Source organism: Cervus elaphus, chromosome 1 (genome assembly GCF_910594005.1).
Source record: "Cervus elaphus chromosome 1, mCerEla1.1, whole genome shotgun sequence".
NCBI classification, from domain to species: Eukaryota; Metazoa; Chordata; class Mammalia; order Artiodactyla; family Cervidae; genus Cervus; species Cervus elaphus.
In genome coordinates this window covers 21,198,604-21,259,551 of record NC_057815.1, presented here as the reverse complement: position 1 = coordinate 21,259,551, position 60,948 = coordinate 21,198,604, and the positions used below count along the sequence as shown (strand labels likewise).

The window sequence follows — 60,948 nt, the reverse complement described above, 5'->3', positions numbered from 1 at the left end:
AGCAATTTCAGATGCTCTCTAAATACCACAGGTGTTTATGCCACAGAACTGAGAACAGATGTAAGGAAACAAAGGAAGTTTGATGAATATTTGAAATGCGTGCTAAGTTGCTTCAGTCATGTCCGGCTCTTCGAAAAACCAATGGACTCCAGCCCACCAGGCTCGTCTGTCAGTGGAATTCTCCAGGCAAGAATATTGGAGTGGGTTGCCATGCCTTCCTCCAGGGATCTTACTGACCCAGGCATTGAACCCCCATCTCACGTCTCCTGCATTGGCAGGCAGATTCTTTACCACTGGCGCCACCCTGAGAAGCCCAATGTTAAATACTAAACTGCACTACTTTTTCTAATAAGCAATGTTGAAATAGAATTAGCATATAATAAAATTCACTAATTTTAGGTGTACGGTTTTAAAAAATATATTCAGTAGTGTCACCACCACCATAATCATGATATTGAACATTTCTGTCACATATATTCTTTTGTGGTCAATCATTTCTTCCACTTCTGACCACTGGCAACCAGCCATCTGTTTTCTATCATTATAGTCTGCCTTTTAAAATTTTTCATATAAATTGGATCATATGATATGAAGTCTTCTGTGTCTGTCTGCTTTCATTTACCATAATACTTTTGAGATGCATCCATATTGTTGCATGTATCATTCATATATTGTTTTTTATTGCTGAATAGTTTTCCACTGTCTAGATGTACCAGTTTGATAGACATTTGGGTGGTTTCCAGGTTTTACATATAAATAAAACTATCATGAACATTTCTGTATAACTAATTATGTTAGCAAGTTTTCATTTTTCCTAAGCATTTAAGAGTGAGGTCGTTGGGTCACATGATGTGTATGTGTTTAACTTATAACAGCCAGGCCATTTTCCAAAATGGCTGCATCATTTTTCACTCTCACCAACACTCTAAGAGTGTTCCAGTTACTCTGCATCTTGTCAACATTTGGTATTTTCAGTGTTAAATTTTAACCATTCTGGTGGATATGTAGTAGTATCCCACTGTGTTTTTAATTAGTATTTTCCTAATGATTGAGATGTTAAATATCTTTCCATGTGTTTATTTGCCGCTCATAGCAAATATTTTAGCCATTGAAAAAATTGAGCTGTTTGTCCTCTTATTTTTGAGTTGTAAGAATTATTTACAAATTCAGGATATAAGTACTTTATCACATATTTTGAAAATATTTTCTCCCAATGTGTGGTGTTTCATTCTTTTTTTTTGAAAAGCAAAGTTTTTGAATGTTCATGAAGTTCAATTCACCAATTTTTCTTTTATGGTTCACACTTTTTATGTCCTATTGAAAAATCTAAAAATCTTTGCTTAATCCAAAGCTACAACATTTAAAAAATATTTTCTTCTAGAAGCTTTATATTTTTAATTCTTCTATTTAGAGGTCTATGGCCCATTTTTAGTAAATTTTTGCGAACAGTGTGAGTTAATCTAAGTTTTTTATGTGTTTGCATATTTGGTTATTCCAGCACTATTTTTTTTTTTTTCCAAAGACTGACCTACTATCTCCTATATGCTAGGTATTAAACTGTACTTCTTAAAACTTACTATTTCAAACATGCAACTACTTTTTTTCTTTGGGATAAAAGAACACCCCATTCTTTTAGGAACCTGATAATACTTAACTCAAGGAAAAGTGTGTGAGTTGGAGGGCTAGCTGTAGGAATTCCTGAGATTTTCTGTTCTCACTTTCTATCAGTTGACACCTACTCAATTTATCACCTAATCAGATTCAATTTCAACTGACAACCACCCATCTTTTGGGTCACAAAACTTGTGTAGAGCTTTGCTAAGCATTTAGCTATGAGGATGTAAAGACAAAACTTAACCACAAGAATTTAGAAGCCCAACATGTACATGGTATGACAGAGGACAGGAACTTTCTACCTATAGGTATAAGGACAGATGACCCATAAACTGGAGAAGGAAATGGCAACCTAACCCAGTATTCTTGCCTGGAAAATCCCGTGGACAGAGGAGCCTGGTGGGCTACAGTCCACTGGGTTGTGAAGAGTTAGACACGACTGAACACACACGACCCATATACACAGGAAACACAAGAAATTTCCGCATTTTTTGTATATGATATGTGAGGACAGTGTGTACAAAACTTGCTTTTAAACTTTCTGAGGAATGGTTCAATGGTCTCTGCTTGGAGGGTGAGGGTTGGAGGGAACATTACTTGCCTACTCCTGCTAGTTTCTGAATTGTTGGGGGGTCATTTGTAGTGTAGCACTTCCTGCATCTCTCTAGGTTCTCACTCCTCTCTTTGGGAGGCAGAATAGCTTATTTGATTTGTGAATTTGGGAGCAGAAACTAGGTGCATGTACCTCCATCCTCACTTCTTTCTCTTTGGGCTCCACGCAGTCTGCAGGTAGCTGACTTTTCCTTGGGGAGGCAGGGTGCTTTCCAGTTCTTCCCATGACACGTGAGTAAGTATGTCTCACTCTAGAATTTGATATTAGGAAGATTGCTCGTCCACAGATACATTCTCTAGCATAAGCTTTTCAGTAATAAAGGTGGTATTATACTCTCCCAACTGTATATTTCTCAGCAGATTCAAAACATGGGTAGGGATGTGGGTTGCAGTTTATTGAGCCTCTCCAACTGGTCCAGACAAAATAGAATGCTAAAGATTGGTTTAATAAATGTTTTCCGTATTTTGTTATTACAAGACACAGAGCTTACTTCTTCAAGTCTACAAAACATAAAATATGCTTAAAGTCCAGTGAGAGTTTTGTTTATACATAACTTCCTATAAAAAGAATCAGGCAGCTCAAAATAGCTGTTTCACTCTTCATTCAATAGATATTTATAACTAGGCCTGGTGACTTGACGTTAAAGAACAGTTCTGTTCTAATTTGAAGCAGAGTTCAGATTAAAAGATCCCTTGAGGTTTATATTAGGTCTATGAATTTATTGGTAACTGTAGATTTTGTTAATCATGTGAACAATACTAAAAATAAGAAAATTTAAATTTTTATAATGAAACATCTCCACTCCTGAATGTACTTTTTCCTCACTGATAGTAAAATCAGATGATGAATTTAACAGTTCTTTACACTGAAGCCAACTATTGGTTTTCATTATTCGGGTAACAGTCTTTGCCTTAGGATCATATTCAAATTGTTTTGATCTACGGAAGAAATAGAAGAATCCTAGAGAGAGAGAATCATGATTAGTTATCTTATGCAACTGTATAATTGTTCCATACTTTTCAATTTTATGAATGTAGAATACAATAATTGAACATGATATGGAGAGAAAATAAATGCATAACTATATACATACATTTTACTTTACCCAATCACATGAAAAAATATTAGTTTTATTTCCCTGAGGAAAAAGCCAAGGTATGAAACATGAATTTCAAGGGGCTGTAGTTTATACCAGAGGTTCTCAAACTAGATTTTCAAACAATGTCTCAGTGAGGGGGAGAAAGAGGCCTCTGTGAGTATGGCCTTGGGCCCTATTTCATTTTCCTAGAGCTGCTGTGGTTTATCTGTTTTAAGTTCTGAGGTTCCGTGTTAGATTTCACTAGTAAAAGATGGTGATACTCAAAAATATCTTTAGACTTCTGCTTACTCCATGGTCTGCTTTGTTGTCTTTGAAGATATAGTAGCTGGACTGATTCATTAATTTGCCTGAGGTTCTTTTAAAACTGTAGATTCCTGGATCTTACCCACAATCCTACTGCCTCAGAAACTCTAAGGAACTTGTCGCTTCATGCTGCTGCTGCTAAGTCGCTTCAGTGGTGTCTGACTCTGTGCGACCCCATAGATGGCAGCCTACTAGGTTCCTCTGTCCCTGGGATTCTCCAGGCAAGAACACCGGAGTGGGTTGCCATTTCCTTCTCCAGTGCATGAAAGTGAAAAGTGAAAGTGAAGTCGCTCAGTCAGGCCCGACTCTTAGCGACCCCATGGACTGCAGCCTACCAGGCTCCTCCATCCATGGGATTTTCCAGGCAAGAGTACTGGAGTGGGATGCCATTGCCTTCTCTGTGTCGCTTCATACACAAACCCTAAACTGTGTATATGTTATATACATTGAGGCTTGAGAATCACTGTTCAGATGCTCAGTCATTGTTTCACACTTAAAACTCTTCAGGGGTATCTTTATCAGACATCTATGATCAATGATAATTTTGGTACCTTTGCATAGTTTTGAAGTAGTATGTCAGAGAATATAACTCAGAACTTACTATTCAATTTTGATCAGTTCCCCAAAGTTTATTATTACATGTACTCAAAGCAGTAAAATGACATTAAAATGGAAACATTTAAGTTTTCGTGCTGAATTCTTTCACAGTCAGTAAAGTCTTCTAAGTATCCTAATAGTCAGCTGCTGATGCTTACCTTTATGTTGGAAAGCGGCATCCACTCGGAGACCAATTCCTGGGAAGTACTTTACCACTCTCCGTGGGTACCCTTTGTCCATGGTTTGGGTCACTTCATCATACCTGGAGACATGGATTTGAAAGGTTTTCAGGGGACCTTTGTTTCAGGGGGAGAGGATTAACTTTTTTACTGCACAACTTGGAGTCAAGAAAAGATGTTTAAAAAGAGTAGTCTTATTGGAAGAAAACTAGTTTGATCAATGGTTAAAAAATGGCAAAGAGTATGTTCAGTCAGATCACTGACAGTGTCTTGAAAACAAGGAATTATGAGGGAAAAAAGCCACATAATTTGTCAGATTGATACTATTCTGAGGAACTGTTAAATCAAAGGACTCTTTCCAGAGTTTCAATGATTTTGACTGAATATGTTTGTCACTGGCAGCTTGGTTGGCACCACCAGCCTTATTATTTTATCTTTATTTTTTTTAATTTTTTTTCATTTATTTTTATTAGTTGGAAGCTAATTACTTTACAATATTGTAGTGGGTTTTGTCATACACTGACATGAATCAGCCATGGATTTACATGTATTCCCCATCCTGATCCCCCCTCCCGCCTCCCTCTCTACCCGATCCCTCTGAGTCTTCCCAGTGCACCAGGTCCGAGCACTTGTCTCATGCATCCAACCTGGGCTGACGATCTGTTTCACCCTTGATAATATACATGTTTCGATGCTGTTCTCTCGAAACATCCCACCCTCTTTATTTTTATAAGCTGGAGAAAGATCTTTGACCTGACTGAAACATTCTTTTGTTTGGTGAATACACTTTTGAAAGACCGTGTTAAAGTGATGCTTTGTGGATATTTTTCTCCAGAATAAAACAAGGGGTCAATTGTCAGCAAACGTACCTCCAGCACCAAATGCCCACAAAGAAGTAGGTCTTTCTTGTGCTGCGGTCACACACAGCTGCATCAATTTTCTTTACACGTCTTGGAAAGCCAAGAGTATAGATGGATTTGGGATAATCCGGTAAGACAGCATATCCTCTGATCACCCAGAAGTTGTCATCTAGGACGAGAGGGAGAGTCAGTATTTTCTGATTTATTTCCTAAAGGGAGAAATAGGCATCTTAAGAAGTTTGAAAATAGTTAGATTCCTAGTTCCTTTCAGGTTCAAATCTTAAAGATTTAATAATCTTGCGTCTTCGTTTATTCTTACCACATTCTTTAGCTGCTTAAATATCATTAATACTACACAAATAATATATGCCTAGGAAATGGCTACCCACTCCAGTATTCTTGCCTGGAGAATTCCATGGACAGTGAAGCCTGGCGGGCTACAGTCCATGGGGTCACAAAGAGTCAGACACGACTGAGTGACTTAACACTTTCACTCTCACTTTCATAGTTAATAGTATGCATACCCATGTCAATTGAGTTCATTATATTGATTCTTTTCTAATTCTGACAAAACTGTTGAGTATATTTGTTCTCCTAAATTTCCACACCCTAGTGTTCTCAAAGGCAAGTAATCTGATAAAATCCACCTGAAAAGTAGGGTTGCTAGATTGAATATAAGATACCAATTGAATCTGAATCTGAATTTCAAGTAAACAGTGACTAATTTTTGGTATAAGTGTATCCAAAATATTACAATGGACACAGTTAAACTAAAAAGTTATTTTTTATTTGTCTGAAATTCAAAGCATCTTGTATTTTTATTTGCCACATCTAGCAGCCCTAGTAAAAAGGGAATATAAGAAGAGAGATGGGTTACCTTTATTTGGCAGAAAAAAAGACTTTTTAGTTTTTGTTATACAGGTTTCTGTTCTCCTGTGGACTTGGGGTGGTGTTTATCTTTATAGCCAGAAAGAATCCTTGGATAGTTGTTCTTATAATAGGAACTTAAGGTCAGAGTGGAAGCCCTGTCCTTTTGCTCATGCATGAAGATTATATTCCTTGAATTAAAGTATCTGCTAACTAGTTCAGGCACACATAAGGAGAAGAGGTATAGTGATAGGCAAAGTTACCTTTAAAAACCAGAATCTTGTCGATGGGGTTCTCATATGCAGCATGAATATCAGCAGGCAGAGATGGCCAGAATGAAGAGATTAATTCAAATTCAATGTCAGTGATGTCATAATAGATCCTCCATATGTGCCTGTGTTAGACAGGAAACCATACTTTATATACAGTCTGTGTGTATCTATTTCAATGAAACCACTACAAACTTAGACTTGACTTTATCTAATTGGTCGATATTTTCCTCAAACAATTTATAGCATTAGCACAATTTTCCTCAGCAATTTTAGGTGGTTATGAGTTCAGTCCTTCCCTTTGGACTGCCAAAGTCAGGACATGCCTTTGTGCCCACTCTTTTGGGTGCTTAGAGTAGCAAACCACCCATGGAAGTCTCATTAACAGTTCTCAGTGTACTCAGCCACCTCATTTTTGCCAAAGCAACAATTCCCAATATTCTAAGCCACCAAGCATTCTAAGAAAACATTTCTGGTATTGATTGCTAGAATTAAAAAATGTTATTATTGTCATTGCTAAATATTTCCTCAGATTTCCTTTCTGGCTGCAAAGCTCTGAGCCTGTGAGCAAGACCTGAAAAGTCCTTATAGTTCATTTTTCTTCTCATGCTGGGAACCCATCCCTGACAAGTGGTCTTTCAGCCTCAGCTATTAGGAACATGGTATGACAGCATGTCATTGCTGTTGTTGTTCAGTTGTTAAGGTGTGTCTGACTCTGTGACCCCATGAACTGTAGTGCCACGTAGTCATGGGTGGAAGGAGTATGATTTCACATATTGTTTCCTTTTGCCCCCATATCCTTGTCAGATGGCATATGTCCTGACACTTTGCTCTGAAAGTGTGGCCACGGTATACATAACTGACACACCATGTTGCAAGTTAAGTGCAGTAATTACAGAGTGAGAGGAGAGATTTCCTACCACAGCTAACACTTTGTTGATTCAACTGCGAGGAATGGTCCATTGATGCATATTTCACAACTGGCTCTCCAGGTAGGAAAAAGACCTAGTTTTTATCATTTGGTGATTTTCAGGGTGTAGGTACTCCAACCAAGGCCAATTTCAAGCTACTAAATCAATATGAGCTAGTTTACAAAATTCTTGAAAATTTAATAATTGGATCCTAAAATGGTATAAGCCAGGTCCAGGACATGGTTGGGATTGGGGTATTATTTTAGCTAAGAGGTTACTGAAAATAGACTCTGGTTCAATGGCAATTTAAAAATTTGCTTAAAAACATTTAAAAATTAATTTATCAATGTGAGATCCCTTTGGCTATTGCATGTATGAAAGATGGGAGCAGAAACAAGCAGGCCAGTAAACAGGCTTCTGGAGTAGGAGATAAGACATGATGGTAGCTTGGATGAGCGGGAGATGGTGGTGGAGACAGAGAGAAGGGAGTGGGGATAGGCCATAGATGTATGTGCAGTAGGACTTGACAAGAGCTACTGGATCACTGATGGGGGAAGGGATGGGGTGTAAATGAAAACAATGGTATCACAGAGGAAAGAGCGGCTCCCCTCTACCTGGGAGGGTAGAGAGAAATGTCACGGAACACATTCTCTGAGAGGTGACATCAGCAGGGATGGAAAAACAGAACACAAGTATTGGTGAGGATGTGGAGAGACTGGAACATTGGTTGTTGCTGGTAGGAATGTAAAATGGTGCCGCCTCTATGGAAAGTGGAATGGCAGTTACTCAAAAAATTAAGCAGATAATTACCATTTTAAAAAAATAATTTATCAAACAGGTAAGAGATATGTGCACAGAGTAAAACATTCAACCTATGTAGACAGTTATAAAACAAAAAGCAAAGACACATTCTCACTATCCCAACAACCCCCTTATCCCCAAATCTCTTGAAAAGAAAAACTTCACAGGAAGTTGAGGTGTTTAAGGGAATGGGTTTACCTGCCTTTAAAGAACATTACTTCTCTGCGGAAAGTGGTGATAGCATCAAAAGTTAAATTGGGGTCACAGGCATGAGGTACAGTGGGTCCCTTTGGCTTCACAGGTAACTTAGGTGGCTCTCCTTTGATGAGAAAAGAAATACCTCAGTGAGTTAAGAAGGCATGTGGAAATACCTACAGAAGGATCTTTCCCAAGAGAATATTTTCTTCAGGATAATATTTCAAGAAGTGATTTTTCTCAACTTCCTTCCTGAAAGCCTTCAGTTCTGTTTACATATATTCAGATTTGTTGCTCACCATAGATGGATTGGATTCCTTTGATATCGTCCTGAGAAAGTGGGTATTTGCTAGGATCCAAGGAGACGTAGTTTGGGAACATCAAGGCTGTTTGATCACGGGAGTGAGAGAGCCCCAGTGAATGACCAAATTCATGAGCTGCCACGAGAAACAAGCTGAATCCTTAACAAAAACAGGGAAAACACGAGTACGTTAGTCAATCAGGAGGATGATTGCATCTGAGATTAGGAAGTAACTGAGAGAAATGAAAAAAAGGCTTGTCATAACATATGAACCATTTATTTGGGAAATTTTTCAACACTGATAATTAGCATTAGTCACATCATGGAGAAATGTAACCCAGAGCAAGCAGATGGCAGAAAACAGGTGTCTCGAAATGGATAGTAGTGGGGGGGGGGGGGTGGAAAGCCACCAGTTTTGGGTTGTTGTTAGGCGTCTGTATGTGATCATATTTCCCCTACTTATATGCTTCAGAGATTCTCCATTGGCTGTAGGATCAAGTCCAAATACCTAAACATGGCCTTCTATGAACTAGTCCCTGCTTTTTTTCCCAGCCTCATATTTTATTTTCGTTTTCCCTGAGCTAGCCATGTGGAATCATTTGCATTTCTCACCTATGCCATGCTCTTTTTAATCTGTGTCTTTGTATCTCTATCACTTCTTGCCTGGAGTATAACCTTTCTCACCCTCTTTCACTCATATGTCCTACTTAGTCCTTAGGAATCCCCTTCAGATCCCCCTCAGGAATCCCCATCTCCTTCACAAAACTTCTTTCCCCCAGCTCCTATCCAGGTTGACTTAATTGCACCTCTCTCCACTTCTATAGACTGAGCTTAATTCTGTCTTTGCAAATAAGTACTGCATTCTTTCTTTCTTTCACTAAGTGTGCACCCTTTCAGTCCAGAGACCATGTCTTAATCATCTTCCTGGGGACTGATAAACAGCTTAGTAATGGGTGCTGGATATCCAGGCTTTTATTTGGATGAAAGGATGGTTAGATGTTCCTCCTGGACAAGACTGTAGTACCCTGTACTTACCCACACCAGAAGTTGTACCATGCATGGCTGGAACTGCCCTTTTATTTGTCTGTCTCTCCTACAGTCTGTAAGCTTCTAAGTATTTAAAAAAGACTGTCCTTGGACTTGCAGCTAAGCCTATGGATACTAAGGAAAATGCTGAGCCTTTTGTGATGGAGCCTTATCCAGTGATGTTTGCATAAAACAAACATGGAAAGGCAAAGAATTATTTCATGGACTCTCCTGCTTTTTGCTCTGGCTTTTGCTGCCTCCCCTTGTCTGGCTGGCAATATCACTGTGTGTGCTTTTGGACAGGGCCACGTGGGACAAGTGACTCTTTAAAAAAGTCGTTGAAACTCAGATCATCTAAACGAAGAGCAAACTTTTATTGTGGCTCTCGAGACCCTCTGTATAGGATTCTAACCTACACCATTTTAGCCTTCTGCTCCACTACAATTCTAGTACTTGAGTTGGTCGGGTTATCCCATCTAGAACACTTTTTACTCCACTTTGCTTCAGAATTCCTGCAGAGCCTTCAAATCTCAGTTGGCGTCACTTCCTCCCTGACCTCTGTATATGGGCTGGAATTTCTTTTAGGCGCTCCTATTACATTACCATAGTTCCTTTTATCCCAAGGTTGATCATACTAACTTTAAATGCCATTTGATAGAGTGTGCCATCTAGACTGTAAACCCCTGGAGAGCAGGGTCTGTGTCTTGTACACTATTGTATATTCCATTTCTATTACAGAGCGTGGATTAGAGTAGATTTTGAGTAAAGGATTGTTGAAAGGCTTCATTTACTATTGTTTGTAGAACATTTCTCATGTACTGACAATTTATAGGATGTATGATACAGTAGAAAAAAGATTTCATTTCTGCCTTTTTGGAGATGCCACTAAATTGATAAGTTTGGGCATTATACATCAGTACCTTTGTGAATTTTTTTTTCTCCTAGAAATCACTTAATCATCACCATTATCATTAGTATTAATAATCACCAACATAATTACCATGTCAAACACTTTCTGAATGATTGCTAAGGACTGGTGCCTTGCAAGGTTTTTTTGCCCTTGTTGCAGATAAGTTGTGTCATCTTGCTGCATGTGAGCTCCCCCGTGCCACAGACCATCGCTCTGCTCCGTCCCAGCCCTGCACCTGCAGTGGTCTCTGAGGTCTGCTTCCGTTGCCTGGTGCCAGTGCATTCGTGAAGGTTTTACATTCACACACAGGTTTGAAACTAGCCTCACTTTGGGAGATTCCCAGGAAACCCTCTCCATGTACTCAAGTCTCTCTGATATCACCGTGCAGTGACTTCCAACCCCTTAGGAAGCAGTGGGATTAGCAGATGACTGCTGTCTATTGCTTTTGACGGAGTTACACTAAGACTTTTGTGCCCTTTGCATAAAGAGAGCCCACATATATATAAAAAGGTAATCATATATTATACATTCTTGCCAAATTTTCTATTTTAAAAAATCCATTTGATTAGAGGTTACAGATGCTTGAGATTTTACATTTTTATTAGAGAACAGGAAGGCATTTTCCCATGTAGGTCAGAAAGCTGAGAGTTACAGGACTAGGGATCCCCCCAGGGCCAATAATTTCAACCCTGAGGGAATGTATTATAATAAAGCAGTTACAAAATGCCCCTTTTTAGTTTTGTTGCCTGGCTATCCACCCAGAACTTAATGGAGTGCTATGTTTATCCTCTGCTTTGCTCAGGCAAGTTTTGTCAACTTGGAGCCCAGGACCCTCTGGATTTTTTCATAATCCATTCCACACATCCCCTTTGGCAAGGGGCCAGTTGCAGTGTGGAGAATAGTACTTTTACCACTAAGTGTTGGAATTAATGGGCTTCCCAGGTGGGAAGCATCTGCCTGCCAGTGCAGGAGACATGGATTCAATCCCTGCATTGGGAAGATCCTCTGGACGAGGGCATGGCAACCCACTCCAGTACGCCTGCCTGGAGAATCTCATGGACAGAGGAGCCTGGTGGGCTACCGTCAACCGGGTGGCAAAAGAGTCGGATACAACTTAGCGACAAACAGCAACAAACTGGAACTAATAGGGATAAAATGATAATGAGAGGACTTCTCTGGTGGTCCAGTGGTTAAAACTCTGCTTTTCAGTGCAGGGGAAATGAGTTCAATTCCTGGTCAGGGAACTAAGATCCCATACGCCATGGAACAGCTGAGCCCACTTGCTGCAAGTAAGACCCAGTACAGCTAAATATAAATAAATAAATATTTTTAAGGAATGACAGTGAAACCTGAGACTAATCTCTGCTTCTAGATATGCAAGTAAAGCCTGGCTGAGTGAGGGGAGTCATTCTGACTTCGGTGAGCACTAGAGTATTTCCTCTACCTGCCTGATTGGATGTATCCACGTGACCTTTAGGCCAAATCCAGGAAAACACTGGAACACATCTCAGCAGGAGATGGACTTGGTCTCCAACTCCTCTGTCATTTGGATCCTGGGGTCACCCTACCTCTTTCACTTTCTTGGCTGTAATATTACCTCATGTGGAAGTGCAGCAGCCAACTCAAACTCCCCCTGAAGTCCAGCCAGCATGGAGTCTTTCCCCCTCTTTGTTTCCTAGCTCTTGGAAGAACACTTCCATCACGTGCTCAGACTTAGCAAGGAGAACCCTAGCATCATTTTGAGTCACTGGCTTTCAGTTTTGCAGAAACTATGACTGACTCACAGGCTCCATAGAGTTATGTGGTTAGGACTGAATTGTGGCCTTGCGTACCACCCACCAGAAAGCCACAGCATCCTCTTTGCTGGAACCCTGGAAACCAGAAACCAGAGACACGATGACTGTGGTCAATGATAGAAAAAAAAACACTAGGGAGAACCCGAGAGTCTACTGAACCGCTCCTTTGTTAGAGGTACATATTTTTACTTTAACAAATTTTGTTTTTTTATTTGAAACATAATAAAATATCTCTTGTCTTCATGCCAGGGAGGCCCACTAAGAGAAATAAAATCACTGCCCATGGTCTAAAGAAATAAATCAAATATAAAGACCAGGGTCTAATTCTTTGGCAGACAAGCAAGAGTTAGATGAAGAGGTTCATGTATATAAATGGACGTCCTGTGGGCCATGTATCCACATAGCCTCCTTCAATCACTAACTTGGAATTACCATCTCCCAGAGTCCTCTTTCAATCCTCAAGCTAGAGATGACCTCTGCCATTGGTGTAATACATGGCACTTTTTGCCTTTTATGGTGGTGAGTGGGTCTAGGCCTTATACATCACCCAAGATCATGAAACTCTGAACTTCTCTGGAACAGCTTTGTGGTCTGCACTACACCTTGCATAGTTCCAGACACGTAGTGGCCCTTCAGGCATTGCAGATGTATGAATGAACAAATGAGTAAGGGAAGAATGTTCTGGTTGTAATAGGATTAGTGGCTTTATGAAAGTGCTGTGTGGATAAAGCTCTGAACCGTACAAGCACAGTTGTCTGAATAGACATTGAACACTTTCATCAATGTCATCTGGAATATGAAACATCATAGGGAAACTGGGAAGTAAAAAGCAACTAATTGCAAAGCTATTCCTTTCAGGGATTTGTATGAATAGTAACATTTTGTTCATAAAGAAAATTGGGCTCACCTACTCCATCCTTGGTCCAGTTCTCATCCTCATCAAAGTGAGTGTCTCCACCCAGTCCCAGACCAGGGGGAAAGGCGTGGCCGAGGACTCCCAAGGGACCGTCGAAGTAACGAGGACACCAACCATGGACTGGGAAACAGTCACAGAGGGGGAAGATCAGCCTGGTCAAAGCTCCCAAGATGAAAATAGCTATATTGCTTTCTCTGCTGAAAACCTTACCTCGGGTCCTAAAGGCAATCATGATGTCAGCGATCCCTTTGGAAATTTTGGTGAATATTAGCGGAGTGACTTTGCTCCACACTTCTAAACCTTTTTGGATAGCCTCATCCACATCAGCTCGAGCCATATCAGGAGTGTAGTTTACAATTCTTACAAATTAACAGATATATATCAATTGGCTATTATACATGCATGGAAACACACATACTAGGAAAAGAAAATAATTTCTATCTTATCCATCACATGGTGCAGTAACTTTTGGTATGGTGCTATCGCTACATTTGTACAATTCTTTACCATTTAAATTAGGCACTTTTACATATGCTATATGTTAATAATTCAGACTTTCATCTGTGCTATTCATCAGGTAGTATTATCACATGTTGACAAATGAGGCTCTAAGAGGTTAAATGACTTCCCTAAGGTCACATCTTAACTGGAAGATCATTCATTTTATGCTTAGATTTGCTGTGTATATGACTGTATGGTACATATATTCTGAAAAGAACTGAGATTCATTTTCTCAAACAGCTTATAGAAATCAGTTTTATGCATGTGTCATATATTAAGTCTCACTTGAGAGCCACAAAGAGTTTGTTTCTCAGGAAAAGATCTTCCTTTTGTTTATATTCTCTGTTTTGCTAAACCCACTTTTACCTCAATCCCTAAAGCTCAAGAAGAAGGAAGGACTATTAGACTTTTTAAGGCCAGCCAGGAGAGCTCTAGAGCAGTGGTCAAGGCCGCTGCCTCTATCTCAGGTCACAGGTACCCTTCAACACCTTTCTGCCGATAAGCCAGCTCCTTTGTTTGCGATATCCGAGGTCCACCTGAGACTTGACTATCTAACTCATACATGTCTCCAACATGAGCTGGTTGTACTCCATTTTCTCATTTTCCCTTGAGCACACTTCAAGTGTACCTTTAAGCATCTGCAGTCAGACCATAGTGGTTCTGGTCCTGAGTTTCTATGGAGATGGCAGAGGCTAGAGATTAGAGCATATTTGCAGAGCCAGTCTGCTGAGACGAGCTGGGCAAACTGGACTATGCTAAACAAGCTTTTTCTTTTTCCTTCCAGTTTCTCCTGTGTTTAAAGTGGTAATAACAGGGGTGCCTATGTCACAAGTTTTTTGAGAGGGTGGGAAAAATAAGACCTATCCAGTACTATGCACACAGGAAGTGCTGGGTAAAATAAGCCATTATTATCTTTGCTTCTTAGAGATAATATTCACATTCATTTAGATTAAGAGTAGGAGCATTACCTGTAGGTGAGGTTGTACTTCTTCCACCCGGGGAGAGTATAGCCATACTGACCCACGTCAGGCACCCCACACCTGGGTGTCTTCATGATCTCCAGAGTGTTCGAGTCCAGCTTTCCAGTCACTGTCAATCCAAAGAATGCTTGCATTTCACGAATTTTGCCATCTATGAGACTTCTGTTACTGCTTTGAGCAAGATGACTCCCTTCTATTTCAAGAGAGTAGAACTGGTTGAGATATGCCTGACCGAAAAGACAAAAAAAGGTACACACTACAGGAGAGCAGACCTCCATCTCAGGATAACCAAACTTTCCAAGATCCTTTTTCGGCAGTAGGAGGGAAAAGAAATAAATAACACGGGAAAGGAAGGGGAGAGGAAGAAGACAAAGAGGAAAGAGAAGAGTCACCCTCTCTTTCAGTTTCCAAGAGCTCATTGAGCTGTGTGTGACCAGAACCGGCTAAACCCATAGAGCTATGGGATCCCAAACTTTAACAGACAAGAAGCAGCCTTCTGTGTGTTGAATGATCTTGTGTCATACACATTTTTACTGTTACTTTCATTTCATGTTTCCCTGAAATAAATTATGGAGAAAATATGATTATTCACATGTAATCACATTTAAGTAATTTCATCAAATATGGCAAAGTAACTGGATTGATTTTTAGACGGAATCTCCAAAGCAGTGTGGGGTTCGTACATGTAGGATAAGGAGCTCCAAACTACAGTTGGGTCCCCCTGGCTGGTCTTCAGATGCTTTTACGGAGATCTCCATTCTTGCAGAGCTGACCATTTCTCTGCTCACTCTCTCCTCACTTGTATCCAATGTGTAAATAGCAACTCCTGCCTTTCTCCCAGCCCACGCCACTCTCCACCCCCCACCATTCCTGATGTCTTTAGGGCCAAGGAAAGGAAAATCACCTCCTCACAAAAGAGTTCAGGACTCTTTGGTAAGAATGAGCTGTCTTTTTAGGTCCTCGGACAATCAGTAAAGTGAAATTTTTATGGATAGCCAAGAATGACATTTACTGAGATAGTACCTGAGTCAGTTGCAGGTTTTCGTCGCCTTCCATCCTTTGGTCTACAGGAAATGCAGAGGACAGTGTTACAAAGACCAAAAGCAGAAGACGGTTCTTCATTCCTCTCTCTCCAGAGAGAACGAGTTGAAGCCTCGTTCTGTTTTCATAGAATTTAGAAAATAAAAGTGAGACGTGGCATGAATCGGCTTGTATTATCCTTTAATTAAAAACAGCAAAGGACATTTGCCATGGAGTGTGTCATGATATGCTTTTTTTTTCTTAGGTTGACTTGATTTCACAATCATGATCTATGATTTGTTTGGTAAATATAGTCACTGTTATTACTGAATTTAAAATAATACGAACTGAGGCTCCAAGCTACTTTTGTCCTTGCAAAGTTGGAGGCTTTCCTATACATAAATTCTTGTGAGTTGAATAATTTTCATTTGAACGAAAGCCCACAATATTTGTATAACAAGATAATTTTCTTTGCAAAAATTTTTATCTTTTGTTGTAATCACCTGTTATGCTTGCAAAATTGTAATTTTTTGCTTCTTTTGAGGAATATGATTTCACCTGTTGTCTTGCTCTTGATACAGATACTTCCTTACTTCCTGTCTTCTAATAAACAAGGCATGTCTGTTTTTCAAAAAAAGAAAAAGCATGGTATCGTGAAAAGACAATATATTTAGGAATCAGATTATCCTAATTAACTGGGTAAATATCAGATGTTTATTGAGCTCTCACGATTTGCCTGTCACTATTAACGCAAGAAGGAATAAGACACTGGTCCAAACTTGTTGGAAAATTCAGACACATACACAGACTAACATCAGGTAAAATGGAGAAAAGTGGCAAAATGCACAGTAAAGAGTCTGAAGACTGAAATGGCCCAAAAGTTGGAAAGATCACTGCAGACGAGTGTGGTCTACAGGCTTCAAGCAGGTTGAGCTTGCACTGTCTCTTGAAGAGTGTGTAGGATTGGTTCTCACAGAGGAAAGGAGAAGGCATATGAGTGGAGGGAGGCCACGGGAAGCAGGGACCATGGCAGAGATGAGCTGTAGGAGGTCTCACCGCACTGGAGCAAATGCATGTGTAGGCAGCCATGGCAATGGGGATGGGGGTCTCAGAAAGGGTGCAAGGAAGGTGCATGTTTTGAGTCTTTTCATGTCTAGAATACCCTTTATTCTGTCTTCACACTCTACAGAGAGTGTGTCTGGTTATGGAATATCAGGCTGAAATCAATCTGCCTTAGAATTTTGAAGTTTCTGTCCCATTTTCTTCTAGAATATAGAGATGTTGTTGAAAAGCCTTTTATTCTTGGTATGTTTCTTTTTATTTCTGAACAATTTTGGAAGTCTCTTTACCCAGGTATTCTGAAATGTTATAAAGATATCTCTTAATGTGAGTCTTTTTGCATTAACATTGCTTGGCAATAAGAGAGCTCTTTCATTATGAAAACTTCAAGGAAATTTTCCTCTATTATTTCTTTGATAATTTCTTTCCACCTAGTTTTCTCTTTTCCTTTCTGGAATACATAACTATTGGAATTCTTGGGTTGAATCTCTGTGTTTCCAATATATCCTTTATTACTTTCCATCACCTTTATTTCCAGCTCACCTATTGAGTTTATCTTAGTTATATTTTTAATGTCCAAGAGCTCTTTCTAGTTCTCTGAGTATCCTTTTATTTTTTAATTTTTTTGTATTTTGTTAATTTTTTTTTGGACATAAGCTATGTCTTACTTTTAAAGAATGTTAAGTATTTTTTCATTTATTTTGACATTTTCTTTTGCTTCCAGGATTGTCTTTATTTCTTCAAAATTTCTGTTTTGGTGTCTGTTTTTGATATTAGAAGCTTTTTAAAAAATGTCTGGAGATGTGATCTGCAATCTGTTTAATACTGAGAGACAAGAAAGCTGGCTGGAAGCTATGTGTGCTTTGGCAGGGCTGCTGGTCAATGACCTATACTGCAGGGTGGTAGGGTGGGTTCCAGACACTTCATATGATCTATTAGTTGGACTATTTGGTTGAAATGTAATAGAAAAAAATCCAAGTACCAAATGATTAAGAAACATTTCTTTCTCCCTCACATGAGAGAAGTCCAGATTTGGTCATCCAAGGCTTGTGCGACAATACCACATCATCAGGGATGTAGGCAGCAGACACCTGGCAACACCATCTCTCAGGGCCAGTGCCTCGCGGTCCAGGTGGCTTCTCAAGCTTCTGCAGCTGCGTCTGCATTACAGGCAGCTGGAGAAGGAAATGGCAACCCACTCCAGTGTTCTTGCCTGGAGAATCCCACGACAGAGGAGCCTGGCAGGCTACAGTCCATGGGGCTGCACAGTGTTGAACACAACTGAAGTGACTTAGCACGTACGGGCGGCAGGAAAGAGGAAGGAAGAGAAAGTAAATGCCCAGTCTCTTTCTAGAAGCCCATACAGTATTCTGCTTACACTTTTTGGCAAGAAATTAAACACATGGCCATATCTAGTCATAAGCGAGGCTACAAAACAGTCTTTTAGCTCGATGCATTGCTACCTCAAAGGAAATTTACTGCAGCAAAGGAAGAGGGGATCATGTTAATAGAGGTACCTAGTAAGTCTTTGCCCCGCTGAGATTTCTATAGGTCGGGTATCTGTGAATCCTTTTTCTTGGGTGAGTAAGTTTCCCCAAAGAAGACTCATCCAATTCCCCACTTTGATCTCCCAGCAAAAAAGTTACAGGAGGTGCCTCTTGTGCCTGTGTGACAGTCTCCCAGCACACCTCTGAGCTTAGCTGCGCAGCTGTGGACAGGTCTGCAAAACTCACCTTACTGACACAGGCCACCCTTGACCACACACTGGGTGTCTTTGTGCTTTTTGCTCAGGGCATTGAGCTGCCATGGTGACTGACAGGTCAGTTCCTTAGAGCTACCTGGTGGTGGGGCGGGGACTGAAGGATGGATGTTCCAGCCTCCCACCCATGGGAGAACAAGTGAACAACTGAAAGGGGTTCTGTATGTTTCTCAGTAAGTCCTCCTGGAATTGAGCCCCAGCTCCTGTAGCAGAAACCTCAGCGACACATACTTGAATTAATGAACTTTCCCTCTTTCTGTTTCACTCTGCTTTCTCAACCTCACTCTTGCTTCCTGGGACCATGTCCCCAATAAAATGACTGCACCAAGGTCTTGCCTTAGCCTTTGCTTTGGAAGGAACTCAATCTAGGATAAAAGTAATATCATTCTTAAGTTTTAAGTTTAGATTCTCACATCTCTTGTACTCAAAACTTCAACATAGCATCCAGAAAATACCACATGTTGTCCAGAAGGAAACCTTAAAAAAGGCTAATGTTTAAAATTACTTACTATACTTCATATTGCTATTCACTTTCTTTGCCTATGAAATATGGTTAAAGAAATAACATGAATTCAGTTCTTGGGTTGAAAATGCACAGATGAGGCTTGGGCCAGGAATCTGTCATAAATAGCTGGTGCACCTAGCAGGTGTTCTGAGATGAATTTCCCATCTTTGTGCCTGTAAAAACTGATTTCATAAGAAGTTTTAGAAGATGCCATAGTCTGAAATTGACACTTAAAAATGAAATCTCAAATTCTTACAGGTCCTTTTGCCATTTGCCATTGGTACAATGAATTGCTTATCCATTTCCCTCACTTTCCTTAGCACAGTACCTGGAACAGGTAGGTGATTAATTGTAGAATAAGTGAGTAAATGAAATTATAGTATATACTAGTTTTTATTTTATCTTATAAAATGAGTTGAGAATAAAGTATTGACATACTCAAGAGACTCTTTGAAGACACTGAATACTGACAAAATATTTCATTAACCTATGAAGCAATATCTAAGAGTGTAAAATCAATAGTATAATATTTCTGATAAGGGAAAATACCCACAAATATATTGAAAATTCTCTTTTTATACTTTAGATTAACTATGTGGTAGTATATTAAGAAATCCAGTAGATCACAAGTCAGTCATTTAAAATATTTATTTTGAACTCACTTAATAGATAAATTTTGAACCAAAATTAAGTATCAAATTATACTAAATTAATCATCTGCAGGGCTTAAAAATTTTAACAGAAAAAGAACAAAGTATATGATAGTGTTAAACATATTTTATAGTTCACATATTTATTATGTTATTACATAACATGCAGCTTATTAGCTGCCAATTTATTATAATGATTTTTTAATTGGAGGATAATTTCCTTACAGTGCTATGGTGGTCTCTGCTGTATGTCAACATGAATCAGCCATAATTATATACACGTCCCCTCCCTCTTGAGTCTCCCTCCCCCGCCCCATTCTACTCCTCCAGGTCATCACAGAGCACCAGCCTGAGCTCCCTGGATATTATAATGATTTTAATGTCTGGACTAACCGTTATGATCCCATGAATCTTAAAGTTCTTAATAGAAAATCAATCCATTAGCAAATTTATGCATCTCATCTCAGTTTAATTCAATTAAATAAGAGTTACTGAATTTTGTGCCCAGCACAGTTCTGTTTGTGTGGCAAACCCTAGTTTTCTGTAGAGGGTGTCCTTTTGAGGAGCTCAGGGAAAACAGAAATAAAGAACAACAGATCTAACTAGCCCATTTGCTCAGACTCTAGAAGCCAAGGAGGAGGCAGGAGAGGAGGTGGTACCCCTCCTTTTTGCTGCTTCCCTGGGAAGATACCAATCATCTTTACTGGGGTTTCAATTCTGTCTTTCTGTACTGATTCATTTCTTTAAGTGCAGCTGTACTGTTTCAGCTTCCCAGAGCTGCTGTAACTAAGTATCACAAACTTGGTAGCTTAAAACAAGAGAAAATACTTTTTTTTATCACAGTCTGGAAGCTACAAATCAAAATCAAGGAGTCAGGAGGGTCATGTCCTTCTCTCTGAAGGCTCTAGGATGGATCTTTCCTTGCCTCTTCCCAGCTTCCGGTGGTTGCCGTCAAGCCTTGGCACGTAGATGCATCATTCCCACTCTGCTCCATCTTCACAAAGCCTTCTCAACTGGGTATCTAGGGTCTGCTCTTCTTATAAAAACATCAGTTTTTAGGCCTGCCCTAATCTAGAATAACCTCATATTAACTAATTACATCAACAGAGATGCTAGTTCTATAGGTACTTGGGGTGAGGGCTTCAATATACCATTTTTGGGGGGATACAATTCAATCCACAACAGGTATCAACAATATTTCCTTCCAAGAGTGGAAAATAGCATCACATTTTTGGTCAAGGCAATGTGTACTGCTTATGTTGTTCATAACACTTGTTTATTCACTCAAAGAGTTGTGTCCTACTCTTTGCGACCCCATGGACTATAGCTGGCCAGGCTCCTCTGTCCATGGGATTTTCCAGGCAAGGATATTGGAGTGGGTTACCATTTCCTTCTCTGTGGTCATAATCCTTACTTCTAACCAAAACACAGTGCTAAATTACATGTATCAGGTATACTTAAGACATATTTAAAAGACTTAAGAATAAATGGGCATTTTAAAAGTCAAAAAAACAAGTTAAGGAAATAATGAATATTGATTGAGGTGGCAAAGAGGACTTAATCTCCTTCTTGTGATGGATTCACTAAGATGAGATGGAATGTATGAGAACCAAATCAACCTCTGCAAACAGTGGATACTCCAAATGTAATTTCACTGAGGACAGGTCCAATGAATACAGTGATAGCAAACAACATTATTTGTTATTCAGAAAATATAAATAGGACACAGTGTAATAGATGTGCAAATTAAACTTCCCTTCCATATTCAGAAAATGGATACAATCACATTTAATTTTGCTTCAACTGTATCTACAGTCAAGCCATATATTGCTTCTGTTGATTCTAGTAACTCTACGAGCATGAAAATCAAATGCATGATATTTTGGTCCACTGAAGAAAAGGAAGAAGGCTATAAAAAAAAAAAAAAAGATACAATGTATTGAATTAGCTAGTAGAAGATCTTGGATATTTTCAATTAAAAAACCCCACTCCAGTCCTATTATAACTATCAAATGCAAATGAGATATTTTTTAAAAATTAAATAAATTTATTAAGTTCACTTTCTACTTACAATTCTCCTGGAAAACTGCATCAACTCTACTTTTTATTCCTCGAAAAAAGCTTTGTATGCTTTGGGGATAGCCTGGTTCCATAGATTGACTTTGGTCATCATATCTGATGAGAAAAAAATCATTCCATAGTTTAAGACCAATACAATATACAATGATAATGATTTCCTTTAAATTGTATATACTTTAAAAAGTGCCTTCACACATATTTTCTCATTAGTCCTTCACAATATCCTATTTACTGGAACTAATGATGGTTAATTTCTCTACCTAAGGGTACATACCTATTTATTTATAAAATATACCAGTATCACTAATACTAAGGCAGATTTCTGATTGCTGGTGCAGTGTTACTTTCAAAAAAGAGAGCTTATGTTTCTCAGGTTTTTACTTAATTGATTCATCATCTCTATCTGAATAAATATAAGTTCAGTATAACATTTGCTTGAGTGTAGTAGAATTTAACTTTCAGAATTTTATGAATAAATGAGACTTAGCCTAACTCTTCCTTTGTATCCCACTTTAGTGCTCTATTAAAGTTAGCTCTTTTTCAGGATATAGCGTGCTCAATACCATTGTGCAGGCGTCTCAACTTGATGAAAATTTCAAAAGCCATAGCAACATCAATTATCTTGTGAAAAAGAATGCTCATCAGAAACCATCTAGATATGTTAAACCTTCAGATACCTGATCATTGATGGTTTCTAGACAGGGTGAAAAACACAGATTTCAATCTCTAATGGAAACAAATCTTACCTCCAGAATTGGTCATTTACAAAGAAGTACGTTTTTCTCCTGTAGGAAACAGCTGCATCAATTGCCTGGACACTGCTTGGGAAGCCATAGTTTGATATATGCTTGGGATAACCTTGCTGAGTGTCATAGCCACTCAGAGCCCAATACTGCGTGCCTGTCAATGATTCAGGTTGTATGTCAGATAGAGTTTTTCCATTCCTACAAAATGTGTATCATTTCTTAACCTTTGCGTAAATTCATCATAGGAATAAAAATGGAAAAAATAGTCTTGAAAAGAAAAAGGTGGTCAAGTTAAGATCACTGGGCTATGATAGCCCTCATGGTTCCCCAGCACCTGTAATAAAATATTCCCAACATCTTAGCTTGGCATTCAGGGCCCCACACTTGGATGTCTTATCTCATGTGACGGCTATCCAGAGATTTAACTAGAACCTTGGGGGAATCTTGGAGAATTATACCCGGGATGAGGGTGGAAGAATGCTAAAGCTGGTCTAATGAAGTGTTTTTATTTTGTAAATGAGGAAATTAATGCCTGAAGAGGGTACAACCTGCTGAAGTTCACACAGCAGTTAGTGGTGGACAGGGGACCCAACCCAGGTCTCTCAACAAAAATGCAGCCAGCGTCAACACTCTCTCCTTGACTCACCTCTTTGAACCTGGAAAAGAGCACAAAGGCCTCCTGCCCTTCCCTCCACCAGGAACTAAATGAAGAGGACAACCTCGGGCAGTTACCTTTGAATACGAAAATCAGGTCCCTGTCAAAATCCTCATAAGCAGCCTGTATGCCGTTTGGCAGGGAAGGCCAGTAGAGAGAAATGAAATTGAATTCGATCATTCGTAGCCGACGGTGCTTCCTCCAGACGTACCTAGTGGAACACAAGCAGAGACGCACGCGTGACAGGCCACGTAGGCGGCCTCCTGCTGACAGGATATGACACACAGGAAGGCGATGCTGGCAGCTCGGCGGCCAACATGTGACCAGTCTTTGTGGTGACCCCGTCCACCTGGTGAGCGCTCTGCAGGTGTCAGAGGAGCCGACAGGAGCGGCCTCACTCGGTCACATTTTACGCTACCGCCATTCTGACACACTGACAAGCCTTCTGTTGTTAGGCCCTTTACCCCTGGGGCTACGATATGATGAGGATATTTAGAATACAAGCACACTCAGCCTGTGGGTCCACAGTCACAAAACAGCCAATGGAAGACTGAAAAATTCAGTCAGATGATTTCTCCCAGATCTTATTAAGGGACAGTGTCCATTCACCTGACTGAATCTGGGTAGAACTGAATACTATTTTGGTCTCGGAGAAACCCAGCCACAGAATTTCCAACAGCTAGAGCCCATGTTTGTTTACATCTTCAGAAACATCTGAATATTTACCAATGTTTAAACTATTTTTTCTTTTCTGGGATGTTTTGAGTTACCCAGAAAGTACTACCAGTTCCATTGAGATTCACATGCATAGAATTCAAAGGAAAAGCTGAGCAATGTGTACCGTGTGACTTAATTAGAATCTAGTTTTAAGTTAGCCAGTAAAGATGTCAAAAGAAGGAATATTTCATTCTCATACTTGTCTTTGAAGAAGAGTATTTCTCCACGGAGTGTGGTGACAGCGTCAAACGTCAGTCTGGGGTCGCAGGCTGTGGGGGTGGTTGGTCCAGTAGGTTGGACAGGGTTGCTTGAGGGTCCTGAAATTAAAAGAAGACTTACTATAAACATAAGCCCACGGGTGTATATTCGATACATCTCAGGTCATTGAAGGGTCTTGGTATGAAAAGAAATGCTACCTGACTATCCTACAAGCTGTTAAAAAGTAATCACATATTAGACTTTCTTTAAAGTCTTTTTTTTTTTATAATTAAAAAATCACACAGGGCTTCCCTGATGGCTCAGTTGGTAGAGAATCCGCCTGCCAAGGCAGGAGACATGGGTCTGATCCCTGGTCTGGGAAGGTATCTCATGCCACGGAGCAGCTAAGCCCGTCTGCCACACTGATGCGCCCGGGAACTGCCACTAGTGAGCCCACAGGCCGTGACCACTCCAGCTTGAGCACCCTGGAGATTGTGCCCCGCAGCAGGAGAAGCCACTGCAGTGAGAAGTCTGTGTACCGCAGCGAAGAGTGGCCGCCTCTCGCCGCAGCTAGAGAAAACCCGGGCAGCAATGGAGACCCAGCACGCCCGAAGGATTAGATAAAAAATAAAGAAAAGAGTAGTGGTGACTTTAGGGACAGTTCCAGGTTGTGAAGCAAAGAAATGTGAATTCCCTCCCTTCCCCTCTGCCAGTTTAAAATCAGAACCCCATGTTTCTTTCCCTTCTTGGCACCTCTTTCTGCATGTTTAGTCACTCGGTATCTACTTTCTCATTTCCCACAAAAGTCCACCTTCAGGAAGCTCTTATCTATCAGTGTTCTGCCAGACAGCATAAATCTCAGTCCAATTTTAGACATATTTTTCTTATAAATATTTAAACTGTAATGTATTTTCTCATTGCAGAACAAAAGGTTGCAAGCAGTTAAAATATGGGTGAGCGAGGAAAGGAGGTGTTTTCAGAGGAAAAGGAATTGGGAAGTAGAGGTAGTCATAGACTAGGTCTCCTTGTTCCTGAAAATTCTACTGTCATGAAAAAAATTCATAGTTGTGGGACTCTAGCAAGCTTGGTTTTGACACTGCTGTCTTACCAGAAAGGGAGAATATTTTACCCAATGTGACTCTACAACACTACTATCCAATCCACACTTTATTTATTTATTTATTTATTTATTTTAGAGAAAGAGCTGCAAACCTTTCTCTGGCTTCTTGTTCCTACAGCCATGAGGGGGCAGGAGGGCAAGAGGAAGGAGAGATGGACCAGTCCAGACCACACTTAGACAGGGCCAAAGGCCTCTATATCCCTCCCTGAAACCTGAAAAGTATGTCTCTGCTTCAAAAAATGTTTCTATCTCTCCATACTCCATCCCACTTCCTTCTTTCTGTCACAGACAACTATCTTGATATGTTCAACATATATGTATAAATATATGTTTGTTAGCACGTTTCTTGAAAATGCTTTGCTTTGTCTATATGCATTCTTAATTTGTGTGGATTCAACACACTGTATAATTTGTACACTGTGTGATATGTATCATTCTGTTTCTTATCCAGGAATCACAATGTTTTAAAGACTCATCTGTGTGTGTGTGTGTTAGTTACTCAGTCATGTCCAACTCTTTGCAACCCCATAGACTGTAGGCCACCAGGCCCCTCTGTCCATGAGATTCTCCAGGCAAGAACCCTGGAGTGGGTTTCCATTTCCTTCTCCAAAAGGAACTATAGAAAGAAACAAAGTGAAGTTGCTCAGTCGTGTCCGACTCTGAGCGGCCCCAGGGACTGTAGCCTACCAGTCTCCTCCATCCATGGAACTCTCCAGGCAAGAGTACTGGAGTGGGCTGCATTTCCTTCTCCAAAAGACTCATCTGTGCCCACCTGAGTCAGAGTTTCTCAGGGCTGCACATTACTGTATGGCCTGCATCCACCACATTTTCCCTGTGTGTTCTCCTCCTGATGGGTTCCCAGGTGCCCTCCAACATCTATCATCACAGCAGACTGCAGTGAGCATCCCTGACGTGCCCAGGCATCACCATGTGCTTAAGATGACCTTACCGTAGATGGCCTGGATGCCATTGATGTCATCTTGATGCAGTGAGTAGGTGCTGGGGTCATTGAAAGCGTAGTTGGGATACATCAGGGCCCCAGGATCAGAGGAGTGAGCCAGCCCTAAGGAATGGCCAAATTCATGGGCAGCAACAGGAAACAAGTTGTAATCTGAAATGCAAGCGTGTGCGGTGAATGGGTTGAAGTGGATTGAAGGGTGGTGGGAATAAGATCTCGAGGAATGCAGCTTCCAGGCCCAAACTACCTGACTTCTCCCTTTCCTCTTCATTATCTGATGAAATAGAGACTGGAAGGAAACAAGGTAGGAGTCATAGGTTGCGATTAGGAGTAATGAGCGCCTCATCAGGCCTTAGACTGCCTTTCTTCTAGTTCCTATAGGTCATGGACCTGAGGTTTAGGGAAATGATAATGAGGCCATCAAAGGTCTCAAGACTCTCAGAGACCCTCTCCCGCCATGTCCGCACACCTACTCCTCGCCAGCCTCCCAGACCCACAACACCACGAGCAGAGTCGCAGTGAAGAGGCACAAAGAAAAGAAGCCGGTCATCCCACAAGACGGGCCTCCTGTTCGGGGTTGACTCCCTTTGGCTTCCAACCACCCAGAGCCTAGCGCTGGCTCTTTCTTGATTCTGAGCTCTCCAGGAAGCATCAGAAATTTACCACCAGAAAGAGACAAACCCCACCCCTTATTGGTTCCTACTCTTATCTTTTGACTTCCATGAGTACCGTGCCTTTCATAACTAGGAACTGAAAAACTTTCAAGGCTTGCACTTCCTGTCAAATAAAGCCCAAGCTCCTTTGCCAAGTCCAAGACTACTGAATCTGGCTCCGGCAGACGTCTGAGGACTGGATTTCTGATGTGAACCCTTCCCTCCAACTGGTCTACATGTCGTCTCACAAACACGCAGTGCATTTTCTAACACTGCCTACTTTAAAAAAATCATAGTTGCAGAGCACTTTCTTATATGCTAGTCACTGTAATAATATTTAATCTTACAACATTCTTAGAAATTATTTCTAATAATACTTCTACAAGAAAGGAACTGAAGCCCAGAGATTTTGGAACCTTGTTATTCGTCTTGCAACTAATAAGTGGTAGAGCTGGGGTTGAACCTGGTTATGATAGCAAGACCTGTGCCCTTACCACAGTGTTCAACACTTCCTGATGATAATTAGCCTTGAAGACTCATGCTCTTGATCATCACATTCTTCCACCTTGCATTCATGAATGCTTAAAAAAAAAACATCTTTGAGTGCCTGAAGTACTGGGCAAGGAGCTTGGGGGGATTTTTATTATCTGCATAGACTAGACAGGGAGACACATGCAAACAACTTGAATGCACAGAATAATGAGGAGGAAAGTCAGAGAAGACAAAACAAAGGCTACTAGGATTCTCAGAAGAAGACAAAATGGGGTGTTTCCATACTGGTTGACATAGTATGGAAAAAGGGAGACTTTGAAAGGTGGGGCTTTGGGCGTGGGCAAGGGCATTTCGGGAGGAGGAAGCAATGTGAGCCCATGCAGGATGGGTGGAGAGCAGACGCTGTCATCTGGGAACAGTGAATTGCAGTGTGGCTGCTCTGTGTGAAATGCGAAGACAAGCCATGAAAGATGATGTTGGAGCTTTCAGTGTCAAGTTGGAGCTTTCAGTGTCAAGTGGACATAACTGGCCTAGAAAATGTAAATACTGGGCTTTCCAAATGTAGACATGGGCTTTCTAAGAACAAAACTTCTTGCAGTGTTGGGGAGAATTAGAGGGACAGAGACTAGAAGTGAACAGTCCAGGTGGGACTCGGATCAGGTGAGCGGTAATGACCATCTGAACTGGTGGGGAGGGCAACAAGAATCTGAAGTCATGGGGAGAGTTTATTATCTTTGTGAACACACAGCTCCAAGCACAGGGATTTAGGTAGAATAAATACTTAGATCATTGATGTTAGAGGAAATGGTGGGAGGAACAGGTCCCAAGTGAAGATAAATGTTCCTTTCTTATTATTTTCAAAAAAGTGTTCCATGGCCTTTCGTTACCCTATAACCTTTTAAAGTACCATATGGTCTGAATATACCTCTTCTTATACTCAGTTCTTTCCTTCAGGTGATCTTATTCTTACCCTGAGTCTTCTCCTGAAAGGGGTAGTTTGCAATATGGGAACATATCTTTGAAAAAATAGTTCTATGAAGATGAAATAACTAGATAAACAAGAATATGTAGATGGCTGCTCTTTCCTAGGTAGGACAGTGTTCTAAATAAACCTAAATATTTCTGAATTTCCAAAAGTAGAAATCTTTTCAAACATCATAAAATTTCGCAATATTAAAATAAAGATTTGCCCTAAATAGTAAGTCAGTGGTAAGCAGACTTTTTCTATGAGAGCCCAGATAGTAAATATTTCAGATTTTGTGAGCCATGAGGTCTCTGTGACAACTGCTAAACTCTGAGATTGTGGCATGAAAGTGGTCGTAGATGATACATAAAAGGAAGAGTATGTGGCCCTGTTCCAATAAAACTCCATGTATACAAATAGGAACAGGAAGGACTTAGCCATGATTTGTGTTTTCTGATTCCTGCCTTAGGAAACAAGGTCAGGATTTAGCTTTTAAGATTTTTTCTAAACCGAAATTACCTTAGTATCTTGAGGTAATAAAGATAATGTGTGTGTGTGTGTAGGAGGGCAAATTCTAATGTGAAAAAGCTCAGTTAGAAGCTACATGTGGTCCCTTGGTTAACTTACTTTCACGGGTTTTGGTCCATGTTTCTTCTGCGTCAAAATGAACATCTCCTCCAATACCCGGGCCTGGCTGAAAGGCATGGGCAAGAATTCCATTGGGTCCATCAAATGGGGAATTGTCCCCATGATCTGAAATAAAACAATTTGTATTAGGTATTTGCCAAGTTTCAGGTTAGCCAGGGAAAGCACAATCGCGCCTGGCTTCCTTGAGCCCACCTTTTTGGGCAAAAGAAATCTGGATGTCCGCTTCTTTGTCCAAGGTCCTGTTGAAGGTCAGGGGTGACACGTCACTCCAGACTTTAAAGGCTTCCTCAATAAGTGCTTCTATATCCGTCCTTGTCAAGTTTGGGGTATAGTTCACAATCCTTCAAAATGAGAAGGCTCATTATTGTTCGGAACAGCAGCCCCTTGGTACATTAAATTGCTCTAGCTTGGAGTTTGTTGCATGTGTGACATGCTACCACCGAACAGTGTGTAAGAAGGGGTGAAGGACTTAGGGTTGAAGACAGACCTGGGTTCTGGACAGGTTACTACATGTCTTTAAACTCAGCTTCCTTATTCATAAAAGGAGGATGGTAAAATAGTACACCTCTCATAAGGTTTTTGTGAGAGCAAATATATATAAAGCATTTAGTTCACTTCTTGGCATATAGTAGTCTTCAATAAATATTGGGTATCATTATTAGTTAATATCATCAAAATGGATGAAAGGTGAGGCTAGATTCTCTCCAGCAATGATTAAGTCTTTTGGGGGGTCCCTGGTGGCTCAGTGGTAAAGAATTCACTTGCATGCAATGCAGGAGACTGCCTGTAAATGCTGGGGTCTCAGATTTGATCCCTGGATGGGGAAGATCCCCTGGAGAAGGAAATGGTACCCCACTCCAGTATTCTTGCCTGGGAAGTCCCGTGGACAGGGGAACCTGGCGGGCTACAGTCCACGGGGTCATAAAGAGTCAGACACAGCCTAGTGACTAAACCATGAACCACCGACATGAGTTCTTAGAGAGGCAGCCTAACTTTGCCACAGACCTCTTTAGACTGTTAGAGAAAGGAGACCAAAAGTGGCAGGATTGACAAGAACCCATGGGATCTTCACCACTTTATCCTCTCACTCATTCACTAGAATCTAAACTGTGTAAGAACAAGGACATTTGTTTGTCTCTAGTGGATTCCAAGTTCCGTATCAGTGCCTAACCCAGCAAGAGTTCAGTGAACACTGGCCCCGTGAATAAACTCTGAAACTCGAGAAATGTCACCTGTAGGTCAGCTGATTTTTTTCCCACTTGGGGTTTCCTGGGGTTCTCATAAAGCCCCCTGAGTCGGGCACTCCACAGCGAGGCTTTCTCATCATCTCCAAGGTTTCCTCATCTGGCTTCCCTGTCTCATTCAGCCCGAAGAATCGCTGCATTCTTTTAAGTGTCTCAACAATCACATTAGTTTTGCTCTTCCTTTCAGATTTATATTTGTACCTTGGCAATTGGTAGAACTTCTCTAGGTAATTCTGGAAAAAGACAGACATATAAGGGATTTGCTGTGAAATTACCTTCAGTTCTCTGGGGTTTTGCATTCCTTTTTAAGTTAGTGCAGAGGTCAAACCAGGGCTAATAACCTGATCGCCACAAAGATAAAAGCACAAATTTGTTGGTTGACTTTGACAGAAAAGTGCCTACTGGAAAGAATAGTTCATCCCTTCAGTGCTACAATTAATATTATTCATAAAAGTAGGTATTTCATTAGGGGTAAGATCGACATCTCAAGCAAAATGCTGGTATACAGTTAGGAGACTGCCTTCTTATTTTTATTAAAAAGCAAAACAAAACAAAACAGCATAAACATTTATTGACTTCTTGAAGTATTAGTTGCAGCATGCAGATTCTCTTTCTTAATCCTCTTTTCACTGTTGTAGAGGAGGGTTAATCATTCACACCGACATGAAGATGCAAAAAAATAAGGAACTTGTCAAGATGATAATCAGGTCCCAATTCACCATGTTGCTTCCCAGATGAGAACTGGGAAGAACTTGAGAAGAACACCAAACATGTTTTGGAGTAATAGCGGCATCACTCTCATTAGCCTCTTATGCGCCACAGTAACTCTTCAAGAGGGGCCAGAAACTCATTAACAAGTAACGGTTCTGAAAGTTGTTAATGAGCCAATTATGAGGCTTCTTTCTTTCACCTTAAGCATCCTGAAATGGCACTTTGCAAGTGACGCAGGACACAGCAATTTTGTGCTCACACAGGCTTGGAGATCAGATAGATAGCTTTGGGTTCAAAACTTAGCTCTGCCACGGATTAATTGTGTCCTGGACACATCACTTAGATGATTTAAAATTCACTTTTATCTCTAAAGTGGAATTAATAATTTGTCCTCACAGGGTTGCTGTAGGATGAAACGAGACAATATTTGAGAAATGCTGAGCGGGGCACCCTGTGCGGAATAAGTACTTAATCACTTCTGGCTATCATGCCATGGGTGACTGTATCATGGTAAGAAATATTTTTTTTAAAATCAAACAAAAAGAATCAACAAGAAAAAAATACTTTTCTGAAACTGTAATGCTAAGAAAATTGTGCATGACAAATTTCTGACAACATTCCTTTGTGTTTCTTTAAAGCCTTGGCCTGACTTTCATACTGCTAAACAATGGGAAAAAAGCTATCAGTCTTGCTTTTTACAATGCTTCCAAGAGTTTATAAACAGCCCCATAGTCTGATTTTAGGAAATATGACTGCATGATGAACTGATTTCTAGTTTCTCATAGTTTCCCATCCTCACACTCTCTTGTACACCTGAGATATTTGGCTGCAAAGACAAGTCCATATAGAAAGCACCAGTGATGTAGTAACTGCATTGCAGACATTCTAGAAAGGAAATCTTAGGTAAGTGAGAAAGAAAATCATTTTGTAATTAAAACCATTCCTTCTAAAAGGTTTTCCCAGCTGGAGCAGCTTGGCGGGCATGCTTTCCGAGTGTTTGAAGAGTCCAGCATGTTTGCACGCCCGGCTTTCAGAGAGCCCCGTTTGGAACTCTCCTAATCATTGAAACAAGATGTTCAGCCTCAAGCAAATCATTCACGTAATTCCTTCAGGCTGTTTCAACTAAAAAGAGACGATAACCCAAAGAATTTTCTCATCACCAGCAAGTCATCCACCCACCTAAATGATAGTTGAGGTACCTGAACAATGTTTCTATTTTTCTCTTCTGGGGATGCAGAAGACACTGGGAAGGCCCTGGAAAGCTGCACGTGGAGGAGGAGCAGAAGTGGGAGCATCTTCAGGCTGAACATGGCCTTGTCTTCAAAGACTGCCTCTCCCAGCCCGCCTTCTGCCCCTTCCCCTGACGGGTACCCCAAAGATCACAGCATCACATGTCACTCACCACTTCATTTGGTCCCTTATAAAGCCGTGTCTTAAACGATTGCCCCATCAGGAAAGTGAAGAAACGCAGACTAATTACACTCTTGACAGTTCTGCAATGTTATAATGTGATCGAGTACCCTCAAATGGGGGAGCCTTTCAGTGGAGAAAAGTACAATTTGCTGCTCTGCTTCTGGGGCTTTTACATATTTACTTTTACAAAATTGTCAAGGAAAAGGAATAGGAGACTAATTCTGAAGTTAATAAACAGCATTTCTGGATATGTCAGAAAATGAGGCTGTGTTGACTTAAACAGTAGAATATTGTTTAACTAGTGGTAGGTGTCTCGGGACTAAGGAGTCTGAATGGAGAAACTCTGCACTTACCCTCCATTGTGGTAGGTCAGAAGCCTGTGTGCTTGTGGGTGCTGTGACCAAGTTGGATGCATCAGGGGGTCCTAGAGTAGTTTCTGGAAGATGTGGTTTTGACATCAATGCAATAGAAAACCCCAGTCCACCAGCTGGATTTTCTTTGGAAAGACACAGAAAACAATACTGATGGTAATGATAATAACGATCGTTTGCTAAATATTTTTTATGTTCCAGACTTACGTGCTATATGTATATGACCTTGGCCCATGCTCACAAGGCCTTGGAGGGTGGATGCTACTATTATCTGCATTTTGCAGATAAAAATCAAATCCAGAGATGTGAGATGGCTAATATAACTCACGTGCTAACCTTGAGGAGGAGCCAGGATTCAATCGTAGGGAGAGGCTGAACTGGCAGCTACGACTGATTCATCAGGACTTATTTTTCAGTCTCCCACTCTAGCACCTGGCTGGCCCGTGATGGAGCTGTAGGTCCAGGCCTGCAGCAGCTGGGAGACCCGGGCTTGTGTGGATGGAGAAGACAGCAAGAAGGGGCACAGGATGCCTCGTGTACGCCCAAAGGAAAAGACACAGAGAGGACTCCCAGACAATGTGGCTGTGTAGCAGCTGTGGTGGGCAGGGGCCCTTGGGCCTGCTTTTCAAACCATGGCCCTCGGTCCCACTTATTCTGACTGCATGTGCATGTCCACTGCTACCATACAGGGGCTCTGAATGGATTCATTCACACATGTTTATACACACAGTTGGGGCTTCTCTGGTAGCTCAGCTGGTAAAGAATCCACCTGCAATGTAGGAGACCCTGGTTTGATTCCTGGGTCAGGAAGATCCGCTGGCAAAGGGTTAGGCTACCCACTCCAGGATTCTTGGGCTTCCCTGGTGGCTCAGATGGTAAAGAATCTGCCTGCAATGCGGGAGGCCTGGGTTCGATCCCTTGATTGGGAAGATCCTCTGGAGGAGGGCATGGCAACCCACTCCAGTATTCTTACCTGGAGGATCCCGTGGACAGAGGAGCCTGGTGGGTTACAGTCCATGGGGTTGCAAAGAATCGGATATGACTGAGTAACTAAGCACATACATGTATACAGTTGACCCTTACCAAGGGGGTGGGTTGGGGTGCTGACCTTCTATACAACCGAAAATTTGCACGTAATTTATACTGAGCCCTCTGTATACTCAGTTCCTCTGTATCTTCATTTCCGTGTTGGCAGATTCAACCAATGCTCAAGCCTGTCATGCTCTAGTATTTATTATTGAGAAAATACAGTGGGATGAACTGGGAGACTAGGATCGACATACATACACTCCCATGTATCAAACAGATGCCTGGTGGGCGCCTGATGTCTGGCTCAGGAGCTCAGCTCAGTGCTCTGATGACCTAGAGGGGTGGGGATGGGCGTGTGGGGTGGGAGGGGGCTCCCAGAGGAGCGGATATGTGTGTACATACAGCTGATTCATTTCATTGTGCAGCAGAAACTAACACACCGTGGGAAAACAATTATATTCCAGTAAATAAAATGAGAGCTAAAGAAGGAAACAATCCAAGTGTGAGTGGGCCTATAGTTTAAATCTATGTTGGTCAAGGGTCAACTGTATTCTGTAAAGGCAGGCTGTTCTTGCACATAAATGTATATGTCTACATGTATAGCACATGTTAATATGTCAATAATATCTCTATTTGAGGGGCTTTGGTAAGTGCTTCAGTTCCCTCCTGAAGTCTTTTAACAGCTTTTAAAACAAGCCGAAGAAACAAGGCTTGGGTTTGAACCTATCTAGAGAGCAGATGAATGTTTATGATGTAGATTCTTACATTCATTCAAGAAGTATTTCCTGACACCTCCTGTGTGCCAGATGCTGTGCTGAGAACTAGGTTATTGGAGCTAAGTTAAAGTGGTTCAAGTGAAATACTGTGGGAGTCTGGCAGAAAGTGCAGGGTGGGTAGAATCAGGGAAAGCTTCCTGAGGGAGGTAGAATTTGAGCTTGTCCTCAGAGGAAAGCAGAATGTGGATGAGCAGAGATGTGAGATCCGATCCTTGTCCCCATGTTCTAACTTTTTCCAAGTGGTTCAAGCTGTTCTCCATGTTAACACTCCCTGGGCACACAACTTAGTCATGATGTGGCTTTCCATGTGTTAGGTCTTTAGTGGAAAAACCTTTTCTGCCTAAATGAGAACGCCCTATGTTGAGTTATTTTGATTCACTGTCTTGTTTGCAAGGTTTGTCAATATACTTTCTCCTGAACATAATGGGAAATGATTTAGACAAAAATCCCAAACTTTAGTGAACTCGGTTCTCTAGTGTTTCTATAAATGTTGTGTTGTATACCTATGGCTGATTCATGTTGAGGTTTGACAGAAAACAACAAAATTCTGTAAAGCAATTATCCTTCAATAAAAAAAATAAAAAGAAAAAATATATACATATAAGGGAAAAAAAAGAAACAGAACTTTGGACTTGGATCCCAGATGACAGGTCCAGCCCCAGTACAGTGGTGGAGAAGGTCATGCTTGTTGTCAGAGTCTCTGGCTTCTGCTTTCTGAATCCTTTCTCTACGTTTGACTGACACACACCTCCATGGTGTCTGCGCCTCCCTTCTGCTGGTGCCTAGGACACAGAGTTCTCTCAGGCCCTCCCTTCTCTGAAAATCTGCTTCTGGGCAAAGACCAGTTATCAGTCATTTCCACTTGAGTGTGAACTTGGGGACCATTTGACTTTTAAGGCAATTTATTACTAGAAAAAAAAAAGCTGACATTTTTTAAAATGAAGGTTTGTTAGAGCAAGTAAAGGAGATGGTGGGAATTTAGTTTTGGACAGAGACAATGAAAGGCAGCAAGGGCCATCCTTTCTCCATCCTGCCACCCCCTGGAGGCAGCAACTTCATCTCACCATCCAACATGCCACTCCACTGCAGAGGTATCAAGTTGACGTTTTATAGCTGTTCTGCTTTCTAGATCCAAGAAGAAACTGATTGCATAGATACAGCTTGTTTTCCCTTGAGCTTTAAAGAAAAGAAAAAAGGAGAAGAATATGTCTGGCTAGCTGGGTGACATAGGTGTCAGGGAAAGCTACCTGAACGTGCTCAGGGAGGCCTGAGTCTTCAAAGTTGAGTAGGACTTTGCCAACGCAAATGTGAGCTGGTAGAGGCAAGAGTACACGCTGAGTGCAGTTCACCCAGTGAAGTGGATGGGTCTTTGAATCATTTGTGAACAGGCAAACTTGTTCCCTGCATCACGCAGTTTTGAACTGTGATGATCAGCATGGATGTCTCCACCCTCTGACCAAATGATCAGATCGTTGTCGGGATCATTTGTGGTGAAGGTAAAGAGCGTCAGACGTGAAATCATACTAATACTAACTGGGTTCGATTTGCAGTTCTGCCACTTCTACTTATGTAACTTTTAGCAAATTGTCTTAAGTTCTTCGGGGCCTCAACTTCCACATCTAGGTAACTGGGAAACCAACGTCTCCCTTGCACGGCTTCAGGAAGATTGGATGAGACAGTGCATGTGAAAGTCGCATGGAAACCCTCCTGTGCACTCTTCTCTGCACTGTGAATGGGATGAAGTAATGCTTCTTCTTGTGCTCGTTCTGTTAACTGAGTCAACAGTGGTGAAAAGCTCCATGTTTCCAGAAAGAAAAGTACTTCAACATTAAGCCACTGAGTGATGAAGTAATTTCCATACAGCTTTCTTCAGCATCCAGAGCTCAGGGCAGTCAGGGTGTAACTTACAAATCCTTCACATAGGGTATAAGCAGTTAAGTTAAAGATCACAGATACCAGCTTTATTAAACACTGCATGAAGCTGGCAGCCTTTACTATTAAGTGAGTGGGATGTGTGTATTAAGTGTCTTCACTCTGTAGGACTCAGTCTTATATGTTTACTACATATTGCCTCCCTTAAGCTTCATAATAAACCAAGGAAGAAGGGGTTATTATCCTCCTTTTAAAGGTAACCAAACTGAGGTTCAGAAATCTGATTCAAACTTTCCTTTCCATTTATCTTTCCTGGTAATCTCCCCTTTGTTCTCCCGGTGAGGAAAAATTCAAAATAAGACAATAGTTCTCAGTCTCAGGTCTATATCAGAGTCTGTATTAAAAACACAAATAAGTGGAGGACTTCCCTAGTGCTCCAGCAGTTAGGACTCCATGCTTCCACTGCAGAGGGCATAGGTTTGATTCTTCCTGGTCACAACATTAAAAGACGTTTGTTCCTTGTAAGGAAAACTATAACAAACCCAGCGTAGTAAAAAGCAGCAGTCCGGCAAACATCACTTTGCCGACAAAGGTCCATATAGTTAAAGCTATGGCTTTCCCAGTAGTCATGTACTAATGTGAGACCATAAAGAAGGCTGAGCGACAAAGAAACAATGCTTTCAAACTGTGGTGCTGGAGAAGACTCTTGAGAGTCCCTTGGACTGCAAGGAGATCAAACCAGTCCATCCTAAAGGAAATCAACCCTGAATATTCATCAGAAGGACTGATGCTGAAGCTGAAGCTCTGAAACTTTGGCCACCTGATTCAAAGAGGTGACATTGGAAAACACCTAGATGCTAGGAAAGATTGAGGGCAGGAGGAGAAAGGAACAACAGAGGTTAGATGGCATCACTGACTCTATGGACATGAGTTTGAGCAAGCTCCAGGTGATGGTGAAGGATGGGGAAGCCTGGCGTGCTGCAGTCCGTGGGGTTGCAAAGAGTCGGACATGACTTAGTGTCTGAACAACCACCACCAATGGGCTCTGCTCCAGACCCTGAATCTGAATCTAGGGGCGGAGCAGAGGCATATATAATTTTAGGGAGCATCTCAAGTGACTCTGAGAATGAGTTAAGAACCCCTTTGTCCAAGAGGATAGAGAACATGAACATTCACACGTTAAGGGCTCAAGAGAAAGAGCAATGAAACCCACTTGAAGAGACCAGCAGAGCCTTCACAGAGGGTGAAGTAAGTTTCAAACAATGGACTGCATTTTGGCCTCGACGTTGAGGTGAACGAGGGTGGGATTAGAAGAAACAAAGAGCAAAGGCAGAGACCAGAGAGTCTTTAGCATTCTGAGATGCAGTTTCAGTGTGTGTGTCTGTGTGTAGTGGGGGTGGAAAGTGAAAGTGAAGTTGCTCAGTCGTGTCTGACTCTTAGCGACCCCATGGACTGCAGCCTACCAGGTTCCTCCGTCCATGGGATTTTCCAGGCAAGAGTACTGGAGTGGGTTGCCGTTGCCTTCTCCAGCTCCAAATGATCAAATATTAAAAAGTATTTCTTATAAACCACAACATCACAGAAACCTTGGATTACAGCTGGAGACTAACAAGGTTGTGGGGTTGGAAGGATAGAATTTATAAGGAGAAGCAGGTTGACAAGGTAGGCTGGAACCGGATGGGGGAAGGACAGGAGCCGAATATCGAAAAGGTCAGCCACAAGCAGCCTCTGTTGGTGGCAGGGCCTAGAGATGATCTGGGCTGAGCGGGTCACAGTGCCCAGGACAGCCGGGGTGGGGAGGAGCGCGTGGAAAGGGCGGGAGGAGAGCTGTGGCCACAGGCCCTGACGCTGGGTGGCCACAGGCCCTCCTACACGCGGAGGAGAGATCGCTCTGTGTGAGGATGGGTGGTGGAGATACGAGGTTAAGGGAGCCTGGGCCATCACAGCCCTCATCTCCAGGACGACCGTTCACGTGGCAGATGTGCGCTGGGGGATCCGCAGGGGAGAATACCAGGTGTCTGCATGAAGGAAGAGCTGTTGTTTCGAGGATGGCAGGTGAGAGCCAGGTTAGAGCTTGAGCCTGCAGGAGGTGAGGGTGACTAAACAGAAGCTGGGGCAGTGAGCGCAGCAGGCAGCTGAGGCCACTAAAGCCCAGCTGAGAGCAGAGACGGCCCAGGCTCACGAGAGGGCGGTTACAGTGGGCAACTAGGGTCCAGTCTCTGTCTTGTGCTTTAATTGCAAACATTCCCATTTACCTCGCTGACTCTGCCACCACTACACATCCCCTCCCAACTTGAGCGTGTTGAGGATAAGACAAGATGGAGAAAAAAATGATCCGATGATACTCAATAACTGCACAAAACCATTTGACAGAGACCCATGTTGAACTTCCCCTGTGGCTCAGCTGGTTAAAGAATCCGCCTGCTATGTGGGAGACCTGGGTTCAGTCCCTGGGTTGGGAAGATCCCCTGGAGAAGGGAAAGGCTACCCACTCCAGTATTCTGGCCTGGAGAATCCCAGGGATTGTATGTCCATGGGGTCGCAAAGAGTGGGACACGACTGAGCGACTTTCACTTTCCTGAGGACAGGCCTTGACGGGAGACAGGCATTTGCGTTCCAAGCGGCTCTTTCTGGAGGGAGGAAACTGCTGACTGAAGGTTCTGGTTTTCGGCCGCACCGTGTGGCATGTGGGGTCTCAGCTCCCGGACCAGGGATCCACTGTAACCGCCTGCCCTGGGAGCACAGTCTTCACCGCTCTGCCGCCAGAGGAATCCCTGCTGACTGCATTTGCCCAAATTCTCTTCCCCTCTCAAGGGGTTCCGCTCTGTGATCGGGTGTCTGGGTTTGTGTTTCTCCTGAGCTATGTGATTTCCACATCTTCTCCACTCTCTGCAGTCTGACCTCACATCCCATCTTGCTACATCAAGAGACATGACTTCTTACCACAGGGAAGTTACTTAAACTTCTGTGCAAAAAAAAAACCCCAAAGCAAGCTGATCTCACTCATCCCAGACTCCTGATAACCGCCCTTCGTCGTGTCCACGGATCTCTCTTGTTTCCACCCTAGAGTCTGTTCTCTTTCCACCTTCTCCCCCCTCTTCCTGTCCCTGCCTTGACACCTTCCCCTCTGTCTGCAGACGCTTCCTGATGGAAAGAGACAGGGCAAACCAGCTGCCTTCCCCCATCTCTTCCCCACGAAGACTCGGGCCCCTGGAGTCTAGGCCGCCCCTGAATGAACCTCTCTCTCTTTAGGGCTCCATTCGGTCCTGATCCCCCAGCCTTGGCCCGGGGATCTCCCCATTTAACGCCTCAGAAGGACGTGCACGCCCGCTGGGGACCCGCTCCTCGCCTCCAGCCACGTGTGAGCCTCCTGCAGCCGCTGGAACCGACCACCGCCAGCCCACAGCTTAAGATGAGAGTGCGTTCTCTGACGGTTGTGCCTGGAGTCTGGTTGTCTGGAGTCTGACACGGGTCTCCCGGGCTAAAATCCAGCTGTCAGCGCGGCTCTGTCTCCTGCCGGGGGCTCCCCGGGGCATCAGCTTCCTCGCTGCTTTCAGCTTCCCAGGGCAGCCTGGACGCCACTTCCTCCGTCTTCAAACCCTTCACGCCCTCTCTTACCCTTCTGTCCTTAACGTCTTTCCCTGGCGGCAGCTGGGAGAAGCTCGCTGCAGCAGCAAGGTCCCTGCGTGTGGACGCGCTCTGTTCCGAGAGTGCATTCCCAAGTCCATTTTGTTCCTAAGTCCACAAGAGTTAGTCCCCAACTCACCCAACCAGCTACATGGTACTGTACTAGGCTTGTAACACTTTTCACACAAATAGTACATGAAAAACAACAAACACATAAACGTTTTTGGACTCTTACAGTACCTTGAGGACAGTAGGACCAGCTGCACCACTGCTGCTGCGAGGCTCGCCTCCAGACATCCTAGGCTTGAAATAAAGACTACATAATCTGTATTCTCCTCACTACGGTGCAGTAAAGTGCACGAAATCACAGCCACGTGTAGCGGGTGTCTGCGTGTGAAAATGTGCACCACACACGTGAACTAACTTACGTGATTGAACACGTGAACCTATGTTTGTTTTCTTGAGAGCTCGCAACTTGAACGTATGTATGTAGGAGACTCACTGTAATTAGACTGGGCCCACACGGATAACCATTGATACTCTCCCCAGCTCGAAGCCTTTAACCTTTATCACACGTGTAAAATCTCGTTTGCTGTATAGATGCGCATATTCACAGGTGTCCAGGGATTCAGGTGTGGATGTCTCTGGGGCTGTCACCATGCTCACCACAGGCAGCAAATCTCAGCAGGAAGAGACGGGAGTGGCTGGTTAGTGTGGGGAGGGTGATTGCACAGAGGATGGTAGCTGAGAGCCTGTGGGTCTGCGTGTGATTTTAAAGTCCTTTAGGAGATCGTGCCTTATGACCCCAGGATGACCTGCACCCACCTTGGTCTCCGTTTTGACTTCCAGGGCCAAGAATATATCATGTGAGTACTTACTGAACACCCATTCTAAATCAGGGGCTATAGCAGCTCCTTTTGCAAGATCACTTTCATGTGAATCTATTTATTTGGGTTTTTAAAGGAATATAGAAATTGAAGATCATAGAGGTTAAGTGAATTACCCAAGGTCACATAGCTAGCAGGCTTGTAATGTAAGTGGATTTGGAAATTCTGTTTTGGTTTCATAACAGTTTGGTTTCAAACTGTTTCCAGTAAAGCTCAATAAAGTCATAGCCTAAGGCCACCTTTCATCTTAGCTTCTTTAATTTAAACGTACACTAAGGTCCCCATAGGAATATTTTGATCCTTCTTTCCTCTAAATTATGCCAGCGTGGTTGCCTAGCACGTGAGGACAGAACTTCAGAGGAAGCTTAAGTGAAGCCTCAGGGCCCCACAGGCAGCCAATTTATCTTGTGATTTGGAGGGGAAGTCTGAAGACCCAGGTTTGATCCCTTTCTTCCATTTGCTTGAACTTGACAGGTTGCTTCATCTCTGTGCTTCTATTTCATGTCTCTGGACACTTATAGCTGTGAACCTTGAACAACTCATTTCACATCCCTAAGCCTTGATTTCCACATCCCTAAGCCTTGATTTCCTCCTATGTAAAATGGTGGCAATAACACCTACATGGTAGGAACACTGTGAAGATTAAACATAGATTTGCATGGCAAGTGCCTGCACATGGTGCACAATAAGAGTTCTCTGACAACTAAATAGGAAAGTACTTCTCAGGATAGTCATGGTTCTAAGGAGGTAACAGACCAAAAGCAGACTATAAACCATAAAGGGCTATTCCAAAGACTTATTTTAAAAGTCATTCACTTAAAAGTAATACAGGAATATGTGCTCACTTGTTTAAACAAGCAAACAAACAACATAAAACACACTCAGAAGTATGAAATGCAAATGTGAATTGCCCAAGCCCCTCACTCGTTCAACTTCCCTCCTCAGGAGGTGACCACTGTTAACATTTTGATATGTCTCCATCCCAGATATTTTTTCTATGTTTTAATGCTAAAGATGAATTGTCATTATTAAATACAGAAGAAGTTTCCAGGACTATAGTGTGTCCCGAGGGTAAAGTATAGAATGCTTCAAGGCTATGTGGTGTAGTGTGTGTGTGTGAGTTGCTCAGTCCTGTCTGCCTCTTTGGGACCCCATGGGACTGTTGCCCGTCAGGTTCCTTTGTCCATGGACTTCTCCAGACGAGAACACTGGAGTGGGTAGCTGCTCTCTTACCCAGGCGATCTTACCAAACCCAGGGATTGAACCTGGGTGTCTCTCATTGCAGCTGGATTCTTTACAGCCTGAGCCATCAAGGAAGCCCGTGTAGAGTAGCAAACAAGGCCTAATAAAGTCATGGAAGACAGACCTGTCCCTCTTAGCCAAGCCAGCAGTGGTCATGTGCGTATAAAACCACTAGAGGGCACGCAGAGTCCATCTGGGCACTGAGCTGCTTGATCATGTCAGTGAAAAGTGAAAGTGAAAGCCGCTCAGTCGTGTCCAACTCTTTGTGATTCCATGGACTAAACTGTCCATGCAATTCTCCAGGCCAGAATACCGGACTGGGTAGCCTTTCCCTTCTCCAGGGGATCTTCCCAATCCAGGGATCAAACCCAGGTCCCCACATTGCAGGTGGATTCTTTACCAGCCAAGCCACAAGGGAAGCCCAAGAATACTGGAGTGTGTGGCCTACCCCTTCTCCAGGGGATCTTCTGACCCAGGGATTGAACCAGGGGTCTCCTACGTTGCGGGTGGATTCTTTACCGACTGAGCTATCAGGTCAATAGTCTGAAACAAATGTGAACACAGGTGGCCGTTATCTCCTTTAGTGAAGGTTTGGACAAGGTGGGTTGATTGGCAGACTGAGCATGGAGACTCACCAAGGCTCAGTAAAGTGTAATTTCTGAAGGTAAGCATAGAGAATGGGAAACTCCACAGACTCCCTGAGCACAGAGTGTTGTCCTCCATTAACAGAGGAACATCTTAATGTGATGTTGTGGGGAGCAACTTTAGGAGGCCACGGACAGGGTCATCTTTGGACACACTGGTTGTCACACATGTCACAATTTGCTTTGGACAGTTTGCACAATTTGCTAGTAAAAGGAAAATTTTTAAGTCTGCTAAGTAACAGTTGAATACTTGATGACTACTTACCATCAACAGGAACGAGGTTCAGAAGAACCTGCAAGAAAACTGAGATTCCTAAATCCATTCGAAGTTTGATTTTATACATGGTTTATACCAAAGAGGATAGGTTAAATTATTCTGTGATTGTAAGCCCGGAATCCTTTAATGTCTCTTAAAGCAACAAAGGTTTACTTCTTGCTCATGCTATGCAACCATCATGGTTGGACAGAGGGACTCTGCTTGTGGCAGTAATCCCGTTTCCCAGATTTCCAGAGGAGCCATAGTTTTGAGTTCCATCATTTCCTATGTTGGATGGAAAAAGAGACCCGAAGGGTTTTGTGCAGGCAATTAAATGTTCCAGCCCAGAAGAGCCACATGTCACCACCACTCACAGTTCATTGTCTGAGCTAGTGATGTGGCTCCACCTACTGCAAGTAGCCTGCTGCTGCTACTGCTAAGTCACTTCAGTCATATCCAACTATGCGACCCCATAGACGGCAGCCCACCAGGCTCCACCGCCCCTGGGATTCTCCAGGCAAGAACATTGGAGTGGGTTGCCATTTCCTTCTCCAATGCATGAAAGGGAAAAGTGAAAGTGAAGTCGCTCAGTCGTGTCTGACTCTTAGCGACCCCACGGACTGCAGCCTCCCAGGCTCCTCCGTCCATGGAATTTTCCAGGCAAGAGTACTGGAGTGGGGTGCCATTGCCTTCTCCGGCAAGTAGACTAGGAAATATCAATATCATCCTTCCTTGTGGCCAGCAGGTGGAGAGCTGGAAATATTAGTTGCCCAAAAAGTGTTTGGGTTTTTTGTAAATCTTACAAAAACCAGAAGGAACTTTTTGGCCAAGCCAATACATGGTAAAGAGCATTAATCCAGAACACTGAATGGGAGAGAGAATCCACCTTCATCTTCTCCATATAGTATACCAGTTTTCTCCAACCATTATTTACTACTCTTTGTTTTCCTTCTAAATTGTGATGCCTCCTCTATCACATCAAGGATATGTTTCTTGACTCATATTTGGCTCCATAAGCTCCTATCTCTGCTGCTATGTTAGTTTTATAATGGTTTTGTGAGCTGTCTTAATGATACAACTCTATGCTTTGTTAAAATTCATAGCTCTTTGTTTGTATTTATTCCTTCACAAAAGCTTCAAAATCAGTTTTTGTTTTCCAAATAATACTGTTTGGATTTAACCGAAGTTTCGTTACATTTATAAGTTAATTTTGGAAAAGGATTATCTTTAGAGTATCAAGTCATTCATTCATGAATATGGTGTTTGGGCTTCTAGTGTATCTCTAACAACTCTTAAAATTTTATTTAAAAGGTTAAGGTCTGTTTTTTCTAGATTATTTATGTAGATTGTAGATTTTACTGTAACCATTAGTATTTTACTTTCTATATTTTACCTACTTTTTTATTGTGAGTATATAGGAATATAAATAATTTTGATATGTTTATATTATATTTGAAAATGTTGAAATTTCTGTCTAAAGAGTTTTGGTTCTTTTGGGTTTTTCTATGCAAATGATCTAATTATCTGAAAATAATGGTAATTTGGACTCTTCCGTTTTAATCTTTATATCCATCACTGTTTTTCTTGTCTTAATTTTTGGACAGAGTTCTAGGACTATGTTGAATAAATATCAGTGATAGTAGGCATCCTTCTGTTACTCTCAGAATTAACAGGAAAGTGACCGTATTTTCCCCACGTGCTATATGGTGATAGTAGAATAAAGCTGCTTTGCTTTCTTGTCATTTGTGTGTTCATGGAGTAGCACTTTTATTTTCCTTCAAGAGCTTTTCTTTTGCATTCACGGCTTGGCTGTTTGGTACAAAAAGCCTACCTTTTGATCTAAGTCAGCTTTTGATGTGCTTTCCTCACTAAGCTGAATCATTTCTAGCTTTTTATTTGAAGTGAGGGCCATGCAAGTTGAACGCTTAGGATTGAACATTGTAGGATTATTAACTGGCCTAGTTTCAATATTGTTGTTCTTAGGAAATAGAGAGGCCTGAGTAGAGGGGGAGGTGGGGAACAGCTGGTTATTGGAGCAGTCAGAACACGCACAACATTTATCAATGAAGTTTGCCATCTTATACAGGTATGGTTCATGGTGCCCCCAAACAATTACAATAGTAACATCAAAGATCACAGATCACCATAACACATATAATAATACCTTGAAAGTCTGAAATATTTTGAGAGTTACCAAAAGGTTACATAGCAGCACAAAGTAAGCAAATTCTGTTGGAAAATAGACTTGTTTGATTCAGGATTGTAACAAATGTTCTATTTGTAAAAAAAATAAAATAAAATAACCACAGGATCTGCAAAGTGCAGTAAAAGGAAGTGTGCCAGGAGTAGCAGTGGGTCATTCATTTACATTTTTATATAATATTCTATTGTATGACTCAGACTTGGGCTATCATGAATAAAAATGCCATGGACCTACTTGAAAGAGCTTTTTGCATATTATGTGCTCATTGAGCTTGGGAAAATATGTGCAAAAGATCATAGGTTCAGTAAATTAACTTTGCGAGCAATTTCTATGTTGTATGAGAGTTGTAGATATTTTGGCTTTTCATCAACATTTGGTGTCGTCAGTCTTACTAATATTAGTTGTTTTAGTGGCTTTATCCTGGAGGACGGCATGGCAACCCACTCCAGTGTTCTTGCCTTGGAGAATCCCATGGACCGAGGAGCTACAGCCTAGAGAAGAGGTTACAGCTGGCTACCCACTCCAGTGTTCTTGGCCTCCTTGGTGGCTCAGACAGTAAAGAATCCGTCTGCAATGTGGCAGACCTGGGTTAGGAATATCCTCTGGAGAAGGGAATGGCTTCCCACTCCAATATTCTGGCCTGAAAAATCCCATGGACAGAGGAGCCTGGCGGGCTACAGTCCATGGGGTCACAAAGAGTCAGGCATGACGAACGACTTTCACTTGTATAGCACCTTATGAGAATTTTTTTTTCATGATAACTGATGATAAGTACATTTTTCATGTGCTTATTGATCATGTATATGTCTTTTATTTGCAAAAAAAATCTAAGTTAAGACCTCTGTATGTTTTTAAGTGGATTATTTGTCATTTTATTAACAGTTGGTAGGGCCCTTTTACATATTCTAGATGAAAGTCTTTTTTGTCATACATATGCATTCCAAGTACATATTTCTCCTGTGATTTCATGTTTCCATGAACTGTAGTTTCCCCGGCCTCTTCAGATGAGTTAGACCTGGGTCCCGGCTCATTCTCTTTGCTGCTTTAGGGACTGGGATGGAATTGAAGCAGCTTGGAATGTGGTGCTTGGTGATGAAGGCTGCCCCCAGCAGCTCTTGTTTCTCATTCTCATCAGTGGATCCTCCCATGAGGGACCACTCAGAAATTTTCTCTCAGCTTCTAAGCATTTCTGGGGTTGCTGCTGTGTCTGTAATTTTCTAGTATCTTGGCAGGAAGGACAGAGAAAGGAATCCTTTCATAGTTGGTCAAACTGACCTCACACTTTGTTATTGACTTCCCAGGTTTGCTGGCATCCAGCATCAATTCTGCATACATTTAGTAAAATGTTTTATTGAGCACCTATTTGGTTCTTAGGCTTCCCGGTAGCTTAGCAGTAAAGAATCCTCCTGTAACATAGGAGATGCAGGAGATGTGGGTTCAATCCCTGTGTCAGAAAGATCCCTTGGAGGAGGGTACGGTAACCCACTCCAGTATTCTTGCCTGGAGAATCCCATGGAAGAGGAGCCTGGTGGGCTACAGTCCATGGGGTTGCAAGGAGCTGGACATGACTGAAGCGACCACAGAGATATAATATTTGAGAATGTAGTTACTATGAGAAATGTAATTACTGAACTATCATAGAATATTGATAAAGAGTTTTTCTCTATGAAAACCTAAAGATGAACTATGACCTTGACATGCTTAGCACTCAATTAAAACTAAGTTGTATAAGTTCACAAACCAGTACAATCTAGACAACGTGGAATATGTCCAGACTGAGGTAAAACAAGGTTGTGTTTATATGTCCGTGCCTTGTTATTACCTAGAGATTCAAATAAAATACTGAAATATCTGGTTTCTCAGAAAACACACCTTCCTTGGGTGACATAGAAATAGTTTTTCCATCTCCTTTGTGAGAATCAATCAATCAACTGAGATATCAATCAGTTATTTCTGCAGTTGAACCAGCTGTTAGTATTCAGGCAGACCAAAACTTGCTTAGTTTTAGGATCAGGTTTGTACTTCTCTTTTCCATGAAGGCAGTAGAAAAATCTTGGAAATAAAATGAAAGATAATGATCATATTAGACCAATAATGATTTTCCACATAAACTCTTAAAAAAATACAAGTTTTCATGAATGCAATTTACTTTCATATCTAAGTAATAGCACATATATTATTTCTACAGTAAAAAATGGAGAAAACAGTATGAACTTTTTTGCCAATCCCAGGGATATGAATTATCTTGAGTTATCTCTTTGGGATAATCTGTATCCATGAACTGGTAAAAAATAGATTAAAAATATCAGAGTGTGTGATTAATATAATAACAAATAACACTTAGCCTTCACAAAGAACTTTCCAGGTGCCAATCACTGTTCTAAATGCTTTGAACACTTAATTCATTTCATCTTCTCAACAAATCTGAGAGGTAGGTGCTAACTTTATGTCCACTGTACTGAAATCCAATGACTGGTTAAAGCAACTGTGGATGGGTTCATCATTGGTATAAAATAATAGGGAATTTTAACTGGAAAGTGTCCTGGTTTAACAGGATTATAGGAGACTGAGACAGCCTAGACCATACCTAAAGAGGCATTGGTTCTTAAAAAAATCTGATTCAAATTTTATCTCAGGCTCCAACCCTTTAAAAATTCTCTGGAACTCAATCCTGAAAGTCCCTTGCCTTCCAAGGACAGGTGTGGCATGATGACAACAGCCGGAGGACAAAATGACACTCAGCTTGGCTGCGTCCATTCACAGAAGAGGATACAGCTTCATCCCAATTTGAGAGTGATTTTAAAAGGCAACTTTCCCTCCACTAAGGAGGGATCTGATGTGCTAAGATCTCCAAGGGTCTGTCTTTACCTCCAATACTCATTGTCAACAAAGAAGTACATCTTTCCAATTTCCTTCTCTTGGACGGCAGCATTGATTTACCTCACCCTTCCAAGGAAGCCAAAGGAACTGTGGATGTCCTTGGGGTAACTGGGCAGCATCTGATCTCCCTTAAAGAGTAAGAATTTACAGTCTGTCAGTTTAAAAATTGGCTATGAAAGCAACTTGCCTGGGATTCTGGAAGACAGATTAGGCTCAGTCATAAAGAATCCGCCTGCAAATGCAAGAGATGTGGGTTCCATCCCTGGGTTGGGAAGATCCCCTGGGGTAGGAAATAACAACCCACTCCAGTATTCTTGCCTGGAAAATTACATGACAGAGGATCCTGGTGGGCTGTAGTCCATGGGGTCACAAAGAGTCGGACACAACAGAGCATGCATGCTAGAAGACAGTAGCCAGGGTTTCCCCCAGATGTTCACTTCCTAAGAAATCGACGGAGGGCTTTATGCAAAGTGAGGTGCACGTGAGTGGAGCATTTATCGCTAGTGTGACCGGCTTACTTCTCCAGCTGCATGGGGAGTGTGGGTCGCAGACGTGGTCTTGCAGATGTGGGCAGGTAATGTACACACACTTTACATCTGATTGGAAGGCAGCTCAGCTCTTGACTCAGCTGGGTCTTGGCGAAACACTCAGTATTTGTTCATTTAGTTACCCCAGAATAGTAATTTATCTTAATTCATGGAGACAGATTATCCTTGCACAAATACACATTACCACCTTACAAAAACTTCATCTATATAAATCCTGATTTTCAAGATAATTTTTTTCCATTTATTTTTATTAGTTGGAGGCTAATTACTTTACAATATTGTAGTGGTTTTTGTCATACATTGACATGAATTAGCCATGGATTTACATGTATTCCCCATCCCGATCCCCCCTCCCACCTCCCGCCCCACCTCATCCCTCTGGGTCTTCCCAGTGCACCAGCCCTGAGCACTTGTCTCATGCATCCAACCTGGGCTGGTGATCTGTTTCACCCTTGATAGTATACGTGTTTTGATGCTGTTCTCTCAAAACATCCCACCCTCACCTTCTCCCACAGAGTCCAAAAGTCTGTTTTGTACATCTGTATCTCTTTTTCTGTTTTGCATATAGGGTTATCGTTACCATCTTTCTAAATTCCATATATATGCGTTAGTATACTGTATTGGTCTTTATCTTTCTGGCTTACTTCACTCTGTATAATGGGCTCCAGTTTCATCCATCTCATTAGAACTGATTCAAAAGAATTCTTTTTAATGGCTGAGTAATATTCCATGGTGTATATGTACCATAGCTTCCTTATCCATTTGTCTGCTGATGGGCATCTAGGTTGCTTCCATGTCTTAATTTAAGCCAATATTTTCCAAAATTCTTTACTATTTAAATCATTCATGTTAAAGTGTCTTTATATTTTGTACATGTAAAAGCCAAACTCCCGAATGCTTTTAAAGAGCTTAACATTATTATAATGAACACAAAGTCAGAGGTGGTCATTAGAATGACTGGATACGGCAAAATCCAAGCATTTAGTCCATCATTTCACTGTAGCTCATCTATCATGTGGGCAGTGGATGGGGGAGTCACTCTATAGTGACTCCCTTAAGATGTGATGCATATTTATGGACTTGCTCAGAGCACCAAAGAACAAGTATTTGTATTCCATTTCTTATAAATGTGACATCTATATCTATATAGAGAAATTTGCATACAGATCTATAGATATAGATATGTATACTGACCCAGGCCAAATTTCCACATATATGTGTATATGTATATACATCACTTCCCGTGTGGCCTGAGTTGGTATATTAATAGATATGGTAGTATATAGATATTCCTATAGATGTGGAAACTTGACATAGATAAATATAGAATTAGAGATATTGACACATATATCTGTATATACTGACCCACTGACCTAGGCCAAGTGTTCATCTAGGTATGTGTTTTATTAATATTTCTTGTAAACATGTCCTGAATTGGTTTCACTCTCTCTCACTCTCTTTTCCTCTCTCATTCTCCCTATATTTTTATTGTTTGTTTTTTTACACAAATAGATAAAAATATCTAAATACATATACTTATTCAAGACAAGTCTCCATACTTATATATAAAGATATATATTGACTCAGGTCACATTTGCAAGAAATGGAATACATATAATAAATTATAAATACATGTATAAATTTTAAATGAGTCAGTATCTATATCTATGTCTGTATCTATGTCTATATACTGATATAGAGATCTTTATCTAGCTATACATATAGATATATAGATACTGACCCAGCCAAGTTTTCATTTTATATATTATTAACATAATCAATATTTATATCAATATATTCATATATACTGACCCAGACCAAGTTAACTTATATATATACTATATATAATTGAATACACCCAATAAGGTGAAATGTATTTAAAACACATTTTTAGTTTGCACTTAGAGCAAAGTATCCTCATTCTAGTATCACAATTAGTAGGTAAGGAAAGTTATGATTGCAGTCATTTAATACGTAACTAAAATTTTTGAGAAACAGTCTCCATGAATTTTAATCACCATCCCAGAGTCACAGACTTGGTAGGTGAAACTGTTAGCTTTCAAGGGAAATCCATGGCTTAAAAGGTATCCTGTACCCCCTTAATTTTCAATTAAAAAACTAATGAAAAATCTAACTCATAAAAATATTGACAGAAAAAAAGTCAGAAGCTTCACCTTTAAAAAAATATATCTCTTTTAACAACTCTGTAAGCAATCTCAACTCCATTTGATAGCACTGTCTAGAAGTCAGGAATGAAATTTAGATCAACTATTTTGTGGCAGACATCTGTGTGTGTGTTAAAAAAAGATAACAGATTCTATCTAACTGCCCTCAATCTGGCTGACTTACAGATGTTCTTATGTTTGGAACACAAACCTAATGTTCACAAAAGTAACCACTACCAACATAAGTCCTTTACCTGCCTTACATCTCATTTCACAAAAGTCCTACATGGACGTGAATGAGAAGTTAAGGGGAGGTTTACCCCAGGAGGCTAGAGATGTCTAAAGCTAGCAAGAGATCACAGCTGCTCAGACTAAAGTCTTCTTTATTATGACCTTTCAGCTGGGAGTTTGGTTGTGTTCATTTCACAGTCGTGGAAACTGGAGTAACAGCACAGCAGAGACTTCCACGTGGGCTGAAACATGTGTCCCCAAAACTACAGAAATGGAACGGAAGCCCCATAGCCAGCCAGGCTTGGGAAATGAAAGAGGATCCTACAAAGGCTGACACATGGAAAGAACCCTCCTTGTCAGTCTCTGGAGCAGACCCTCGATTGGAAGCCCCATAGCCAGCCAGCCTTAGGAAATAATAGAGGATCCTACAAAGGCTGATGTGTGGAAAGCACCCTCCTTGTCAGTCTCTGGAGCAGACCCTCCTGATGCCAAATCCCGTGCCCACCACCCGATGTGCAGCTCTGACAGATGGTCCCCATCATCCCCCACAGCCTCAAGCTCTCCCCCACCCAGGGGCAGCCTGGGCCACTGCAGTGCCCGCCAAGGCGCTGCTAATGACATCTTCATTTCAGTTCAGTCACTCAGTCGTGTCCAACTCTTTCCGACCCCATGAATTGCAGCACGCCAGGCCTCCCTGTCCATCACCAACTCCTGGAGTTTACCCAAACTTACGTCCATTGAGTCGGTGATGCCATCCAACCACCTCATCCTCTGTCATCCCCTTCTCCTCCTGCCCTCAATCTTTCCCATCATCAGGGTCTTTTCAAATGAGTCAGCTCTTTGCATCAGTTGGCCAGAGTATTGGAGTTTCAGCTTCAACATCAGTCCTTCCAATGAACACCCAGGACTGATCTCCTTTAGGATGGACTGGGTGGATCTTCTTGCAGTCCAAGGGACTCTCAAGAGTCTTCTCCAACACCACAGTTCTAAAGCATCAGTTCTTCGGCGCTCAGCTTTCTTTATAGTCCAACTCTCACATCCATACATGACCACTGGAAAAACCATAGCCTTGACTGGACGGACCTTTGTTGGCAAAGTAATGTCTCTGCTTTTTAATATGCTGTCTAGGTTGGTCATAACTTTCCTTCCTAGGAGTAAGCATCTTTTAATTTCATGGCTGCAATCACCATCTGCAGTGATTTTGGAGCCCAAGAAAATGAAGTCAGCCACTGTTTCCACTGTTTCCCCATACATTTGCCATGAAGTAATGGGACCAGATGCCATGATCTTCGTTTTCTGAATGTTGAGCTTTAAGCCAACTTTTTCACTCTCCCCTTTCACTTTCATCAAGAGGCTCTTTAGTTCTTCTTCACATTCTGCCATAAGGGTGGTGTGATCTGCATATCTGAGGTTATTGATATTTCTCCTGGCAATCTTGATTCCATCTTGTGCTTCTTCCAGCCCAGTGTTTCTCATGATGTCCTCTGCATATAAGTTAAATAAGAAGGGTGACAATATACAGCCTTGACATACTCCGTACTCCTTTTCCTATTTGGAACCAGTCTGTTGTTCCATGTCCAGTTCTAACTGTTGTTTCCTGACCTACATACAGGTTTCTCGGGGGCCAAGAGGAGCTACCTCATGTCCAAAATAAGAAGCAGGGGCTGCACTTTGCTGCAGCAGCTGTGAAGAGATACCCCATGTCCAGGGTAAGAGAAACCCAAGTAAGATGGTAGGTGCTGAGAGGGGGCATCAGAGGGCTGACAGACTGAAACCACAATCACAGACAACTAGCCAATCTGATCACATGGACCACAGCCTTGTCTAACTCAGTGAAACTAAGCCATGCCCTGTGGGGCCACCCAAGATGGACTAGTCATGGTGAAGAGGTCTGACAGAATGTGGTCCACTGGAGAAGGGAATGGCAAACCACTTCAGTATTCTTGCCTTGAGAACCCCATGAACAGTATGAAAAGGCAAAATGATAGGACACTGAAAGATGAACTTCCCAGGTCAGTAGGTGCCCAATATGTTACTGGAGATCAGTGGAGAAATAATTCCAGAAAGAATGAAGGGATGGAGCCAAAGCAAAAACAACACCCAGGATGTGACTGGTGATGGAAGCAAGGTCTGATGCTGTAAAGAGCCATATTACATAGGAACCTGGAATGTTAGGTCCATGAATCAAGGCAAATTGGAAGTGGTCAAACAGGAGATGGCAAGAGTGAATGTCGACATTCCAGAAATTAGCGAACTAAGATGGACTGGAATGAGTGAATTTAACTCAGATGACCATTATATCTACTACTGTGTGCAGGAATCCCCTAGAAGAAATGGAGTAGCCATCATGGTCAACAAAAGAGTCTGAAATGCAGTACTTGGATGCAATCTCAAAAAAGACAGAATGATCTCTGTTCATTTCCAAGGCAAACCATTCAATATCAGGGTAATCCAAGCCTATGCCCCAACCAGTAATGCTGAAGAAGCTGAAGTTGAACAGTTCTATGAAGACCTACAAAACCTTTTAGAACTGACACCCAAAAAAGATGTCCTTTTCATTATAGGGGACTGGAATGCAAAAGTGGGAAGTCAAGAAACACCAGGAGTAACAGGCAAATTTGGCCTTGGAGTACGGAATGAAGCAGGGCAAAGGCTAATAGAGTTTTGCCAAGAGAATGCACTGGTCATAGCAAACACCTTCTTCCAACAACACAAGAGAAGACTCTACACATGGACATCACCAGATGGATGGCCGTCCTCTCCAGGTCAGGCGGGGACACGTAAATGATGTCCTCCTTGTCTGGGCTGCAGGTTACGTTGCCCTCAGCACAGTGTAGAGATCTGACTTAAGCAGCTCTTCAGAACAACCTATTTACTCTAACTCACTAACATGTTTATCATCCTAGACAGGGGAGTAGTGAAAGGAATTGGAAAATCATTTCTGGCTCTGTTACTAACAAGCCTGTGGTCTTTAATGAGGTAAACCCTGTCTGCCTAACTCTACATATTAATATATGTATGTGTGGTAGTATTTGAGTGAAGCTCTTATTGTATCTTTTACTTCATGCATTTTTTTTTAAGGATTTACTGGCATATCTGTGATAAAAAATTTTTTGAAGAATAGATCATTTAAGGTAAATGCACTATTATGAAAATTAAATATAAAAACTGTATTACTAGAGCGACATAAAAAACATTTAATGAAATGTCAGAACAACTTAAAAATATGTCAGTATTAGTGTTGACTTCTTTATACCTATTTTTATTTTTTAAATAATTTTATTTGTTTATTTTTGGCCGTGCTATGGGCTCTTCTCTGGTTGCAGTGAGTGGGGGGTCCTCTCCTACTGTGATGCTTGATCTTCTCTTTAAGGGGGCTTCTCTTGCTGCAAAGCAGGGGCCCTGGGCCACACGGGCTCTAGAGCACAGGCTCAATAGTGTGGTGCATGGGCTTAGCTGCTCCACGGTGTGTGGGATCTTCCTGGATCAGGAATCAAACCCACGTCTCCTGCACTGCGGGGTGGCTTCTTTACCATTGAGCCACCAGGGAAGACCCTATACCTGTTTTTAAAGAAGGAGAATTCTCCAAGAATTTTGGTTACAGCATCAAGTGTTAACTTGCTATCCCAGACTTGTGGTACTAGTGGTTCTTGTGGCTGAATGGGAGTTTGGGAAGATACCTAAGAAATAAATAAAGGTTCTGAAGTAAGGTTAAACTGGTATATTATGTTGATAAAAAACCCTTTGCCTGAAGGCTCTTAGGAAAACACAGTGGATAGCTATTTATTTGAAATGCATATATAAACAACAATCACTTTGCAGGCGTTTTTCTTTGTGCTCACCATAGATGGTCTGGATGGTATTGAGGTCCTTCTGGCTGGATGTCACCAGGGTAGATGTCTCTGGGGTACACAAAGAGCCAATGTCATCAGAGTGAAGCAATCCACAGGAACAGCCCAGGTCATGTGTGGCAGTGTTGTCAGATTTTCCTGTGTTACTACTTTTAACTGCACTTTCCCCATAGATGCTTGAACACATTTGATCCACAGGGATAGACTACATTTAATTATCCATTCACATACACATTCATCTATTCAACAGATATTTACTGAATATCTGATATATTAATATCTTCAGTATTCCAGTCACTTAACGGTGGAGAGAGGAGAAATGCGTCAGTAAATTTTCCATGGTACTTTGAGTTTATGCTATAAGAGACTTGTATAAAGTGCTACAATTACACAGAAGATAGACGCTGGTTCCCCTGGAAGACTAGAGGAAGGGGAGATGGTAGAGTTAGCCTGGCCTTATGGTTTTTGCCTGCATTAACATTCATTTCCTCCTCTTGGAGATTCGTCAGATCTACATACCCTTTTTTTATCTTCTTCTTCTTCTTTTTTAATGCAATTGCTTGAAAACACAGCCTCATTCTAAGCAACAATATCCATGGAAACATGATTAGTATTTTGTTTCACATTCAGTATTATCTCTGTACTATATACAAGCATCTGTGCCCACAGTGGTTTGCTTTCCACCCTTTGAGGAAAGCCTGAATGTTTCTTCTTCCTTCTCAGCGATCTAATCTCCTTCTCAGAGACAGTGAACTTGACAGGCAAAGTGGAGGGAGACTTCATACTATATTCTTGCTATCCCTCCTGTTCGGTAGATGTCTTTCCTCTTTCCTTTAAGTCTATGGGTTTTTGCCTGCATTAACATTCATTTTCTCCTCTTGGAGGTTTGTCAGATCTACATACCCTTTTTAAATCTTCTTTCTTTTTTTTTTAAATGCAACTGCTTGGGTTTTACAAATCTCTGCTCTCCATGGGTTTTACAAATCTCTGGTCTCAAACCAGTGACTCCAACATCACTTGTGCACAAGAGGGCTGCTCATGTGGACTTCCAATGTGTGATAAGTAAGAATTCATTATGTTTCCTGTCAATTCAGTGTTTAACCACAACTTCCTCATCTCTATGGAATATTACATGAAAGGAAGCATAAAAGGGGAACTGAATGAATTTCTTAGGAGAAATCAGGTCTTTTTTTTTTTTTTCACTTACAGACTACGCTTGGTGTTTGCAGAAGCAATGGACATCAAGAGAGGTATTTTCTAGAACAGGTGGCATCCAGGCCATTTTCCCAGCCAGGGTGAGAGAGTATGCATGCTGTGAGTGGAGGCGCTGTCCCCTCAATTCTTCTGGTGCCTCCAGACAGGATTTCCTGCCTCATTCAGTAGCCACACTGATAGGATAGGGGATTCTTGTGAATTCAGGAAACCATGATTGTGGTTTAATAAAGATTCACACGATAAGAAAGCTAGGAGTTATTCAGTATAGGCTTGGCAACAGTTATTTTACACTGGTGATCATTAAAGTATAATTCTTTGAAATAACTGGGGGAAAGACCCAGTCAATATCAGTGCAGAAATGTTTAGTCTCAAGGAATCATGGTGAGCTCTCAGTGATGTTGTAATTATCTAGGTACTGTAAAATATAGAGACAAGATCATGTTGGTTAATAGAGCCTCTGAATTTTTGTTGGTATAGATAAAATAAACAAACATAGACTTTTCTCATTGATTTAATAAACCGTATTTGTAAGAATATGTCATATAGGAAGCACTATTTTGTGTGTTGGGGGTTCCAAAAATAATCTGACTCTGACTGTAGTTGCAGGAAATTTAGTATCTCACAGAATGATTGCAATCAGAAATGTGTTACTATGGTCTTCTAAATGCCTTAGAAAGATTGATTTAAAAAAAAAAGGGAGAAAGATTGATTTTATATGTTATAAGGCACATATCTTTTAGGAAGCCAGAAGTCACTCCAATTATTATACAGAAAATGTTTTTTAGGTAGATATACATCACAAAAATTATTTATAGGACATAACAGAAAAAAATAATAATGAATATGCAAGTCAGTGCTTTTGGGGCAGTTTCCCCAGGCTTGTTAGCTACCTGCTGCTGCATAACAAGTTGTCACAAGCTCAGTGGCTTAAAACAGCACCATTGGAGGATCTAGTGCTCTAGTCCTGCAGGGGAGGGTTGAGGCAACACTTTGGAGGGAGCATCGGAGGAGGAAGAGCATCTCTTGGCCTAGAGAAAGGACAGAGTTGGGGATAAGGAGTCCTGCTCCACTTCTCAGTTCGATGCCCACACCATGTGGAAGTCAAGGTCCCAGAGGACATCTGCAGTGTGATAAGGGAGGCCAGTCCCTCACAAAACCCCTGCAAAGTAGGTACCATTTGAATTCTCTGGCAGGTGAGGAAAAATTGGAAGTTACATTATCCTCCCAGTGACAGGGCAGGATGACACAGGTTGTTTTAAGCTCAAGATCAATTCTATAAAAATCAATATTCTTTCTGGTATGCATGCTTTATTCCCCAAATTAATGACTTTGGATCTGAAGAGAGTTGAACACTTGAGTGAAGAAAAAAATGTTGCCTACCATTTCAGCAAGCAACAGATGTTGCCAGCCATGAAGCATCAGCCACCACAGCCACTCTTGGTGGTGCAGCCTAAGGGAGGTTCAGGATGGGAAACACAGGGTATCGGCCCAGGTGATGAAGATGTGCAGCGAGTGAAAGAGTTCAACGAGTCCACACGCTTGCATCTTTCCATATATAGAAAAGTCTAAGATTACTAACTTGGGCAGTCTGTTTCTTGTGATTCACAGTAGTCTTCTGATGTTTAACTACATTTTTTTTCCCCAGCAAAAACTCCTGTGTATTCTGACTACTCCCTTACTTCATTGGGACAGCTCCTCAGAGCTATCTGAGAGGCTACCTCCTGGGCTTGAGTCCTCAGGAAGGTCCCAGAACAAAACATAACTTGCAACCTTTAAGTTGTACAGTATTATCCAGTTGACATGTGTGAGCATGGTTCTCTTATGCAGTCTTTCTAGGAAAACTGCCTTTCCCCTGTTTCTGCTTTATTCTTATTGTTGTTTTGTTGTAGGAGCTAAGTTGCGTCCAACTCTTTTGTGACCCCTTGGATTGTAGCCCACCAGGCTCCTCTGTCCATAAGATTTCCCAGGCAATGTTGCTGTGGAAATAGGAGAGATGGGTCAGGGCACAACTTTTAAAAGAATGACATAGCCCGAGGATATGGCAAACAGATTAGAACCAAATAGATCCAAGATGGTGGACGAGTTAACTTCCTCTAGACCTTGAGCCTCAGCACACACTCATCGTAGCACATCCGCAGGTAAATGACACACTCACAGTGCCATGACAATTCCAAGGCCGACCGTAAAGCCCCCAAAGTGACAGGTGGCCCAGTTCTTGAACATCTCCCCCTCCCCCAAAATAGCTCCTGGTCTTTAGCCTGTGAAGTTACCCACCCCCATAGAAACTGACAACCCCACACCCTGGTGCTGCTCTTGCCTTCTGAGACGGCTTACACTCTGTCTTTAGGCTGTGCTTTTTCTCCAAATAAATCCGCTTCTTACCTATCACTTTGTTTCCTTCTGAATTCCTTTTGCGATGAGACATCAAGAACCTGAGCTTCATTAAGTCTTGAGACCGGGTGTGTGTGTGTGTGCGTGTGTTCAGTTGCTCAGTTATGTCTGACTCTTTGTGACCCCATGGACTGTAGCCCACCAGGCTCTGCTGTCCATGGAACTTTCCAGGCATGAATACTAGAGTGGGTTGCCATTTCCTACTCCAGGGGATCTTTCTGACCCGGGGATTGAACCTGCCTCTCTTGCATTTTCTGCATTAGCAGGCAGGTTCTTTACCACTAGCACAACCTGGGAAGCCCCTGAGCCCAGTTCTGTGATTTCAAATGATCACGGGTTCAAGTCTCAATCTAGGTTTCGGTTGGGTTTGAGTCTCAATCTGAGTTACATGGTTTCACTATCATATTCACAGCCCTTCTGACACCAGGTGTGGGGGCAGGGCAGGGCTCCACACTAAACAATTCTCTGTCACCCCAGCTGGGTGTCCTATAAACTAGCTCAGTTCTGACACTGTCCGCCTGGAGAGAGCACCAGATTCCACAGGTTAAGAGTTCAGTCCCATGAGACTATCCCCTGTTTCCAATGCCAGCGTGCAAGGAGTAGGCCCTCAGGTTACTCATAATGTCAGTCTGACTTGGCTGCAAGTCAGAAGTTCCCATTGACCTCTCACTCTTAAATTTGACTTTTTGCTAGAAGATGTCACAGAATTCAGGGAAGCTTTATACTTACCAGTTCACTATAAAATGAAGAACTTGATAAAGGATACAGGTGAGCCACCAGATGAAGAAATACGTAGGGCCAGGTCTGGGAGATTCCCAGGCGCAGGAGCTCTATCCCCTGGAATTGGAGTGTGCCATCCTCTCCAGCAGTGGGTGTGTTCACCAGCCTGGAAGCTTGTCACACCACACACATTGGGGAGCTTTATGGATGCTTCATCACGGAGTCTGCATCATGTAGGCATGAGCAATCACTGACTTAGTTTCTAGCTTTTCTCCCCTCTTTGGAGGATGAGGGTGGGGCTGAAACTCCAAGCTTTCTAATTACAGCTTCATCTTTTTGGTGATCAGCCCTAAAGGCCATCAAAACTTGCCTCATTAGAACAAAAGACAAGGCTATCACCAAGGAAGGAACTCTGGGGTCAAAGAACAAACACTAGGTCCAAAGATACTTCTAATGCTCTTATCACTTAGGAAACTACAAGAGTTTTAGGAGCTCTGTGCTAGGAACTGAAGGTGGAGACAAATACATTTATTTTCTTTTATTTCACATGATCTAAGCAACGAGTTTTAAAAAGCACAAGATTAGAATCAAAGGGCCTAGACTGAGTTACAGCTCCATCACTTGTAAACTCTGCAAACATAGGGAAGTTCCTTAACCTATCTGATGTTCAATTGTAAAAAACAAATAACAATACTGTTTAGACTGTGAAATTATTATAAATGTACCATTACAGACATTTTTTAAAAATTGCAATTTGTACTATACAACAGCATTTTATTGTTTACCTGACATTTAAAAAATCCCCTGTGATCAGGTGTTATATGGTAATAAAAGGTAAACAAGTAAAGCAATTATCTTCTGATTAAAAATAAAAAAAATTTTTTTAAATACTTAGGGAAATGTAAACCATTTCCTTGGTTCATGGTTAATACCTTCTTGCTCTAAAGTAAGGAATATAAACCAAGCTGATCAAATAAAATTTATATTTTAAGGCACATCAAGAAAGTTTAAACATAAACTTCTCTCTCTGTGTCCATTTGGACCTTTTCTCTTTCACACTAGTGTGCAGTTTACATTGGCATTTCATTAGAATTTCTAAAAGATGGGAGTGCCTGTTTGACCATAACAATTGTTTTCTCCCCTTCCTTCTGATGCTACTAGTGTTCCCGAGCCCAAGCTCATCCTGCTCACCACATGACAAGCCAATGAATCCGAGAGATGAGGTGTTGAGACAAGGTATATGATTTTATTCTGAAAGCCAGGTGACCAAGAAGATGGCAAACTAATGTTTCAGGGTAACCATCCTGTCAGGAACCAGATGTCAGGTTCTTTTATACAGTCAGAAAGAGAGAAGCAAGGAGGAACTGAAGTCAAAAGGCAGAATAGAGAGGGAGAGGCAGTGGGGAAATAAAATGAAAGTGTCCTCAGTCTTGCAAAACATCTCCAGGAATGGTAAGCCTTTGGAAAGGGTGTGTTCATCTCTTCTTTTTGTTGTAGCTATTCATAGGTAGGCAGAGTCAGATTATCTCTCTATGAGCTGAACAAAGGTACTTTAGTTTACAGTCAGGCAGAGGGGCAGGGTCCTCTGAGGCAGGCTATTATGTATGATTATAATAACAAAATCAAATAAAAGCAAGTCAGAGAAACGGTTTCCAACATGGAGTCAGCACTGGCTTCTTCTCTGCAGCACTAGCAATGTAACTTCTTCAAA

At 41.7% G+C, this 60,948-nt stretch overlaps 2 protein-coding genes across 4 annotated transcripts; both read right to left on the bottom strand.

The window, feature by feature from the left end:
• Window positions 1-2,866: 2,866 nt before the first annotated feature.
• Window positions 2,867-17,840, bottom strand: MMP27 (matrix metallopeptidase 27). 2 transcript variants are annotated; one of them, XM_043893788.1, is made up of 12 exons: window positions 17,800-17,840; window positions 16,262-16,379; window positions 15,762-15,897; window positions 14,727-14,965; window positions 13,468-13,616; window positions 13,249-13,377; window positions 8,608-8,769; window positions 8,312-8,432; window positions 6,396-6,526; window positions 5,275-5,434; window positions 4,385-4,488; window positions 2,867-3,187 (listed from the first exon to the last, which is right to left on the bottom strand). In XM_043893788.1, exons 3-12 carry the CDS (start codon window positions 15,858-15,860, stop codon window positions 2,946-2,948), a joined length of 1,536 nt encoding a protein of 511 aa, XP_043749723.1. In that variant the 5' UTR covers window positions 15,861-15,897; window positions 16,262-16,379; window positions 17,800-17,840; the 3' UTR covers window positions 2,867-2,945. The 2 variants fall into 2 exon arrangements, with proteins under 2 accessions (XP_043749723.1, XP_043749785.1); XM_043893850.1 differs by lacking the exons at window positions 16,262-16,379; window positions 17,800-17,840 and having other exon boundaries at window positions 14,727-14,931; window positions 15,762-15,894.
• A 1,874-nt stretch (window positions 17,841-19,714) lies between these two features.
• On the bottom strand, window positions 19,715-32,310 carry MMP8 (matrix metallopeptidase 8). 2 transcript variants are annotated; one of them, XM_043893958.1, is made up of 10 exons: window positions 32,116-32,310; window positions 30,194-30,438; window positions 29,154-29,302; window positions 28,941-29,066; window positions 26,196-26,357; window positions 24,128-24,245; window positions 23,289-23,422; window positions 22,557-22,710; window positions 21,803-21,906; window positions 19,715-21,640 (listed from the first exon to the last, which is right to left on the bottom strand). In XM_043893958.1, the coding sequence occupies exons 1-10, from the start codon at window positions 32,224-32,226 to the stop codon at window positions 21,531-21,533; spliced, it is 1,413 nt and encodes a 470-aa protein (XP_043749893.1). In that variant the 5' UTR covers window positions 32,227-32,310; the 3' UTR covers window positions 19,715-21,530. The 2 variants fall into 2 exon arrangements, with proteins under 2 accessions (XP_043749893.1, XP_043749930.1); XM_043893995.1 differs by lacking the exon at window positions 22,557-22,710 and having other exon boundaries at window positions 21,551-21,640.
• Window positions 32,311-60,948: the final 28,638 nt, after the last annotated feature.

Bases quoted from the DNA above. Each gene is read 5' to 3' on its own strand.
- MMP27 (XM_043893788.1), bottom strand. From the start codon at position 15,860: ATGAAGAACCGTCTTCTGCTTTTGGTCTTTGTAACACTGTCCTCTGCA. The intron at 8,770-13,248 runs GTGAGCCCAATT...GTTTTTGTTAAG, and splicing joins CTGGACCAAGGATGGAGTAG to GATTCAGCTTGTTTCTCGTG. The intron at 4,489-5,274 runs GTACGTTTGCTG...CCATGTCTCCAG, and splicing joins GTGGGCATTTGGTGCTGGAG to GTATGATGAAGTGACCCAAA.
- MMP8 (XM_043893958.1), bottom strand. From the start codon at position 32,226: ATGTTCAGCCTGAAGATGCTCCCACTTCTGCTCCTCCTCCACGTGCAG. The intron at 26,358-28,940 runs GTAAGTTAACCA...CTTGCATTTCAG, and splicing joins ATGGACCAAAACCCGTGAAA to ATTACAACTTGTTTCCTGTT. The intron at 22,711-23,288 runs GTAACTGCCCGA...AATCATTGACAG, and splicing joins CCTGATTTTCGTATTCAAAG to GCACGCAGTATTGGGCTCTG.